This window comes from Ziziphus jujuba, chromosome 8 (genome assembly GCF_031755915.1).
Source record: "Ziziphus jujuba cultivar Dongzao chromosome 8, ASM3175591v1".
NCBI classification, from domain to species: Eukaryota; Viridiplantae; Streptophyta; class Magnoliopsida; order Rosales; family Rhamnaceae; genus Ziziphus; species Ziziphus jujuba.
Genome location: NC_083386.1, coordinates 10,491,768 through 10,563,856, shown reverse-complemented (window position 1 = coordinate 10,563,856; position 72,089 = coordinate 10,491,768). Strand labels below are relative to the sequence as shown.

The 72,089-nt window shown below is 34.3% G+C and overlaps 1 protein-coding gene across 1 annotated transcript; it reads left to right on the top strand.

Annotated features, from left to right (window-relative positions):
- Positions 1-18,303: 18,303 nt before the first annotated feature.
- LOC132805055 (uncharacterized) lies at positions 18,304-47,602 on the top strand. The gene is made up of 6 exons (XM_060819814.1): positions 18,304-19,203; positions 19,404-19,534; positions 21,994-22,209; positions 23,006-23,027; positions 23,168-23,201; positions 47,391-47,602. The coding sequence occupies exons 1-6, from the start codon at positions 18,364-18,366 to the stop codon at positions 47,600-47,602; spliced, it is 1,455 nt and encodes a 484-aa protein (XP_060675797.1). The 5' UTR covers positions 18,304-18,363.
- Positions 47,603-72,089: the final 24,487 nt, after the last annotated feature.

The window sequence follows — 72,089 nt, the reverse complement described above, 5'->3', positions numbered from 1 at the left end:
CACTATTACTATTATTAGTATTGTTGTTGTTGTTGTTATTGTTATTATTATTTCTTTCATTATTTATTTTTATTATTAGCATTTGTCAGGATCCATCTAAAATCTCTTACCAGAATCTTAGAAAAGCCATGATCTTAGGAAAATCCTCTTGGACCCTCAATGGAAAAACTGGCAGTATCTCTCCTAAGGGTTGGACTTACCATAAAATTCTTTGCACGTAAAATACACTTATTCTTTATTTCCTTATTCCTCCTACCTTGCTATAATTTGTTTCCATAAGTGTGCAGCACCTCATAATAATAAATAGGGAATCAGTGTAATATTAAATAAATAAATACTCAATGTAGCATATAGAGCATTTTAAAGTTACAACTAAGTATGGAATTTAATACAAAAAAAGATAAAAAGAAAAAGAAGAAAAAAAATTACAAGATAGGAAGGAAAATAAAGAAGGAACTCCTTGGAAGATGGCAACGAAGTAAGAAGTCAAGCTCACCTCGGAAGGTCACATATACAAAACCTGAGCTTAGGGGAACAAATTTAAAAATGTGATATGCTAATCATCTTAGTGAGTAACCCAATCTACTATACAATAATAGTAATAATAATCATAATGATATTATACACTAGATTAATTAATAATAAATAAATAAATAATAATTAGTTGAAAATAATGTTTTCCCTTAAAATCCTCACAATCCACTCAGTTGGAAAGATTCACCTTCTAAAATATTTTCACAAAACCCAATATATACCCAAAAAATTAAGGAAATATTAAATAAATAAAATACAATAATTTAAATCTTACAATATAACATTGAGGATAATTTAATAACAAATAAGTGAATTTATAGTAAAATATCATAAGAGAAAATAAAGTCACAAATAAATAATAGAATTTGTATTAGAAGAATTTAGTACAAAAGCAAATTAACCAAACAAAATTAAACTCAATATATAATTTATCAAATTTATTAATTAATTCAATGAAATAATAAATAGTAAAAGAATTATTTTAATTAGTTTTTAAAAAAAAAACCTCAATTTGCATAGGCAATAAAATACAATAAATTTGATGTTAAAATCCCACATTGAAACAATAATAAAAACATGAATAAATGCATTTTAATAATTAGTTTAAAATAAATAGAATAAATCAATTAGATAATAAAAGGAATATTTAAATCAATTTAAAACATCTATTTAAAATAAAATGTAAGAATATTATAAAATCCATTTTAAATCGTCAAATCAATTTAAATAATAAAATCACGATAAAATGTACTTTTAAAACATCAATTCAAATAAATGATAAAAACACAATTAAATACATTTTAAATTTAAATATGATTTTAAAATATTTCATTTTGAAAATCATGTCGAGAAAACCGCTTAATGCACCAAACTATACACCAGTAATGCCCGATGGTATCCAATGTTCCGAGCACGGGCTGACGGGGAGGTTAAAGAGAGAAACCAGCATACGGTCGCTTGATGTCTCACAGTACCGTTGCTATTAGTCATACTGGCCATGGAAGGGGGTGGCTGATGCTCACTGCATATTATACCTTGCCTACCCTCGATCCGATGGCAACCATAGGATGACCCTATAAACCTACGTGCTAATCATATTCACATATACAGTACAGAACACCAGTACTGTATGGTGTACCTAAAAACGAATAAAATCATATATTTTTCAAATCTTGAAATCTCATAAATGCCATTTTTCAAATCCATTAATCCACATCAACTTTAAACCATCATCATAAATCCATCACTTTAAATCCATCAATGTAAATCCAATAATTTCACCATGACTAAATCAAATAAAAAAATAATCAAATGCATAAATACGTTCTTTGAGCATTAAAATTTTAAAACAATATTCCCTCAAATCTTAAAAATCCAATCTATATAGAATTCCATATCATAAATCCATCGATGCAAATATACCAATTTTTCAATGCCATAAATCAAATCCATAACATTTAAATGCATAGGTATATTTTTGAAACATAATAAATGTAAGCAAATATTTTTCTTCAAATCGTTAAAATCAAGTTGTACAAAAAATAATAATAAAATTCATATAAAACTCATAAGCAATTAAATTCATATAAACACATTTATTATGTATCATAAATTCAATATGAAACATAATAATAATTAATAAGAATTTAAAACCATAATTCCTTTAAATTCGCACATATATTTTTGGCAACAACACATATATTAAAAATTATCATAAATTGGCAATATAAATTTAGATAGCAATTTTATTAAATCTCCAACACATAAAATATCAAATCCAAATATTTAATTCACACAAAATATATATAATTTAATGGCTGAAGATAAATTTGAAGGTAGATCACTCACTTCAAGCATGCTTATTAATCAAGATCCTCAACGGGGTCGGTCCTACGACTCATACGTACTTCTAAAATATCAATGCCACACAAAACTTATTAAATTAATATTTTAATCGGGTATTTTATGCAAGGTTACCCGGGGGAGCTAACACAAACGTTAAACAAATTTTACAAATGATATACCGAAACAAAGCTTACAATGCGAGGATTATAAATCAAGTCTTATCTCCTGGAGATCGGATTTGTGGTGGCCGAAAATCTCATCAGAAATATCTTAGGCTTAATGTTCACAAATCTCATGAGTTGTCAAGAATTGAGGGAAAAGGACCTCGAATTTTGATTAAGGGAGGTCAAATTAGTGGGAAAGGGTGGAAGGTGTCATCAGAAACTCATCGGAACCAAGTTTTTCGAGGAGCCACCTTGGTCACTGAAAATTGTTACAACCGATGGTGCGTCTGGTGGCCAATGGCCTTCATTTTTGGTGGAAAGGTAGATTGGAGGATGGATAAGCCAATGGAACCGGTGGTGTTAAAAGTGGGTGGCTAGTTTAGGAGAAATCGGTGGTGGAAGGAAACAGGGCCATCACCAGAAAATGCCTTGATCTGGGAGCGTCGTTGGTGATATAGCTATGGTTTTTGGGTGGCCGGTTAGTTTTCAGGTTGGCTTCACGGTGGGCCAGTGTGTGTTGCATGGTGGTGGCTTGAAAAGGATGAACGATGTAAGGTTGGTTTCTCCTTCTCTCTCCTCTTTCTCTTTCTCACTCTTCATTCTGCCCTTCCTTCTCCCCTTCTCACCCAATCAAAATGCCCATGGGTGCCATTGTGTACTCATGGGTTGGTCTAAAAATGTGACATGTGGCACAGTGTTATTGGGCACTATGCACATGTATACAGATCGATGCACATTAAATGTTGTCTCGGAAAAAATTTGTAGGTCTGTTACTTTCTAAAAAAATGTCCAAATTAGGCATGTCACGAGTCTATGAACTCGTATTGATGAGTACTTTACAACCATACATGAGTGAAAGCAAAACTTTATAAAAATAAAATGTAAAATTGGCACTCTCAGACAGTTCAGACTGCATCTTGTTTTACCTATAACTTTTAAACTGCAACTTTGTTTTTCACATGCTATTATTAGTCTATAGACTTGTGTTGATGCATAATTCACAATGGTGCCTCGATCAACATAGAATTCCATCTAGGTCAAAAATTCAAAACGAGACCCACTTGGTCAATGACGATCAAACCTGGTCAATGCGAGAAAAATTTTAGTGTACTTTGAGATGGAGTGTTAAAATCTCCCCCTTTATAAAAATTTCATCCTTGAAATTTTGCATCATTGAAACATGTAGGGGTACTGGTTGAGCATTTGTGCCTTAGGCTCCCACATCACCTCCTCGACTAGGTGATTTCACCACAATATGTTGATTTGAGAAATGGTCTTATTGATCAATATGCACTCCTTGTGATCTAAGATCTGAACTGGATGCTTCGTATATGATAGGTCTTATCTTAACTCGATGTTGGAAGCCTCAAGCATGTGTGATGGGTCTGCTATGTACTTTCGGAGTATCGAAATGTGAAACATGTTGTGTACTCGTGCTATCTTTTCCAATGATGCTAACCTGTATGCCACAAAACCAATTCTCTTGATAATCTCATAGGCACCTATGGTAATGAGGACTTAGCTTCCCTCGTCGGCCCAAGCGTACGACTCCTTTCATCGGTGATGACTTCAAGAAAACCTAATCTTCGACTTTAAATTCAAGATCTTTTCTATGCACGTCTATTTAACTCTTCTGTTGATCATCAGCAGCCTTCATTATTTCTTGGATGACTTTTGCTTTATCCATAGTCATCCGTAGGTAGTCGGACCAATCACATTGTTTGCCGTCAAGAGCTTCTCCTCGCCTAATTCATTCCACCACAGTGGGGTTTGACATTGTCTCCCATATAGGGCCTCAACTGGGGACATTTCGATGCTTGCTTGGTACCTGTTATTATAAATTAACTCTACCAATGGCAATTGCTCGTCCTAGCTTCCTCCAAATTGCATGATACATGATCTTAACATATCTTCCAAAGTCTGAATATTGCGCTCCGCTTGTCCATCGGTCCACTGGTGAAAGGCGATATGGTAGTTGAGCCTTGCTCCAAGTGCATCTGCTAACTTTCACCACAGTCATAAAGTAAAGTGTAGATCTTTATTAGATGTGATGATGATCAGCATTCCATGTAGACTCACGATGTGCCTCACGAACAACTCGGCTAATTTCTTTAGTGAGAACGGCTCTCATACAAGTAGAAAGTGTGTTGACATGGTAAGTCGATTAAACCCCATTGTACCTTCTCTCTATGGGAGTAAGTTTGAACATGAAATCCGTATTGAGATCTTCCCACTTCCATACGAGAACAGGCAAGGGTTGAAGTTGCCCTGAAGGTTTCTGTCTTTTCACCTTCACTTGTCGAAAGATTAAACACTTTGATATGAAATGTGCAACTTCCCTCTTCATGTTAATTCACCAGTAGTACTTAATGAGTGTGCAGTACATTTTAGTACTTTTGGGTTGCATCGCATACATCGAACTGTGTGCCTCCTTTAGGATTTCTTTCTTGACTTCAAGGATGTCCGACTCTCGGATTCTCAATTGATGAAACCCAGACCTTAAGTTAATCTTGAAAAACTTCTTGGCACCTTGGAGTTTGGTGATACACTTGGTCTAATGAATCCATTATCTACCAAATCTTACAGTTGAACTTTAGCTCCCTCAATTCTATTAGACCCATATGGCATGGCGATAAAGAAATAGGTAGGTGCCCAAAGCCAATTCGATGGCAAAGTCAATCCCCTTTTCCAGTGGTAACCCAAGTAACTTGTTGGGAAACACCTTCGAACGGTCTATCACTACAAGGACGTCTTCTAACCTTTCACCATATACTCAAGTATCAATCACATGGGCTAGATATCCTTAATAACCGTTCTTTAATAGCTTCTTGGCTGTGAATGTAGAAATTAACCTTGTCAAAAATCTCTTAAAGTTTCCACAAAACACCACTTTGGGTAGGCCAAATCACATAAACCTTACTTCTTTATTGTAGCAATCCACAAAGGTACGATTCACATCTAACCAATCCATGTCTATGATTACATGTCTATGATTACTTTAAGCCTAAAAGGTCCAACAGAATAAGATTTGCTTCCATCACTTGATCTTCAATACAGAAGAGACAACCCTTGACCATTTGACTAAACCATGGGAACTCTTCTGCAGGAGTGGCGATCTTTAATTGGCATCTCAAGGGGTTTGAGTTATTACAACTCGAGCAAAGAATTATCTCCTAGGCAAGGGAATGACGATTTAATATGTTTAAAACAAAAGAATAAATGCGGATGGGAGGCACAATGATGCACAATCCCTTAAGGATACTAAAACTTAAAGCTCTAATACCACTCCGTCAGGACCCGTTTACGATCTATCACCTGAACCCTAGATAAATCCTGATCCCAGGGAAACTCTACGGAACCCTCCAATGGAAAATTCAGTAGCATCTTCCCTAAGGATTGGACTTACCATAAAATTTCTTGCATAAAAAACACACTTATAACAATATCTTCTTATTTTTGCTACCATAGTACAATTTGTTTCCACAAGTTTGCAGCACTTCATAATAATAAAAAGGGAATCAGTGTAATATTAAATAAATAAATACTCGATGTAGCATACAGAACATTTTAAAGTTACAACTAAGTATGAAATTTACAATAAAAGATAAAAAGAAAAATAAGAAGAAAAAATTTACAAGATAGGAAAGAAAAGAAATAACTTTAAAAGTCAAGCTCACCCAAGGATGGTCACATCTACCAAACCCGAGCCTAGGGGAATGGATTTAGAAATGCGAAATACTAATCATCTCAGTGAGTGACCCTATCTACTATACAATAATAGTAATAATAATCATAGTAAAATAATACACTTGATTAATTAAAAATAAATAAATAAATATTAATTAGTTGAAAATAATTTGTATACCCCAAAAATTAAGGAAATGTTAAATAAATAAAATACAATAATTTAAATCTTACAACATAACTTTGAGGATAGTTTAATGAAAAATATAATAAAATATCATAAGATAAAATAAAGTCACAAATAAATAATAGAATTTGTATCAGAAGAATTTAGTACAAAAGCAAATTAACCAAACAAAACTAAACTCAATATATAATTTATCAAATTTATTAATTAATTCAATGAAATAATAAATAGTAAAAGAATTATTTTAATTAGTTTTAAAAAAAACCTCAATTTGCATAGGCAATTAAATACAATAAATTTCATGTTAAAATCCCACATTGAAATAATAATAAAAACATGAATAAATGCATTTTAACAATCAGTTTAAAATAAGTAGAATAAATCAATTTGATAATAAAAGGAATATTTGAATCAATTTAAAACATCTATTTGACATAAAATGTAAGAATATGCATTTTTAAAACATTTTAAATAGTCAAATCAGTTTAAATAACAAAATCATGGTAAAATGCATTTTTAAAACATCAATTGCAATAAATGATAAAAACACCATTAAATATATTTTAAATTTAAATATGATTTTAAAATATTTAGTTTTGAAAATCATGTCGACAAAACGATTTAATGCACCAAACTATATACCAGTGATGCCCAATAGTATCCAGCATCTCAAGCATCGTCTTAAGGGGGGGTTAACGAGGGAAACCGACGTACGACTGCTTGGCATTCCACAGCGCCGTTGCTATCAGCCATCCTGGCAATGGAGAGGGGTGGCTGATGCTCACTGCACATTATACCCTGCCTACTCTCGTTGCGATGGCAGCCACAGTACAACTCTATAAACCTGCATGCTAATCATATCCACATATATAATACAGAACACTAGTATTGTATGTGCATCTAAAAACCAGTAAAATCATATATTTTCCAAATCTTGAAATCTCATAAATATCACTTTTCAAATCCATTAATCTACATTACCTTTAAACCATAATCATAAATCCATCAATTTCACCATAACTAAATCAAATCCACAAATAATCAAATGCATAAATACATTGTTTGAGCATAAAAAATTTAAAACAATATTCCCTCAAATCTTCATAAATCCATAGATAAAATATGCCAATTTATCAATGCTGTAAAATCAAATCCATAACATTTAAATGCATAAATATATTTTTGAAACGTAATAACTTCAAACAAATATTTTTCTTCAAATCTTTAAAATCAAGTTGTACCAAAAATAATATTAAAATTCATATGCAATTAAATTCATATAAACACATTTATTATGTATCATAAATTCAATAATAAACATAATAATAACTAATAAGAATTCAAAACCATAATTCCTTTAAATTCCGATATATATTTTTGGCAACAACACATATATTAAAAATTATCATAAATTGGCAATATAAATTTAGATTGCAATTTTATTAAATCTCCAACACATAAAATATCAAATCCAAATATTTAATTAATGTAAAATATAAATAATTTGACACTTGAAAATAAATTTGAAGTTGGATAAACTCACCTCAAGCACGGTTATCAATCAAGATCCTCAACGAGGTCGATCCCATGTCTCACACATGTTTCTAAAATATCAATGCCATACAAAATCAATTAAATTAATATTTTAATTGGGTATTTTATGCACAGTTACCCGGGGGAACTAACATAAATGTTAACCAATATTTACAAATAATATACCGAAATGAAGCTTACGATATGAGAATTACAAATCAAGTTTTACCTCCAAGAGATCGGACCTGTGGTGGTTGGAATCTCGCTAGAAAAGTGTCGGAACTGATGTCCACAAATCTTATAATCCATCAAGAATTGAGCGAAAAGAACCTTGGATTTAGATTCAGGGATGTGAAATTAGTGGGAAAGGGTGGAAAATGTCATCAAAAACTCGTCGGAACCAAGTTTTCCAACGAGGCGACATGGTCATCGGAAACCATCACCACTGGCTGTGATTTTTTGTGGGGAGGTAGATTGAAGGATGGATAAGCTAATGGAATCAGCGATGTAAAAAATGGGTGGCTAGTTTGGGAGAAATCAGTGGCAGAAGGAAACGGGGCCATCGCTGGTAAACGCCTTGATTCGGGCACATCGCTGGCAATCTAGCTGTGGTTTTTGGGTGGCCGGCTGGTTTTTAGGTTGGTTTCATGGTGGGCTGGTGTGTGTTGCATAGTGGTGGCCAGAAAAGGGTGAACAGCCTAACGCCGATTCCTCCCTCTCTTTCCTTTTTCTCCTTCTTTCTCTTCCTTCTCTCCCTTCTCTCTGCCCTTCTTGCCCAATCAAAATGCTCATGGATGGCACTATGCACTCTTGGATTGGCCCAAAAATGTGACATGTGGCACAGTGTTATTGGGCACTGTGCACATGTATACAGATCGATACACATTAAACGCTGTCCCTGAAAAACTTCAAGTCTACTACTTTCTAATCAAATGTCCAAATTAGGCATGCCAATAGTCTATGAACTTGTATCGATGAGTACTTTACAACCATACATGAGTCAATGTAAAATTTTATAAAATTAAAAGTCAAACCTGGCACCCTCAGACAATTTGGACCGTATCTTGTTTTGCCCATAACTTTCAAACCTTAGCTTTGTTTCAATGTAATACTAGTCTACGAACTTGTGTTAATGCGTACTTCGCAATGGTGCCTTGATCATCATAGAATTCCATCTAGTTCAAAAAGTTAAAATGAGACCCACTTGGTCAATGGTGGTCAAACCCAGTCAATGTGAGAAAAATTTTGATATACTTCGGGACGAGGTGTTACAATATTACTCTTAATATTAGAAAGATACCACTTATTGAGATATTTAGCATCTCACTAGTTTTTCTTATCTTGTAGATTCATTCCCCTAAGTCTAAGTAGATCATGAATTGATTGTATGAGCTATGGAAACTATTTGATTGCATTTCTCCTCCAGCTGTATTATGTATTTTTTCCTACTCCTCATCTTGTCATTATTTTACTATTACTAATATAATTCTCTTTTATTTGTAATATTTATATATTTTGAACAATCTTAGAATCTTCTTATGCTAATGATGGACATAGGTGTTGTTTTTATTAATTATGTATTTATTGTGTTGTTGTCTTTTTTATCTATAAAAGTGCTGCAAATTTGTGGAAAACTATAACAAGGAGGAGGAATAAGGTAACTATATATGTAGGATGTGACAACCTAGAGCGCTCGCATGAGATATTGTCCTCTTTGGGCCTAGAGAATTCTCTTACAACCCAGCCCTCAAAGTTTTAAAAGGCCTCTCAAGGGAAAGGTATCCACACCCACTTATATGGAGTGTTTCGTTCCCTTTTCCAACAGATGTGGGATCTCACAATCCTCTCCCCTTGGGGCCCAGCGTCCTCGCTGGCACACCGATCCGGGTCTGGCTCTGATACCATCTGTGACAGCCCATACCACCCGCATGAGATATTGTACTCTTTAGGCCTGGGGAATTCTCTTATAACCCAACCCTCAAGGTTTTAAAAGGCCCCTCAAGGGAAAGGTATCCACATCCACTTATATGGAGTGTTTCGTTTCCCTTTCCAACCGATGTGGGATCTCACATAGGAGCTTGCTTTCTATGCAAAAATCACTTGGGAAAGTTCAATTTATATGGGAGATGCCATTGAATTTTTTGTAAAATTTTCGATGGGTTTTTCTGTCAGGACCCGTCCAAAATTTCTCATCGGAATCCTAGACAAGCCCTGATCACAGAGAAACTCTACTGGACCCTCCAATAGAAAATCCGGCAGAACTTCCCCTAAGGGTTGGACTTACCACAAATTTCCTGCACTGAAAACACACTTCTATATACATCCCATGATTCCTCCCACATTACTATAATTTAATTCTACAAATTTGCAGCACTCCAAATGAATAACAGTAAATCAGTGCATAATTAATAACTAAATGTCCAATACAGTATACAGAGCATTATACAAATAAACATAAAATTTATTCAATGTCAGATAAGGAAGCAATACAAGATGAAGAGGAAAAAGGGAGGAAATGCTTCTTGGAATTTCGGCAATGAACTGAGACGTTGGGCTCGCCCTGGATGATCAACGTCTCCCAATCCTTGTACCTAGGGGAACGGAATTTAAAAATATGAAATGCTAATCATCTCAGTGAGTGATGCTATCTACTATGCAGCTATAAAACAAAGTTAATTATAGTATATTTGATTAATTAAGAATAAATTAATAAATAATAATTAATTGAAAATAATATTTTCTCTCAAAACCCTCACCATTCACTCCGTTGGAAAAGTTCCCCTTTTAAAACATTTTCATAAAACCCGTTATTTGTATTCTCCGAAAACCAAGGAAACAATTAGTTAACTAAATATCAAATAAAATAAAATATAATAAATCAAGCATCCAAAATTTATAATGAAAATAAAACAGGAATAGAAATAAAAATAATTTTGTAACAATTACTAAATGATTGATAATGTCATAAACAAATAATACAAAAATATTAATGAAACTTACATTAAGACAATTTAGGAAATAATTAAAATAGTTATAATGAATTAATTAATTGAACAAGGAATAATTAAAACCTCCATTTAAAATAAATGGTAAAGACATAGTAAGATCTCTTTAAAATCATCAAATCAATGTAAATAGTAAAATCAAGATAAAATGCATTGTTAAAACATTAATATAAATAGGTAATTAAAAACAGAATAAAATTCCATAAAATTTGTATTAAAATCTCCAATGAAATGAATAATAAAAACAACATTAAATACATTTAATTCAATTACGACTTTAAAACTTTAGGATTTGAAATTTATATCAGAAAAATAATACTTGACGCACCACACTATATACCAGTGATGCCCTATGATATCCAGCGTCCCGGCACCATCTGGCAGGAGGTTAAAGAGAGAAACTTGCATATGATCGCTTCGGCGTCCCAACAGCGCCGCTGCTTAAACCGTCATCCCGGCCATGAAGGGGGTGGCTTATGGCCAATATCAAACTTGCCTACCCTCGGTCTGATGGCAACTCACGGGAGACATTATAACTTGCACACTCATCCACATATACAGTACAAAACACTAGTACTGTATGAGTGCGTCTAAAACAGATAACCAAATTTATTATTAAAAATATGCAATTTTTTCCAAAATTTACCGTGGGAATTATACTACTTTTCAAATTCACAACTCACATTTTTCTTTTAATATCACCAGCATGAATACTTCGATAATATATATAATTTTTCTCATATCACAAAATCCATCGATACAATTATAAAATTTTCAAATCCATCAATTTTCATTTCCATCAACTCAAATATACAATTTTCCAATGGCATAAATATTTTTGAAACATAATTCTTTAAAACAATATTTTTCTCCAATCCTCAAAATCCATTTAAATCAACATATCCTTAAAACCACATAAATTTCATATACATAATTAATCCACGATTCCTCAATATATAATAAATTTAAAATAAATAATTCCCTTCAAATCCATAAAATCAATCCATACCAAAGTAATATTAAATCACATAATTTCATCAGTATTAAAATCATATAACTATGCACAATAAATCTAATAATAAACATAACAATAAATTGAAGGAATTAAAACCACAATTCCTTTAATTCACAAATATATTTTTGGCGCCAAAACACACATTGAAATTATCATAAATTAACAATATAAAATTAAAGAGTAATTTTATTAAGTCACTAACACATAAAACATAATTTCCAAATAATCAATTAACACAAAATATATAATTAATCACCCAAAATAATTTTGAAGGTGGGTCACTCACCTCGACCACGCAATTAACCCAAGATCCTCCATGGGATCAATTTTATGACGCACACGTGCTCCTAGAACAACAACATTACACATCTCAAATAAATTAATATTTTATTCGGATGACTAACACAAACGTTAACCAAAATTTATGAGTAATACACCGAATCGAAGTTTGTGGAACGAGGATCACGGATTGAGGCTTACCTCCCGGAGATCGGACCCGTGGTGACCGGAATCTCACCGGAAAGCCCACGGATTTTAAGCCTTCGATTCTCACAATCCATCCTGAATTGAGGTAAGTGGATACCGGATTTAGGTTCAGAGGGTCGGAATTAGTGGGAAAGGAGGGGTGGTGCAACTGGAAACTCGCCGGAAAGTCAATTTCCCAGTGAGCCACCATGGTCACCGGAATCCACCACCGCCGGCGGCACGTCCGATGGCCACTGGCATTGATTTTTGGTGGGAAGGTAGATCTGGTGATGGGTAACTCAATGGGACCGGCGGTGAGGCAAACGGTGGCCGGAATAGGGAGAAATCTGGGTTTGAAGTGATCGGCACCGCCGTCAGACAAAGCCTCGATCCAGACGCATCGGCGGTTGGTTGGTCGTGATTTTTGTCTGGCTGGCCGGTCTTCAGGTGGGCTTCAAGTTGGGGTGGTGTGTGTACTGTTCCGGTGGCCAAAAATGGGTGAACGGCGATGGTCGATTGGTTTCTCTCTCTAACTCTCTCTTTCTCTCTCTCTCTCTCATCCTTTCTTTCTCTCTCCTCTCCCCAGCTCCCGTGTTTTGCCAAAATAAAAGCCACCCGTGGGTGACACTGTTCACTCATGGGATTGGCTGAAATTGTGACACGTGGCATACACTGTTCACTCAAGCCAAATATATTAAAATATTATAGTATTCGAAAAACTTCGCATGTCCATAATTTTTTAATCAGATGTCCAATTTAAGCGTGCCGCTAGTCTATGAACTGGTATCGACGAGTACTTCACAACCATGCATGAGTCAAAGCTCAACTTTACATGAACAAAAAGTCAACTCCGGCACTTCTTGGACAGTTTGGATCTCAACTTGTTTTGCTCATAACTTTCAAACCGTAGCTTCGTTTTTGAAGTACAATAGTCTATGAACTCATGACAATGTGTACTTTTTAACGGTATCTCGTTCAATGTGAAATTCCATCAGGAGTAAAAAGTCAACATTTGATCCATTCTCAGTCAACGACGGTCAAACCCGGTCAACCTTGGTCAAATTTGAGAAATTTCCAGTGTACTTCGGGACGAGGTGTTACATTTCCCTTAGTCGAGGCTATCTTATGGTTCCAGCAAAAACTTCGAAAAGCATATGACATTTTTGATCATTTATAACAATTTCTCTCTATCCCAATATTTTAAACCCTTGAGCTCCTAAATGAGTATGTGAATTGACTTATTAACCGGCTTAACCTTATTTGACTTTTAATATTAAAGGCTGATGAATGATACAGTAGCAATAGACATATTTAAATACTGGTGGAAAAAATATAATTTTAATCATGTACTGCTTGGGTGAAATGGATAGCACTTTTGCATCGTTATATTAGTTTTCTCTTAGATAAGTTGGATAGTTATTTTGTTATAAATTAAAAATACATTCAAATTTTTATTTTTCTTATGAAATTATTACTTATATTGCATTAATATTACAGCTGTGTCGATATAATTCTTTTGAGAAAGAGGATTTTTTTCCTTTTTTTGGTCATTCAATCATGATTATCACTTTCCTAGCCAATTCTTTCATCTTTGTTGTTCATTCCGATACGTGATTGTGTTCAGCATTATAATGCAATCTATTTCTACGTCCAAAAATAAAAAATAAAAATAAAATCAACCATATGAATCCATGTTAATTATATGGTTAAGCAACACATGCACATGGTCAGGGCCGATTGGGAAGAAAAAATTAAGAGAAGTGAGCAAGTAGTGCAGGAGGAGACTCTTAATTTCAACGTTCTATGAGTCCTTTTTTTTTTTTTTTTTTTATAAATTATAGTCTAGTATGAATTATTAGTACGGATATATTTATGAGTTATCATGTTTATCAATAATTTAAAATTATTATTTGTGGTTTGAAAATTTTACATCACTGGGGATAGTTTTGAAGGTATGGTATTTTTAAATTATTTGGTTTTGTTAGACAACTTTCAATGTTCATTTATAAAAATGGAATTATGGAAAATTGCTGACTCATATATAATTTGTTCTATTTATTTACGGATTTGAAGGATTTATACAGCTGGGTGATGATTTTGGTTTTATGATTGTCCGATATGATCTTTCGCAATACTATGATATTTCATGGTCATTATAATTTTAAATGCGTTATTAGAGTACTGGTATTCTTGCTAGTGTTATCATTTATTATTGTGCAAGTATATTTAGCATCATGTGAAAGCTAAGATGAGAAAGAGTGAGTAGGTATTTGGATGTCAGCATTAATCGCCCTCTCATTAGCTGTATGATAACAAGTTGTCAGTGTCGATAACTATGCAATACCAAAGGGTTCGATTAGTTACCAATGCCGAAGGGTCCGATTGTAGGTTCTTTTCTCCTTCTCTATTGTCAAGTGGTGTTTGGAACACAAAATACCTCTCTAACATTATTAGTATGTAGTATAGTGTATCATATATATGCTTGATATTATATGTGTTTTTAAATATTTTTAATGAATTTATTTAAATTATAGTTTTACTTGTTTAATTAATCACTTATTTGTTTTATTTTATTTTTAATTTATATCATTTATTTAAATGCTATATTATTTTATTCACTGTTGAATTATTTGATTTTAACTCATTTGATTTTAAATTATTTATTGATTTATTTATTTAATTTAAGTATTTTAATTATTTAATTATTTTATTTTATTTAATAAATTGATTATTTACTTATATGTTATACGTTTTTAAATGGTTTACAAGCACTTATTTATTTTATTCATTTTACTTATGTGTTACATATTTTGTTTTTGGATTATATCATTTATTTAATTCTTTGTTTATCTAAATGATTATTTTGTTGGGATAGTTATCTAAATGCTATTTTGTTTTATCTTATTCTTTAATAAGTTATTTTTATAATTTGGGAAACAAAATGATGAGTTATGTGAAAATGTTTTCTTTTATAATTTTTTAATATGGAATTTTTCAAAATGGGTGGACTAAGAAGGGTTTTGAGGGAAAAACTATTTTCAAAATATTTATTTTATTTCCTTGTACAATTATTATTATTATTATTCTTATTATTATTATTATTATTATTATTTCTTTCATGATTTATTTGTAGTATTAATATTACTGTTAATATGAGAAAGTGGTATGAGAAAGATACCACTAATTGAGATTATTAGCATTTCATTAGTTTTTTTTATTTTGCAGATTTGTTCCCCGAGGTCTAAGTAGATAGTGAACCGATTGTACGAGCTACGCAAACTATTCGATTGCATTTCTCCTGTAGCTGTATTATGCAGCTTTTCCTCCTCATCTTGTCGTTATTTTACTATTACTAATATATTTCTTTTTTATTTGTAATATTTATATATTTCGAACAATCCTAAAATCTTCTTATGCTAATGATGGACAAAAGTGTTGTTTTTATTAATTATGTATTTAATGTGTTGTTATCTATTTTATATATTAAAGTGCTGTAAATTTGTTAAAAACTGTAACAAGGGGGAGGAATAAGATAACCATATATTTAGGGGTGTGCTTTCTTTGCAAAGTTATAACAATTTCTCTCCATCTCGATATTTTAAACCCATGACCTGCTAAATGTGTATGTGAATGACTTATTAACTGCTTAACCTTATTTGACTTTTAATATCAAAGCCTGATGAACGATATAATGGCAACAGACATAGTTAGATACCGGTGGAAAAAATATAATTTTAATCATGTATTGCTCCGGTGACATGGGTAGTACTTTGGCATCCTTATATTAGTTTTCTCTTAGAAAAGTTGAGTCTAGTTATTTAATTATATAAAATACATTGAAATTTTTATTTTTCTTACGAAATGATTGCTTATATTGCATTAATATTATAGCTGTGTCAATATAATTCTTTTGTAAAAGAGGATTTTTTATTTTTTTATTTTTTCTTTCTTGGTTCAATCATGATAACCTCTTCCCTAGCCAGTTCTTCCCTCTACGTTGTTCATTCGGATACGTGATTGTGTTTAGCATTTTAATGCAATCTATTTCTACATCCAAAAACAAAAAATAAAAATAGAAATTGTTTTTTTTTTTTTTTTTTTGGGTAATTCAATCATGATAACCTCTTCCCTAGCTAGTTCTTTTCTCTATGTTGTTCATTCTGATACATAATTGTGTTTAGCATTATAATGCAATCTATTTCTACATCCACAAACAAATAATAAAAATAAAATCAACCATATGAATCCATGTTATATGGTCAAGCAACACATGCACATGGTCAGGGCCGATAGAGAAGAAAAAATTAAGAGAAGTGAGCAAGTAGTGCAGGAGGAGACTTTTAATTTCAACGTTCTAAGAGTCTTTTTTTTTTTTTTTTTTTTTTTTTAAGTATAGTCTACTATGAATTATTAGTATGGATACTTTTATGATTTATCATGTTTATTAATAATTTAAAATTATTATTTATGGTTTGAAAAATTTACATTATTGGAGATGGTTTTGAAGGTATGGTATTTTAAAATTATTTGGTTTTATTAGACAATTTTCAATGTTGATTTATAAAAATGGAATTATGGAAAATTGGTGATTCACATATAATTTGTTCTATTTATTTATGGATTTGAAGGATTTATACTGTCGGGTGATGATTTTGGTTTTTATGATTTTCCAACATGATCTTTTTTAGTATTATGATATTTCATTGTTACTATAATTTTAAATGCGTTATAAAATACTGGTATTCTTGCTGCTGTTATCATTGCTTAACATTGCTACTGTTATAATTTTATTTATTTATTTTTTTCCTAAACAACTCAAAGAACGTTGAAATTATTAATCGTTTGTTTGGTATTTCAAATCAACAAGCGAACATGCAACACCCTTCAGGCCAAGACGTGGAACACCACATCCGCCACACCACGAGGATGGTGCGCTTACCTTCAATAAAGAATGGAGATACAGCACACATGCATGATGCTGCGACTAATACGTACACATGCAACACCACTTGCGCTTACCTTATTTGCCCCTTCTGCAATATTGCTTTATACAAATAAACGTCTCCGACGGTGCGTGAGGTTTGTATGCCTCCATTTTTTTTTTTTTCTTTTTTTCTAAGAGCAGAGTTATTCCTAAGAATAGAAATTTACAATCGTGCCCCATCCCTTTCTCCTCATTTAAGTCAAAATTTAAATTTTTTTTTCTTTTTCATTTCTTCTCTTGATTCGGGTACCCTTTTTTTTTTTTTTTTTTTTTTTTGGTCCTCACTTATCTATATATATTTTTGGTTCGTCTACCACTTATCTCCAATTTAAACTATTTTAATTAATACAATACTTATCTATAAACTCATACTAATATAATTTTTATCTAATTGTTATTTTTTAACATATACTTATCTATATTTATGATTTTTTAGTACAATTAGTTAATGACAAAATAAAAATATAATTAAACATCAGTATATTTATTTTTTTATAATTTTTAATTTATTTTGGTTGATTAATTTCTAACAAAACCAAAATATATATATTTTTTTGTTTTGGTCAAAGAGTTTTTTTTTTTTTTTTAAATGATATATACTTAAGTTATTGTGTGTATAATATCATATGTGCTAAGGTATTGAAACATTATTATTATTTTTTGGAACAACTTGGTGACTACTCTAACTGGCTATAGAATCACTAAGCTTTGAACCTATGGCATACGCCAGTGCTCATTGCAAACTGAACCAATGATCTATATATATATATATTTTTTTTTTTTTTCTTTCTCTTAACATTAATCATACTACTTGCAAATTGATTAAGGAATAAACTGATAAGAACTCTCCCTTTTTCACATTCATTATAATAAAATTGAAACCGGGTTTAGTGATAATTCATCCTTTATTTATTTTAAGTGAGGGACCAAATGGAGAGCTACTGGTCATGACTCTGAAACTATGGAAAGCAGAAATGGTCCTTCTGCCACTAGAAGAGGGTATGGTTCAACCCCAAATACAAATCCACGGGCGGCTACCCATCAACAACAAGGTCCTTCTGCCACTGGAAGAGGGTATGGTTCAACCCCAAATACAAATCCACGGGCGGCTAGCCATCAACAACGAGGTCCGTCTGCCACTGGAAGAGGGTATGGTTCAACCCCATATAGAAATCCACAGGAGGCTTACCATCAACAACAAGGTCCTTCTGCCACTGGAAGAGGGTATGGTTCAACCCCATATACAAATCCACAGGAGGCTTACCATCAACAACAAGGTCCTTCTGCCACTGGAAGAGGGTATGGTTCAACCCCATATAGAAATCCACAGGAGGCTTACCATCAACAACAAGGTCCTTCTGCCACTGGAAGAGCGTATGGTTCGACCACAAATACAAATCCATGGGCGGCTACCCATCAACAACAAGGCCCTTCTGCCATTGGAAGAGGGTATGGTTCAACCCCATATACAAATCCACAGGAGGGTTACCATCAACAACAAGGTCCTTCTGCCACTGGAAGAGGGTATGGTTCAAGCCCAAATACAAATCCACGGGCGGCTAGCCATCAACAACAAGGTCCTTTTTCCACTGGAAGAGGGTATGGTTCAACCCCATATACAAATCCACAGGAGGCTTACCATCAACAACAAGGTCCTTCTGCCACTAGAAGAGGGTATGGTTCAACCCCAAATACAAGTCCATAGGCGACTTTCCATCAACAAGAAGGCCAACATAATACTGCCAGCACCAGTACTAAGTCAACGCACAGCATTCCTGGGAAAAAAGGTCATGTATTTTTACACTCTCATATACCATATAAGAAAACGTAATTGTGGATTACGTTTATTCTATATGTATACAAGATACGAATTTGCTTATTATATATATGTTGTTGAAAACTAATCTATTTATGTGTGTACATAACCATTTATTCTATCACGTATATGCTAGTGGTGATGTTGGTTTTTTCTGCTGCATATTTGCAGGTTGTTAGTTATCTCTATCATCAGCTATATATGCATTACGGCATGGTGTTAGATGGATTCATTGATCTCAAGCATGTTGACTCTGGTTCACATATCAGTACAATGAATTGGAATCTGATCAACAATTCCCCGTATGTCAAGATATTTCTTCTCTCATATTTCTTTTTTTCCTTTTTAAAACAATTTCTTTTTTCTTTTTTTTTTTTTTTTGGGCCCAGATTATATATCTAACCAGGGAAACGATGTCATCTCAATTAAAAAGAAAATAGCAAAATAACAAAATAAAATAAGAAAAAAAATTTCAGTTTTTTAAGTAATGTGACATCATGTCATTAACCTTAGGAATAATCTTTCCTAATTTTACAGGAATAGGAATAAAAGATCTTGTTCCACATTTTGCCAATATCAAAATTAGAATTTTTTGCACTAATGCCGTCTGAAATTTGCTTGATTTTGCACGTCACCTTAGGATATATAAAATCAGCATCATTAACTTCTGAACTTCTCATTTAGTGCTAATGCAGCCCAAGTGTTTAACATCATTTGTTTTTTGCCACTAGAAGGCACGTGTTTTGCCCAAGATATTTGTTGAAAATAAAAAAAGTATTTTGTTTACTCCATTGCCCTCCTTCAACTTTCGTCCTTTATTGCATGACGAAAGGGAAAAGGAGTTCGTTGTTTTCCTGGTTTTGTGTGTGTGTTTGCCCTAGGTTCTGCTAATAAGACTGCCCATGCATGAGATTGGTTTGTCTCAGTGCGGCTATTGTACTTGGATTGAAAAAGGGACTCCGTGGCTTCATGCACTCTTGGAGGTTGATGTTTCTTGTGCTTTTTCTTCTTAATCAAATATTATTTCTATACAAATAAATAAATAAATAATAAGAAATAAAAAAAAAATCCTCCTTTTGCGCTTTTTTATTTTTTATTTTTTTGATTAACTCTTCCTTTTGCACTTTTGAAACTAAAATTTTGATGGCATAAAAGATCAAATAAATATACTGCTCTAAAAATAAATCAATAAATAAGGATCGATGACATATAAATATATATATATATTACTGGTAATTGAGAGGGCATAGGTGCTATTAACCCTTAAAAATAATCTATAGATAATATATATTTTCTTTTCTCCTTTCATTATACAAAATGCTGTAAAACTCAAGATTTCCCTATTATCATATGACAATTAAAATATTATATATATATATATATATAACCTTTTAAATAAAAAAATTAAACAATATTTATTTGCTCAATTGTTATGTACTCACTGAAAATCATTGGTGTAATTATTACAATTAAACCCCAATATTGCAACTGTTATTCATGCAAAACTGCATTACCTTAGTTTTCTTAATTTGATTCTGGTAAATAATTAATATGATGAAAATATTTTTAAAAAAAATTATATAATAATAGAAAAGTAAAAACCTTACTGGATATGCGATTCATGTGTATGAAATTATAATTAATATAACTAAACAATATTAAAAACTTAATTTGTGAAGTACATTTAATTTGCCCTCGATGGCTTTAAAAAAACAAAAGAATTGTTGTCTAATGTTGCCAAAATTTTAGTTCATGGTCTAAACTGCAAAAGATAAAAGTAGAAGGCGAAATGGTGCAAACAAATTTTTTTTTTTTTTTTTTTAATTTCCAACAGATGCTCCTGCCCCATGCTGCCATTTATAAACCAAGTGTCATCTAAGAACTAAAAATAAACTTTGTCAAGGATATGCATTACAGCCACAATGTTTGAAAAGTTTATAGGATTATATATACATGGTGCTGATTTTACAGATTAGAGTTTAAAGTGAAAAATAAGACAAAATTCCAGTAGGCATTAGTGGAAAAAAAAATTCCTTAAATTAATTTTTTTATTATTTTTATCATAATTTCTATTTTTATTTTTATTTTTTTGATTCTTGGCCAAATTAACAAGCACACTAATTCCCAATTTACATTTTATATAGATGGACATGTATAAACATCTTTTATGTGTGACACATTTATTTATATTTAGATCTTTTACACAAATGACACCTTTTTCATTTTTATTTATTTATTTTTTTTGAATTACACAAATGTCACCTAAACATATTGCATACTGTCCTTGAACTATGGGATAACAACATTACACCTTAAACAACATCTATGAGAACAGTTAGCCTGTTTTGGATAGTTAAACATTGTCACTTGAGGTACATGGGGACTATGAGTGAGGATAAAGGTGAAAATACTGATATCTTAACAAATTGACACATGTGACCGTCTTTAAAAATTTATTAAAAATATAACGATGGACTTTTTAAACTCGTGGTAAATACTATTAAAATTAAGTATTAACTTAATTTTGTCTATGGGTCTATAAATGGAAAAAAGAATTAGGAAATCCAGGGTCAGGCATATATACGGCCGTCATCAATTATACATGACTTTAATTTCTAATGACAGGCAGTTATGCTCATCGTTTTAACCTTTTAATTTATAGCCACGAACACGCATGTTTTATTCTTTCATTTCAATCCTTGTTATCAATCCAAAATTTCATTCTAAGGTACATTCTTTTTCTCCACATTTTCACATTTAGGTCTTATCTGACATTAAGGAAGAGAAACATTGCCCACGCGGATCATGAACATGGACCTCATATGCCGGTATCCACTAGTTCCGACCTCCTTGTGACTCGTTGTCTCCACAATCCACCATATACTTCGCTGCTTCTGTGCACCGCTCATTGCTCGCCCTTGCTGCTCACACTTGTCTCCTTCGTTTTTCGCCGATCTGTCTCTTTCTACCACTGCAGGTTATATCACCTTTAATTTTTCTTTGTTAGATTATGGTTTGGTTTGTTCACTTTAGATTTGTCTGTCAGAAAAATATGTGTGATTATGTGACTCATTGTAGATTAAGTTCTTTTATGCATTCAATTATTTCTTATTAAAATTAACAGAAAATAAAATAAGAAACCCTAGATTTATGTGTCATATAAAAAAATACACAAAAAAAAGAAAAAGAAAAATCACTATAATCAAAGCAGAAAACGAAAGAGTAGAATAAACTCTCACAGAGAAAATCTTCCAAATACACCTAAAACTCTCTTCATCTAAAAACAAAGAAGAAAACCAAAAAGAAACATGTACGAATATATTTCAAAGCTGTCTAAATAAGAGTGGCCATACCCAATGCCTATTCGGCTCTATATATTCAATTGATGGGTAAACGTATATCTATATACATATATATTTATATATACATAGCACCATGTAAGCATTACTGTCCCAATCCTAATTGGACTTGAGTTGTCCAAATCCCTAATGCCACACGCAACAGCCAACAGGTTCCAAGTAACAGTGAGTGAGCAAACGATGTAGTCCAAAATTCATGGTGTGCATCTGTGATGTTGTTTCAAAATTTTTTTATTATTTTTATTTTGATATTGGGTTGGGTTTGATTTCAACTTGAGTTATTGTCTAAAGAAATTATTATTATTATTATTATTTGTGAAAGGCGGCTTATGTCTTAATTTTCTTACCTCCGTCAATTTTTGGGCTTCCCATGTTTTTCGTGAAGGTAACAAAGTTGTTGATATCCTTTTTTAGGAAGCTATTCATTCATCTTCAGGTTCTTGGAGTTTCCGGCTTCCTGAGTCCTAGGTTGCTGCTCATCTTGATGATTTACTGAGTGATAGAGCCTTTCAGTTCACTTTGCCTGTATTTTTGGATTTATTGTATTTCTATTTCATGGTACTCTTTTTCCTACAGGTTGTTTTCCCCACTGGGGTTTTTCTTCCTGTAGGTTTTGATGAGGCCATGCTTGTTGTTATATTTGTTTCACACCTTTTTATTGTTGGATATTTTCTTGTTTATAATTTTTTTCTTACTTTAATAAATTTAACTTGCATGAGTTGACATTTTAAGGGGTGTTAGCTTAGTTGGGATGTCCTAATTCTTTAACCCTTTCAAGTAATCTATTATTATTATTGTTGTTGTTGTTGTTGTTGTTATTATTATTATTATTATTATTTTGATATTATTAAGGGTTTTGAGAATTATAGATTTCTGTTTTAGCTTTGTTTGTTTATTTTGTTGGTACTCGTTTTCCTTAGTGAGGTTTTCCGCATTGGGGTTCTTAGTCATTAAGGTTTTAATGGGACCAGTTGGTGTCAATCCCATTCATTCTCTTTGTTTTCTTTCCTTGGAATTGAAATTCTTGTTGTGTATTCCTTGGAACTGACCAAGAGACGTTATCTCCTAAGATTCTTATACAAACCTAGGTCGAATTACTCCTAAACCTATATTATACTAGTCCGGATCGAAATAAAGTTCAGATTTTAATGGTCACCTTGACCTCTAATCAACTTACGATAAGAAATCTTGGTATATGTTAAAGACACCACAATAGGTGATGGATGTCCTATTGATAAGTCAAACAAAAACACTCAATCTTTATTCGATGTTTTAAGTGTTCAAAGAGATCAAAGAGAATTCTTCTCACAAATAATTTTTGTATAATAATCTAAGCTTCTCTTCCATTGAAAAATAATCATTTAAATAGGCTAATGTGAAGTCCCACATCGGTTAGAAAAGGGAATGAAGCACGCATTATAAGGTGGTGTACCTTTCCCGTACGATGCTTTTTGACAAAACCTTGAGGACTGGGTTGTAAGAGGATTTTCCAAGTCCAAAGAGGACAATATCGGATGCGGGTGGTCTGAGCTGTTACACTAAAGTCATAAAGAAATAAACCCTGAAAACAATAGGACAATTTCGGCCAACGTAGAGAAAAAAATGGTAATTGCCGAAATTTCCAAGTCATTTCCTAAACAAATTTAGATTAATTAATTTCTTAATTTTGAAAAAGAAATTAATTAATTAACAATTGAAATATTAAAATATCAACCTTCCTATATTAATTTTTCCAGCAAATAATTAAATAAAAACAAAAAACCATTTACTAAAACAAAAAGTTAATTTTCAGATTTGGAAAGTAGTTGACTAACTTTCCAAACAAGCTGTTTTTGTCTAATCATCTACTAGTTTAGGCTCCAAAAAGCCATGTAGGATGCCAAATAGAATTAGAACTGGTTCCCACACATTGCCATTGTTTGGAATAAGCAAAGCTTGCTTGAAATGTAAGAAAGGTCCTTCTTAGTGCCAAAACAGCAAAATTCAACCATATTGAAGGCTTGTGCAAAAATAATGAACTTGGATGCCTTTTTCTTCTACCTTGACATGATTGCATGGCCTCTTGGTGAGCTCAATCACATTCATAGGCTAACAAACTAGTTTCTTGCTGTCCGGAGTCCATAGATGTACCAAAACTGCGTCCTGGGTCAATTTCTGTCTTTATAACTTAGATGTACATACGAGCTTTGAATCTCTGGGTATTATCATGCCTTCTTTAGATTTAATAACACCTTGTATGAAGTTAAATAGATTATCCTTAAACCTCTTAGTTTGTGCCCTAGTAATTGGTCTCGTCTTCAGTTGCATAGGATCAGCATCCCAACGTATAGTTGATTATACAGGTACAGACGGAGTCCCTTCCTTTTAAAAATGATTTCCCCTCAAATCAAAATCGTCACCTGCAGCAAATGGAGAGAAGTTAGCAACACTAAAGGTAGCACTCACATTATACTCACCAGCTAAATCAAGTTTGTAGGCATTTTGATTAACCCTCTCCAAGACTTGAAAAGGTTCATCTTCTCGAGGTCTAAGCTTTGACTTTCGTTGTTCCAGAAACCTCTCATTTCTTAAGTGCAACAAAACCCAATCTCCCAGTTCAAACACTACCTTTATTCAGCCTTGGTTAGCAATTTTGGCCTATTGTTCAGTCGTCCTCTCAATGTTTGTTTTTGTCTTCTCATGTATCTGCTTAACAAATTCAGTTTTTTGTTTTCAATCTAGATTAGCATGTTCACTTAAAGCTAAAAGTGTTAAATCTAATGGAGTTAAAAGATTAGAACCACAAAAAATTTTAAATGGAGAATATTTAGTGGCTGAATGCATGGTTCCATTATAAGCGAACTCCACATGCGACAAACATTCCTCCCAAGTTCTCAAATTTCTACTAATTAATGCTCTCAATAATGCAGACAAAGTTATATTTACTACTTCAGTTTGACCATCAATTTGTTGAAATCTCACCACTTCTTAAAGAACAAGTTAGCTACATGAGATGCATCATTAGTTTTATTACATGCAATAAAGTGTGCCATCTTAGAAAATTTATCAACAACCACAAAAATTGACTCTTTTTCCATCCTAGACCTAGGTAAATCAAGTAGACAAATCAACCCACGGATGAGAAGGAATTGGTAGTGGCATGTACAAGCCGTGCAGTTTCAATTTGGACTTTGATTTCCGACACTTTAAAGACCTCTTACATATCATCTCCACATCTCTCCTTATATTCGGCTAATAAAAATATTCTTGTAATATGGTCAAAGGTTTTAAAACACCAAAGTGTCCTATTAAGCCCTCACCATGACCTTCTGTAACTAACTATTCCCTAATTCTACAATAGAGCACATATAATTAACTTTCCTAAAACAAATATCCACCAAAGATATAGAATTTATTATAACCATGCTCAGCACAGTTTCTATAAATTTAACCAAATTCACTATCATGCTCATAAATTTCTTGTAATTTTTTAAAACCAAGCAATTTAGCATCTAAAGTAAAAGACAATACATACCTTCTGGATAAAGCATCAGCAATCACATTTTCCCTACCTTTCTTGTAGTAGATGACATAAGAAAAAGTCTCGATGAATTCAATCCATTTTCCATGCCTTCGATTAAGCTTTCTTTAGCCTTTGATGTGGTTCCTTTTCCAAAACAATTCCAACAGACAATAAATTTCACTTTACAACACCATTCAAAGATTATGATACGTGTGAATCACAAATTCCTTCAGCATTAAGTAATGTTGCCATATCTCCAAAGCTCAAACCAAAGCATACATCTCTTTATCATAAGTTGGATAATTCAATGCCGCTCCATTCAACTTCTCAATAAAGTATGCTATAGCTTCCTTCTTGCATCAATACAGCTCCAATACCTATACCTGAAGCATCACATTCAATTATAAAAGTTTTAGAAAAATTTGGTAAAAACCAATAAAGGAGCATTAGTTAATTTTTCTTTCAATAAATTAAAAGACTTCTCTTATGCTTTTCCCCATTGGAACCCCACATTCTTTTTGAAAATTTCAACAATGGTGCCGCAATGGTGTTAAAATCCTTGACAAATCTTTAATACAAGCTAGCCAAACCATGAAAACTCCTTATCTGGATAATGGTTATAGGTTTCAGCCAATATTGAATTGCCTTGACCTTGAATTGGTTAACTTTAATTCCTGCAGCACTTATAAAAAATCCTAGAAATACAAGCTCATTTCGGAAAAAATCATACTTTTTAATATTTGCAAACAATATTTCCTTCCTACGTACTTCTAAAACTAACCTGAGATGTCCTACATGATCATCTAAATTTTGGCTATAAACAAGAATATCATCAAAGTAAGCAACCATAAATTTTCCAATGAATGGACGCACGACATGGTTCATTAGCCTCATGAAAGTGCTAGGTGCATTAGTTAAACCAAAAGGCATTACTAACCACTCATACAAACTATACTTAGTTTTAAATGCAGTTTTCCACTCATCTTCCTCTTTCAGTTTAAGTTGATGATACCCACTCCTAAAATCAATTTTAAAAAACATACATGCACCATAGAGTTCATCAAGCATATCATCTAATGAAGGAATAGGATGCCTATACTTAATGGTTATATTATTAATGGCCCTACAATATATATACATGCTCCATGAACCATCCTTCTAAGGTACTACTAAAATAGGGACAGCACATGGGCTCATGCTTTCATGAATATAACATTTTTCAAGCAATTCACTTACATGGTTTCGTAGTTCCTTTGTCTCCTCAGGATTACTTCTATCTGCAAGCATATTAGGAATTGCAGCTCCGAAAATAAAATCTATTTGATGTTTGATCCCTCGAATAGGTGATAAACCACTAGGAATCTCCTCCAGAAATGAGTCATCAAATTCCTGTAAAAGATTAGTAATAGAACTTGGCAATACAAGCTCTTCAGTTTTAGCTAGATGATTTAAATAAGCATCTTTATACATCATGACCAATATAGGTTTATTACTTAAAAATGCCTTTTTAACCTTACCTAGGCTAAGATAAAAAATTTTCTTTTTCTTCTGTTTCTTTTCTTTCTCTTTATTACTCTAAGCTTCCTCTCTCTTTTTATCACGCTTGGCTTCCTCTCTCTTTTTGTCACTCTCGGTTTTCTCTCTCTTTTTCTTCTCACTTTCGGGTTTAGAAAACTTACCTGAGTGATGGTGTTGGGTCTTGCTCTCTTGACCAATAGTTGAAGCTGTGGGTGGCATACTTGACTTTTCCCTTTGCTGTTCGGCTCCATTTTTTTTTACATTTGTAACTAATCTCTAAATACCTCTTTTGGAGTCAATGACTCTAGTTTAATCTTCTTTCTTTTAAATTGAAATACAATGGCATTTTCTCAACCATAATGTATGGTATCCTTATCAAATTGCCATGGTCTTCCTAACAAAATATGCCCAGCATGCATAGGTACAACATTACACAAAACCACATCCACATAATTATTAATACTAAACTTTACCTTGGCTTATTTATTTACCTTCATCTCTCCACTATCATTAAGCCATTGAAGTCTATATGTTCGGGATGTTCAATTGTTGTTAAACCTAATTTCTCCAATACAGCATTACTAATAACATTGGCATAACTTCCATTAACAATGATCATACTACAAATGTTACCTTGAATGTCACAACAAGTATGGAAGATGTTTTCCCTTTGCACTTGATCTTCATCCTTGTACACGTTCAAGACTCTTCTTGCCACCAAGCTTAGTTTGGCCCTTGGAGCTTGTTGTGTCATGGGTTCACCATGTTCTTCCTCTTCAAAGTCTCCTTCTTCATGCTCGGTTTCAACTTCTGCTTCATCACTATCGAACTTCAACTCTCCATTGTCTTTCGGCACCATAATTCTTCGATTTGGACATTGGTTCGCAACATATCCTTGGCTTTGACAGTTAAAATACACAATAGAACAAGTTCTAGATGGTTTAGAATCAAACTTACCACTCGATTTTAGTGTTTATGTGGATTCGGCCAGTTTGTCCTTCCTTGGCCAATTACAGTTTTCTTCCTCCAATTTTGGTATTTGGCTTTTATTCGAATGCGGGATTGCTTTTTCAACCACTTGAATTAGTCCTCCCGTTGCTTGAAACTTCTCCAAACTGTGAGCTAGTACTCCTTCTCTTGAGTTGGTTTTTAATTTTGATGGCCACATACAGCTTCTCTTCCAATTCCATATATTATTGTAATTTCACTTGCTTAGCAATCTCTCAGTTTAAGACTCTGAGAAACCTAGCCATTGTTGCCTCTCGATCTTCATTCATGCTTAACCTTATCATGAGCATTTCCATCTCCTTGTAATATTCCTCCACATTCCTACTTCCTTGAGATAAAGACTGTAACCTTTGATGTAACAACCTATGGTAATGGCTTAGTACAAACTTTTTCCACATGGCTCATTTCATTTGTCTCCAAGTGGTTATTAATTCATCACCAACTCTTCTTTAGGTATTTTACTCATTGTCCACCATTGTAAAACATAATGTCCAAATTCCAAAAAGGCCAACTTAACCTTTTTAGCCTCCAAATAGTTAAATCATCTCCATTCGTTCTTCCCATTCAAAGTTAGCCTCCAAATCACTTTTCCCTAAAAATGATGGTATGTTGACCTTAATATTTCCAAGGTCATCATCTTCTTCTCAGGCTTGTCTTTCATATGTTTGCCTTCCTTCGGATGCAAATATGTCTTCGTCCTCCTCCTTTACTCTCCAAAGTTTTCCCCATCATAATCTTCCCTAAAAAGTCCACGGCCTCCTTGACCTCGACCACGGCCTCCATGTGGTTCATGCCTTGGATTCGGTCCTCCTTGTGAATGTTCAAATCCATCCATCCTTTGATCAAGTTCATCAAAGTAAACATTCATCCTTTGTAATTGTTCCAATACCCCCAACATGTCGGTAGGTTCGACTAAACTCTTGATGCTCTATATTCTCCCTTGAATTCTACTGAATCCTCTCCAAGTTCTCTTATAGAATCACCTCCTCTTCTTAGGCTTGAATATGTCATGTTAGTGGAATAAAAGAAGAAAACCTCACCAAAATTCACTTCCTCACTTGTATCACTCAAATAAGGTCTCAACACTCGTGTTTTTACACTAGTTTTGGCTTTTGACCTTCTTTTAAGCTCACACTCTCTTGTCTTTTTCCACCCAAAAGAATATCTCAAATTTCTTTTAAAAACACACTTAAACAGCATCTAGATAACAAATATGTTCTAATTAAACCTATCAATAAGCAAAAAAAAAAAAACAAATAGCAAGCAATTTCTTAGTGAATGGTAAAAAACCTATTATCGGCTTTACTAACTAAAAACAATTGATATTAACCTAGGTTGACTTGCTCCTAAACCCGTATTAAATTAGCCTGGATAGAAAATTAAGTTTAGATTCTAATGGTCACCTTAACCCTAATCAACTTGTGGTTAGAAACCTTGGTATATGATGAATACACCTTAATAGGTGATGGATGTCCTATTGATAAGTCAAACTAAAACACTCAATTTTTATTTTATATTTTAGGTGTTTAAAGAGAAGAAAGAAAATTCTTTCTCACAAATAAATTTCTTTATGAATGATGTACTATATATTATTAAGAAAATAAGCCCTTAAATAGGTTTGAATGAAGAAAATAAAACCCTAAAACAACTAGGTTACAATCGGCCAAGGATAAGGAAACAAAGGTGTGTAGCCAAATTCTATTACCTTTCCTAATCTAATTTGGATTAATTAATTCCTTTATTTCAAATTAGGAATTAATTAATTTACAAATCAAAATAATAAAATTCTAATTTTCCTAAGATAATTTTTCCAGCAAACAAATAAATAAAAAACCAAAATAAACACTATCTCCTAAAACAAAAAACAAATGTTCATGTTAGGAAACTAGTTGACCGGTTTGTCAAGTAAGCTGTCTTTGTCTAATCACCAACTAGTTTAGACTCCAAATTAGCTACAATATGCTATGTGGGATTCCAAATAGGATTAGTATTGATTCCCATATGTTGCCCTTGATTAGAACAAAAAAAACTTGTTTGAACAACAAGAAAGATCAAAGTCAGTGCCAAAATGAAGCAATTTGGCCAACATAAAGTCTTGTGCGCCAACATGGTTAATGAACAGATTTGATTCTACCTTGGAATGATTTCATAGTCCGTTGGAGTGATCAATCATGTTTATAAGTCAACAAATTCATCCACTACTACCCGAGGTCCAAATATATACCAAAACAACTTTCCGGGTCCATTTCGACCTTCATAACTTGGATGCATAGAATGGGCTTTGGATCTTCGGGTATTGTCATGCCCTCTTGAGATTTAATCACACCTTATATGAAGCTAACCAGGTTGTCCTTAAATCTCTTAGCTTGTGCCCTTGTGATTGGCCCCATCTTCAATTGTACAGGATCATTACCTCAATAAGTAGTCGGCTGTATGGGTACAGGCGGATTCTCATCATTCCCCTCCTCTTGAAAAGGATTTATCCTCACATCAAAATCATCACCTGTAGAAAATGGAGATAAATCAGCAACATGAAAGGTAGCACTTATATTATACTCACATGGTAAGTTAAGTTCTAATACGAACCTAGGTTGACTTGCTCCTAAATCCGTATTATATTAGCCCGGATCTTAATTATGTTTATATTCTAATGGAAACCTTAACCCTTAATCAAATTGTGATTATAAACATTGGTATATGTTGAAGATGCCATAATAGGTGATGGATATCCTATTGATAAGTTAAACTAAAATACTTGATTTTTATTGAGCGTTTTAGGTGTTCAAAGATAACAAAGAGAATTATTTCTCACAAGTATTTTTCTAGATGAATAATGTAATTAATTTTATTGAGAAAATAAACTTTTAAATAGGTTTGAAAACGCAAAATAAAACCATAAACAATTAGGTCAAAAACGGCCACCATAATGGTTTCCTTAATGTGGTCGAATTCCACCTCCTTTCCTGATCTAATTTGAATTAACTAATTCTTTTATTTTGAATTAGGAATTAATTACTTTACAATCAAAATAATAAATTTCTAACTTTCCTAAAGTAATTTGTCCAGGAAATAAATAAATGAAAACCAAAATAAAAGATAGTTTTCTAAAACAAAAAGTCAAATTCAAATTAGGAAACTAGTTAACTAGTTGACAACTAAGCTGTCTTTATCCAATTTCCAGCTAGTCTAGGCTCCAAATCAGCACTCATATACCATGTAGGATGTCAAATAGAATTAATAATGATTCCCATACATTGCCCCTTGATTGGAATAAGTCAAACTTCCTTGAACAACAAAAGAAGTCAAAGCCAACACCAAAAATGAGCAATTTTAGACAAAAAGAAATCCATTCCTTACTGTCCGAGGTCCAAAAATGTACCAAAACAACTTGTCGGGTCCATTTCTACCTTCATGACTTGGATAGACAAGACGGACTTTGGATCTTTGGATATCATCATGCTCTCTTGAGATTGAATCACTTTTTGGATGAAGCTAACCAAATTGTTCTTGAATTTCCTAACTTGTGCCTTAGTGATTGGTCCTGTCTTCAATTGTAAAGGATCAGCACCCCAGTGGGTAGTCAGTTATACGAATACAGACAAATTCTCATCACATCCTATTCCTAGATTAGATGATATACTTGATGAATTGTATGGTGCATGCATGCTTTCTACAATTGATCTTAGGAGTGGGTATCATCAAACTAGGATGAAAGAGGGAGATGAATGGAAAACCACATTTAAAACTAAATATGGATTGTATAAGTGGTTAGTAATGCCTTTTGGTTTAACTAATGCAACTAGTACTTTTATAAGATTAATGAATCATGTTAGGCATCCATCCATTGGAAAATTTATGGTTGTTTACTTTAATGATATTCTTGTATATAATAGAAATGTAGATGATCATGTAGGACATCTTAGGTTAGTTTTAGGAATGCTTAGGAAGGAAAGGTTATTTGCTCATCTTAAAAAGTACGATTTTTTCCAAAATGAACTTGTTTTCCTACGATTTGTTGTAAGTGTTGTAGGAATTAAAGTTAATCAATCCAAGGTGAAAGCCATACAAGAGTGGCCGAAACGTACATTTAGTACCCAGGTAAGGAGTTTTCATGGTTTGGCTAGCTTCTACTGAAGATTTGTCAAGGATTTTAGCACCATTACAGCACCATTGACTAAAGTTTTCAAGAAGAATATTGGATTCAAATGGGGAGAAGCACAAGAGAATTCATTCAATTTATTGAAAGAAAAATTAACTAATGCTCCTTTATTAGTTTTGCCAATTTTTTTCCGAACTTTTGAAATTGAATGTGATGCTTTGGGTGTAGATATTGGAGTGCTTTGAGGTAAAAAGGAAGACCCACAGCTTATTTTAGTGAGAAGTTAAATGGAACTGCATTAAACTATCCAACCTATGACAAAGAGATGTATGCTTTGGTAAGAGTTTTAGAGACATGGAAACATTACTTAATGCTAAAGGAATTTATAATTCATATGGATCATGAATCAATGAATCACATTAAAGGCCAAGGGAAGCTCAACCAAAGGCATGGGAAGTGGATTAAATTCATCAGAATTTTTCTTATGTCATCCGCTACAAGAAAGGTAACGAATATTGGTCGCCAACGCATTATCCTGAGGGTATGTACTATTTTCAACCTTAGATGCTAAATTTCTTGGTTTTAAACAATTAAAATAACTTTATCAGCATGATGGTGATTTAGGCGAAATATATAAAAAATTATGTTAAACATGGATTTAACAAATTTTACATCTTTAAAGGATATTTGTTTCGGAAAAGTAAACTTTATGTGCCTTATTGTAGTATTAGGGAATTATTAATTAAGGAAGGTCATGGTGGAGGTTGAATGGGTCATTTTGGAGTGTTAAAACTTTGTCTATTCTACAAGAACATTTTTATTAGCCAAACATGAGGAGAGATGTGGAGAGGATATGTGAAAAGTGTCTAAAGTGCTAAAAATGCAAATCTAGATTGAAGCCGCACAGATTGTACCTACCTTTGCCAATGCCATCACATCCTTGGGCTGATTTGTCTATAGATTTTGTTCTTGGTTTACCTAGGTCTAAGAATGGAAAAGATTCAATTTTTATAGTTGTTGATAGATTTTCAAAGATGACACATTTTATTGCATGTAATAAAACTAATGATGCATCCAATATAGCTAATTTATTCTTTAAGCAACATAGAATGCCTAGAACTATTGTTTCGAATAGGGATGCTAAGTTCTTAAGTTATTTTTGGAAAACTTTGTGGGTTAAGTTAGGGACTAAACTTTTATTTTCAACTGCTTGTCATCCATAAACTGATGGACTGAAGTAGTAAATAGAACTTTGTCTGCATTGTTGAGAGTATTAATTAGTAAGAATTAAAGAAAATGGGAGGAATGTTTGCCACATGTGGAATTTGCTTACAATAGATCTGTACATTCAGGAACTAAATATTCTCCATTTGAAATTGTTTATAGTTTTAATCATTTGACTTCATTAGATTTAACACCTTTGCCTTTAAGTGAACATGCTAATCTAGATGGAAAAGAAAAAGGAGAATTTGTCAAACAGATTCATGAGAAGACAAAAGCAAACACTGTTGAAAGCAAACATTAAGAGGAGGACAGATCAATATGCCAAGAATGCTAACCAAGGCCAAACAAAAGTTTTGTTTGAACCTAGATATTGGGTTTGATTGCAGCTAAGGAATGAGTGGTTCCAAGAACAGCGAAAGTCCAAGCTTATGCCTCGAGGGAATGGACCTTTTCAAGTCTTGGAGAGGATCAATGAAAATCCTTACAAACTTTATACGAACCTAAGTCGATTTCACCTAAACCTGTGTTATATTAGCCCGAATCTTAATTATGTTCATATTCTAATGGAAACCTTAACCCCTAATCAACCAGTGATTAGAAATCTTGGTACATGTTGAAAATGCCACAATAGGTGATGGATGTCCTATTGATAAGTCAGACTAAAATACTTGATTTCTATTGAGTGTTTTAGGTGTTCAAAGAGAACAAAGAGAATTCTTTCTCATACGTATTTTTCTATTTGAATAATGTACTTAATTTTATTGAGAAAATAAGCCTTTAAATAGGTTTGAAAACATAAAACAAAAAATTAGGTCAAAACCGTGCACCATAGTGGTTTCCTTAATGTGGCCGAATTCCATCTCCTTTCCTAATCTAATTTGGATTAACTAATTCCTTTATTTTGAATTAGGAATTAATTAATTTATAATCAAGATAATAAAATTCTAATTTTTCTAAAGTAATTTTTCCAGGAAATAAATAAATAAAAACTAAAATAAATGATAGTTTCCTAAAACAAAAAGTCAAACTTAAAATAGGAAACTAGTTGATTAGTCGACAACTAAGCTGTCTTTATCCAATCTTCAGCTAGTTTAGGCTCCAAACCAGCTTCCATATACCATTTAGGATGAAAAATAGGATTAATAATGATTCCGATACGTTGCCCCTTGATTAGAATAAGTCAAACTTGCTTGAACAACAAAAGAAGCCAAAGTTAGCACCAAAAGTAAGCAATTTCAGCCAAAAAGAAGTCTATGCTCAAATGTGGTCTTTGATATCTTTTACTTCTACCTTGACATAATTCCATGGCCTGGTAGTGATATCAATTGAGTTCATAAGGTGTTGAATCCATACCTTGCTGCTCAAGGTCCAAAATGTACCAAAATAGCATATCGGGTCCATTTCCACCTTCATGACTTGGATACACAAGACGGGTTTTTGGATCTTTGGATATTGTCTTGCCTCTTGGGATTGAATCACTCCTTGGATGAAGCTAACCATATTGTCCTTAAATTTCCTAGCTTGTGCCCAAATGATTGGTCCCGTCTTCAATTGCAAAGGATCAGAACCCCAGCGAGTAGTCGGTTATACGGGTAATGATGGATTCTCATCGGGATGTCTATACTTAATGGTTATATTATTAATGGCCATACAATCTACACACATGCACTACGATCCATCTTTCTTAGGTTCTAATAAAATAGGGACAGAACAGTGACTCATGCTTTCACAAATATAACATTTTTCAAGCAATTTGCTTACCTGGCTTTGTAGTTCTTTTGTTTCCTCAGGTTTGCTTCCATATGTAGGCCTATTAGGAATGGTAGCTCTAGGAATGAAATTCAATCCCTCGAATAGGTGGTAAACCACTAGAAATTTCCTCCAAAAAGACATCTTCAAATTCCTACAGAAGAAAAGAAATAGAACTTGGCAATTTAAGCTCTTCAAGGTTAGTTAGTGATACGAACCTAGGATGACTTGCGCCTAAACCGGTATTATATTAGACTGAATCTAATTATGTTCAAGTTTTAATGGTCACCTTGACCCCTAACCAACCTGTGATTAGAAACCTTAGTATATAATGAGGACGCCACAATAGGTGATGGAAGCCTACTGATAAGTCAAACTAAAACACTCATTCACTAATGGTGTTTTAGGTGTTCAAAGAGAATAAAAAGAATTCAATCTCACAAACAATTTTCTGTATAAAATTCAAGCTTGATTTCTCATTGAAAATAAGCCTTTAAATAGGCTAAGATTACAAAGAAAAAATCCTAAAAAATTAATTCAAAACAGGACTCAAAGTGTGGAGAAAAAGAAAGTAGAGAAAGGAAAGTACCTAATTTTTCCTAGTTTCCTAAACTAATTTGGATTAATTAATTTCTTTATTTTGAATTAGAAATTAATTAATTTACAATTGAATACTAAAATAATAACTTTTGTAAACTTATTTTTCCAGCAAATAAATAAATAAAAACCAAAATTAAAAGTAATTTCCTAAAACAAAAAAGTAGAAATCAAATTAGGAAACTAGAATATAATCTTTTTGACTTAGTTGACTATGACCAATCTTTGATCAATTTAAGCTCCAAATTAGCTTCCATGAGCCTTTTAGGATGCCAAATATACGTATCATGGAGTCCCACATGTTTCCCTTACTTGGAAGAAAGAGAAAAAAGCCAACTCAGCAAAATACAATAAAGCCAGCAAGCAACACAACAATTTTTGGCCAAATTTTGAAGTTGTCCGTACAAGTCCGTACAAGTTGGTTTTACTTTTGCCTTGACTTGTTTCCATGACCTCTTAGTGATATTTATTGAATCCATAAAGAGTTGGAACCATTTCTTGCTATCGGGACTCCTTAAAAGTACCAAAACCGCTACCTGAGCTCGTACCAGCTTCCACCATTTGTATGCTCAAAACTGGTCTTGGCTCTTTGGGTATGGACAAGCCCTCTTGAGAATGAATTACCCCCTGGATAAAGGCAACAAGTTTTTCCCTAAACCTCTTAGCTTGAGCTCTAGTGATTGGCCCGATCTTCATCCGTATCGGGTCAGCACCTTAACGGGTTGTCTGTTGTGCGGGTTCAAGCGGATTCATATCAATTAGATGGTTTAAACAAGCATCTTTATAAATCATGAGCAGCATGGGTTTCGTATTCAAAAATTCTTTATTAATTTCACCTAAACTAAGATAAAAAAAATTTCTTTTTCTTTTTTTTCCTTTCTTTTTCTTCTTTCCCTCTCTCGGCCATCACATTCTTTCCCTCTTTCTTGGCTTTCTCCCCTTTTTTCTCTCTCTCGGGTTCCTTTCTCTATCTCCCTTTAAATTCAATTTTAGAAGATGTACCTTGGTTAGATGTTTTGCCCTTACCTTCTTTTTCAATTGGTGGAGTCATGGGTGCCACATTTTCCATCTTCTTTAGCCGTTCGGCCTCCCTCCTTTGTTGCATTTGTAGTTAATCTCTAAACACCTCTTTTGAAGTCAACGACTTAAGCTTAATCTTCCTTCCTTTAAATTTAAAAAAAATTGGATTTTCTCAATCATAATGTATAGTATCTCTATCAAATTGTCATGGTTTTCCTAATAAAATACGTCCGGCATGTATAGGTACAACATCACATAAAATAACATCCACATATTTATCAATACTAAACTTTACTTTGGCATGTTTATTTACCTTCATCTCATCACTATCATTAAGCCATTGTAGTCTATATGGTTTGAGATGTTTAATTGTTGTTAACCCTAATTTATTAACCACAACATTATAATGACATTAGCATAACTTCCACTGTCAATTATCATACTATAAATATTACCTTGAATATCACATCGGGCATAGAAGATGTTCTCTCTTTGGACTTGATCTTCATCTTTGTACATGGTTAGAACCTTCCTTGCTACCAAGCTAAGTTTGGCTCTTAAAGCCTTTAGTGTCTTGGGTTCTCCATATTCTTCCCCTTCAATTTCTTCCTCAACAAGTTCAACTTCTTCTTCGGATTCTTCACGTTCGAATTCCAACTTTCTATTGCCTTTTAGCACCATAATTCTTAAATTTGGACATTGGTTGGCAACATGTTCTCAACCCTGACACATAAAACACACAATATCTCAAGTTATAGATGGTTTAGAATCAAACTTACCATTCGATTTTGGTGCTGGTATGTGTTCGGCCAGATTGTCCTTCCTTGGTCAATTGGAGCTCTCCTCGCCTTATTTCAATTTTAACCATGGTTCGAATATGGGATTACTTCTCCAAACACTTGCACTTGACCTCTCGACCTTCTGCTATTGAAAGCCCATCCAAACTGTGAGCTTATACCCCTCCTCTTGAATTGGTTCTTAATTTCGATGGCCACATGTAACATCTCTTCCAACTCCACATATTGTTGTAATTCCACTTGGTTGGTTAACTTTCGGTTTAAACCTCCCAAAAACCTAGCCATTGTTGCCATTCGGTCCTCATTCATGCTCAAGCTCATCATGAGCATCTCCATTTCTTTGTAATAGTGCTACACGGTTCTACTTCCTTGAGATGAAGATTGTAACCTTTGATGTAGCAACCTATGGTAATGGCTCGGCATAAATCTCTTCCTCATGGCTCCCTTCATTTGTCGCCAAATAGTAATTAGTTTATTACCAACTCTCATTCGGATATCTTTCTCATTATTCCACCATTGTAAAGCATAATGACCAAATTCCAAAGCAGCCAATTTTACCTTCTTTGCCTTAGAATAGTTATGGAAATAAAAAATAATCTCTATGTGTTCTTCCCATTCTAGATAAGCTTCCAAATCACTTTTACCTAAAAATGGTGGGATATTGACCTTAATGTTTCCAAGATCATCCTCTTTCTCTCGGGCTTGCCTCCCACGGTTTTGCCTTCCTTGGATTGCAAAAATATATTCAAACTCATCCTCAAGGTTATCTTAAAAATTACCTCTTTCGAATTCCTCTCGAAAATGTCCACGGCCTCGTCTACCTTGACCTCGGCCTCCATGAAATTCTTATCCTGATTTGGACCACCTTAGGAAAGTTCAAATATGTCCATTCTTTTATCAAGTTTATCAAAGCGAGCATTCATCCTTTGTAGTTGCTCCAAAACTACCATTATGTCCGTAGGTTCTCCTCTACCTCCCGTAGCTCTAGATTCCCCTTTAAATCCCATAGATTCCTCTTCAATATTTCTCAAGGAATCACCTCCTTTTATTATCCTTGAATCTATTATGTTAGAGAAAATAATTCAAAGAACCTCACTAAATTCACTCCCTCACGTGTTTTATTAAAACAAGGTCTTAACACTCGTGTTTGCACACTAGTTTTGGCTTTTGACCCTTTTTTAAGCTCACACTCTCTTGTCTTTTTCCATTCAAAAGAATATCTCAAAGTTCTTTTTAAAACACACTTAAACAAAAATTAGATCACAAATATGTCCAAATTAAACTTATCAATAAAACAGCCACTAAAGCGAGTAAATGCTGAGTGAATTTTTAACACCTAATTCTTGGCTTTTCTAAGCAAAAAGAAGGAAAATTGACAAGAAAATTTTTTTGGGTTTAGCAAAGGAATAAACCAAAATATTAAGAAACAAAAATTCAAAGATCAAAGGTCGAAAAGGATCCAAACAAATAACAAGAACACAATTCAAACAAATATGGAATAGTTATTGGTTGTAATTCTTGTAATTTAAGTCTACGTCTTGAATCCTTAAACTAATTCTAATCCAATTAATTTTAGCACTCAAAATTCTAATATCCAGCAACAATATAGAGTTGAATAAACAAAAACTTCAGCAACCCTCAATTTCACACCAAACAAACTCAATCTCTCAATTTTCTCAAAACCAGCCTTTTAACAATTGTTTTTTTTTTTTAAACTTTGGCTTTTTTCTTCTTCTTTTTTTTTTCTTTTTGATCACTCACAAAATGACATCAACACAACCTCTAGTAGCAAGAATCACCACGAAAAATTACAATTCTAAAGCCACAATTTTATCAAACCCGATCTACACTTTCAATTTGATACAAACCTAAGTCGATTTGCTCCTAAACCTGTATTATATTAGACCAGATCACAATTATGTTCAGGTTCTAATGGTCACCTTAGTCCTTAATGAACTTATGATTATAAATTTTGATATATGATGAAGAAACCACAATAGGTGATAGATATCCTATTGATAAGTCAAACTAAAACACTTGATTTCTATTAAGTGTTTTAGGTGTTCAAAGATAACAAAGAGAATTTTTTCTCACAAATAAATTTCTAAATAACATCTAAGCTGCTTTCTCATTGAAAAATAAGCCTTTAAATAGGCTAAGAGTACAAAACAAAAAAGCTCTAAATCACAATAGTTAAAACCAAACATGAAGCATGATGTGGCCGAAATTCTTACTTTCCTAATCTAAATTGGATTAATTAATTCTTTTGTTTTGAATTAGGAAATAATTAATTTATAATTAAAATAATAAAATATCAACTTTTGTAAGTTAATTTTATCTAGTAAATAATTAAATAAAAACCAAAATAAAAGATAGTTTCCTAAAACAAAAAAGTCAAATTCAAATTAGGAAACTAATTGACTAATTTGTCAACTAAGCTATCTTTGACCAATCTCTAGCTTATTAAAGCTCCAAATCAGATCTAATATGCCATGTAGAATTCCAACAGGATTAATATTGATTCCCATACATTTCCCTTGATTGGAACAAAGAGAAATTGCTTGAACAACAAAAGAAAACAAAGTCAGCGCCAAAATGAGCATTTTTGGCCGAAAAGAAGAGTTGTGCACAAATACTAAATTTAGATGCTTTTGCTTCTGTCTTAACATGATTCCATAGCCTCTTGGTGATATCAACTGAGTTCATAAGGTTTTGAATCCATTCCTTGCTGCCTGGAGTCCACAGATGCACCAAAAAAATTATTCGGGTCCATATCAACCTTCACCACTTGGATGCATAAAACGAGCTTTGGCTCTTCGAGTTTTGTCTTGCCCTCTTGAGATTTAATAACTCCTTGTATGGAACCAGCCAAGTTTTCCTTAAATCTTTTAGCTTGTGCCCTAGTGACTAGCTCCGTCTTCATTTCTAAAGATTAGCACTCCAACGAATAGTCGGTTGTACGAATATGGGTAGATTCTCATCACAATTAAAAACAAATTGCAAAAACTTTAAGGTTTATGCATATGCTTTCAAATTTCTATCTTTTTTTCTTTTTTTTGAATATATGAATGCAACTAATTAAGATTACAACAGCAAAGAAAAATCAACAATAAACCAAATTACTAAGAACTATTATGCAACACCAACCAACAAACTAGAAAACAAAAATTTGGCTAAAAGAAAGGACCTATTTCAGCTATGAATGATTTTTTGTTTTTTTAATGCAGAACATGAATAGACATGAAACAACCTTAATCTAATGTTAAAATTGTAGAATAACACAAAACAAAACAAAGCAGATAAGATAGATCAAATCTGAACAAAATTTGGCTCTGATACCAAATGATACGAACCTAGGTCGACTCGCTACTAAACCGTACTAAATTAGCTCGGATTGAAAATTACGATCGAAAATTAGCTCGGCCGAATTTGCTGTATTGCTGGCTTTGCTGTATTTTACTGTATTATCCTTTTATTACTTTTCTAAGCATAGGCAACGTGTGGGAATTCATATTCAGCTTATTTTGCATCCTAAAAAGCATCTAGAAGCTGATTTGGAGCTCAAAGAGGTCAAAGATTGATCAAAGTCAACTTGATCAAAAGGCTAGCATTTTTAGTTTCCTAATTTGTTTTTACTTTTTGTTTTAGGAAACTAACATTACTTTTTGGCTTTTATTTATTTATTTATTTTCTGGACAAATAACTTTAGGAAGGTTTTTATTTTATTCTTTCCATTGTAAATTAATTAATTCCTAATTTAATATAAACGAATTAATTAATCAAACTTAGATTAGGAAAGGAAGTAGAGTTTCGGCCAACTAGGTTTCTTTATGTGTGGTGGCTGGTTTTCTTTATGTTCTAGGGTTTTTAAGTTGTCTTTTCAAAGCCTATTTAAAGGCTTAGTTATCAATAAGAATTAACTTTGATTTGATAAAGAAAATACTTGTGAGATTAATTATCTCTTTGTTCTTTGAGAACACCTAAAACACCATTAGAGAATTGGTTGTTTTAGCTTGACTTATCAATAGGTTTTTCATCCCCTATTGTGGCGTCTACATTATACCAAGGTTTCTAACCACAGGTTGGTTAGGGGTTGAGGTCCATTCCATTAGAACTTGAACTTAATTGAGATCCGGGCTAATATAATACGGGTTTAGGAGCAGGTCGTCCTAGGTTCATATCATTTGGTATCAAAGCTAAATTTTGTTCAGGTTTGATCTATCTTTATTTGTTTTATTTGTTTTTGTGTTATTCTGCAATTTTAGCATTAGGTTAAGGTTGAATCTATCCCATACACGTTCAGCATCTCTTAAAAAAAAAATAAAAAAAAAAACCCATTCCTAGTTGAATTAGGTTTCCTTGTTTTACCATATCTTTGTTTCCTTGTTTGTTGGTTGATTTTTCATATTTGTTCTTGGTAATTTTTGTTTTTGTGGATTTTTTTATTTGCTGTTTTAGTCTTAAATATTTGCATTCATACATTTAAACCAAAAAAAAAAAAAAAAAAAAAACAGAAGGTGACTTGCGGCAACAACTTAAAAAAAAAAAAAAAAAAGAAGAAGAAACCCGAAATAAAAAAATAAAAAAAAAATCGGTTGGTTTAAATTTGGTGTTGAAGTTTGTTGCCGGGAATTTCTTGTAGCTGCTGATTTGTTGGTCATCTTTTCCATATTTGGAGTTGCTGGAGATTATTATTGTTGCAGAGAAAAAAAAAATTGGATTAAAATTGCTAAAGGAATTGATACATAAAAGCTTGGATTACTAAGAACACAACCAACAATTATTCAATATTTTTGTTCTACTTGATTCTTGTTGAATGTGACTTTCCTTTGCCACAATTTTATTCTTGGACTCATAAACTACTACCATCTGGTGCAGTTTTCAAAAATTCCAATGTTTTCCCATTATTTTGTGTTTTCTTGTCTAGAAAGTCGAAAAAAACTAGGTTTTGTTGAATTATTTCGGTATTGCCTACTTTTTTCTACTATTTTGTTGATAGTTTAATTAAAGCATACTAGTGATCTAATTACTGTTTTGTGGGTGTTTTAATTAGAACTTTGAGATAATTCATTGAGTGAAAAAAAGGCAAGAGTGTGTGAGCTTAAAAGAGGGTAAAAGCCGAAACTAGTGTGCAAACACGAGTGTCGAGACCTTGTTTGAGTGAAACACGTGAGGGAGTGAATATTGTGAGGATTTATTTTATTTTTGCAGTATTTTACTAACTTGGCAGATTCTAGAATAAGAAGAGGAGACACACCACTGAGAATTAATGAAGAGGAGTCCGTAGGATTTCATGGTGATCCATGAGCTACCGGGAGTGGTGAGCAAATGGAATTGAAAGCTGCTTTGGAACAATTACAGCGGGTGAGTGCTCAAGTTGAGCACATGAATCAAAGAATGGGAAGGCTAGAAGTTCCCCAAGGATTTCCGAACACAAGAAATAGGCAAGATTTCCATGAAGGTCGAGGTCGAGGACGAGGAGGCCGAGAGAGACCGAGAGAGGAATTTGACGAGGAGAATTTCGGTGGAGACTTTGAGGAAGGCATGGACGAAACCTTTGCTCTCCAAGAGAGAGCTGGCCGTGGAAGGTGTAGGAGGGAAGAAATAGATGACAATCTTAGCAATATCAAGATCAACATCCCACCATTCATGGGAAAAAGTGACCCCGAAGCATATTTGGATTGGGAAGAAAAGATGGAGATGATATTTGACCGCCATAATTATTCAGAGGGTAAGAAGGTGAAATTGGCAACAATGGAGTTTGGCCATTATGCACTCCAATGGTGGACCAATGATCAAAACACCCGAAGGAGAGTTGGTGATGACTTGATTACTACATGGCGACAAATGAAAGGAGCCATGCGGAAGTGATTCGTACCATCACACTATCATAGGTTGCTGCATCAAAGACTTCAATCTTTATCTCAAGGACATGGATCCATGGAGGATTATTACAAGGAGATGGAGATGCTTATGATGAGATTGAACTTGAATGAAGATAGGGAAGCAACCATGGCAAGGTTTCTTGGTGGTTTGAATCGTGAAATAGCCAATCAACTAGAATTGCAACAATATATGGAATTGAAGGAGATGTTGCATGTGGCTATTAAATTAGAGCATCAATTCAAGAGGAGGGGTGTAAGATAATGGTTTGGAGGCGTTTCCAACAGTGGAAGGTCCAATTCAAATGGCTGGAGGAACAATCCCATCTATGAAAGCAAGCCAAAGCCGAAAGTCAAAGAAGAAAGTTCAAACTGGCCAAGGAAGGAGACTAGAATCAAATCTATCCAAGCACCAAAGAATGAGGTAAAATTAGATCCTAGACCTTCTAGAACTCATGATGTTGTGTGTTTTAAGTGCCAGGGAGGAGGACACATTGCTATCCAATGCCCGAATAGAAGAATCATGGTGTTAAAGGGCAATGACGAGCTAGAATCGGAAAGTGAAGAAAGTGAGGATGAAGCCAAGCAAGAGGAGGAGGACTTGGAGGATGAACCCGAAACCTTGCAAGCATCCAATGCTGAATTAAACTTACTTTCTAGGAGAGTACTTGCTGCATACAAAGATGACAATGAAATTCAAAGAGAGAACATCTTCCACACCCGATGTGAAATTCAAGGTAAGATTTGTAGTATGCTTATTGATAGTGGAAGTTGTACAAATGTAATTAGTAACATTGTAGCTGATAAATTAGGCTTAATAACTATTAAACATCCAGAACCTTATAGAATACAATGGCTTAATGATAGTGGTGAAATAAAAGTGAATAAACAAGCCAAAGTAAAATTTAATATAGGTAGATATGAGGATGTAGTTTTATGTGATATTGTACCCATGATTGCTGGACATATACTATTAGGTAGACCATGGCAATTTGATAAAGATGCTACTCATTTTGGTCGAGAAAATAGTATTGTTTTCAGGTTTAAAGGGAAGAAGGTCAAGCTGGAACCATTATCTCCTAAAGAGGTTTACAAAGACCAATTACAAATGCAACAAAGGAGAGAAGCCGAAAAGCTCAAGGAAAAAGCAAGTATGGCACCAACGGCTTCACCATCCTTTCAAGAAGGTAAGAATGAGGTTGCTGATCAAGGTAAAGTTTCTAAGACTCATATTGAGTGGAAAGATCAAGGAAAAACCAAAAGAGAGGGGAAAGAAAGTGGCAAACCCGAAAGCTTGGAGAAGGAAGGGAAATCCAAAGGTTTGCACCAATCCAAGGGGGAAAAAGAAAAAGAAAGAAAAGAAAGGTCAAGTAGCAACTTTTATTTGAGTTTAGGGGATATTAATAAGGTTATTGAGTGTAAGACACCTTTGCTGGTCATGATTTATAAAGAAAATTATTTTAATGCTCAAACTAACTATGAAGAACTTGAATTCCCAAGTTCAATGATTTCTCTTTTGAAGGAATTTGGAGATGTCTTCCCAAATGAAATTCCAAGTGGACTACCATCCATTCAAGAAGAAAAATGTGAGCTTGCTGTCCAAGGTAAGTCTTCTAAAACCCAGTTTGAGTGGAAAAATTATATTAAACCCGAAAGTGAGAAATTTGGTGCAAAAGCCAAGAGTGATGTAAAACCCATTGAATCAGTGAGTGTGAAAGAAAAAGAAAGGAAAAATATAAATTTTTATCTTAGCTTTGGTGATATTAATAAAGTAATTATGAATAAGAAATCATTGCTGACCATGAATTTTAAAGATACTTATTTAAAGATGTCTTTATTGCCTAGAACTTTATCTGCATTGTTGAGAGCTTTACTTAGTGGCAATTTGAAAATTTGGGAAATATTGTTTGCTAACTTTAAAAAGTGTAATTTTTACCATAATGAGCATGTATTTCTAGATTTTGTTGTAATAGTGTTTAACCCAGGAAAATTGGTTTGGTTGCACTTATGAAAGAAAAGGTTTCCTAAACAAAGAAAGTCAAAGCTCATGCAGCCTATGGATGGACTTTTTCAAGTTTTGAAGCGGATTCACAAAAATACCTACAAACTTAATTTAATAGGTGAGTATAGTGTTAGTGCTGCATTTATTATTGCTGATTTAACTCCTTTTGCTGCAGGTGATGATCTTGATTTGAGGACAAATCCTTTTCAAGAGGAGGGGAATGATGTGATTCCGTCCAAGCCCGCTCAACCGATAACCCGCTGGGGTGCTAATCCGTTACGGATGAAGGTGGGACCAATCACTAGAGCACAAGCCAAGAAGTTCAAGGATAACCTTGCTGTGCTTATTCAAAGGATAAATCATAATCAAGAAGGAATGGTCATGACCAAGGAACCAAGACCTATTTTGCTAATACAAGCACTGGAGACTAGTACGGACCCGGGTGACGGTTTTGGTACATTTTTGGAGTCCGGGAAGCATGAAATGGTTCCAATGATTTATGGGTTGAATACATATGCCTAAGAGGTCATGGAATCAAGTTAAATCAGCCTCAAATGCAATCAAAAAGGGCTTGTACGGACAGCATCAACAATTTGGCCGAATTTGCTGTATTGCTGGCTTTACTGTATTTTACTGTATTAGCCTTTTATTACTTTTCTAAGCATGGGCAACGTGTGGGAATTCATATTCAGCTTATTTTGCATCCTACAAAGCATCTAGAAGCTGATTTGGAGCTCAAAGAGGTCAAAGATTGATCAAAGTCAACTTGATCAAAAGGCTAGCATTTTTAGTTTCCTAATTTGTTTTTACTTTTTGTTTTAGGAAACTAACATTACTTTTTGGCTTTTATTTATTTATTTTCTGGAAAAATAACTTTAGGAAGGTTTTTATTTTTTTCTTTCCATTGTAAATTAATTAATTCCTAATTTAATATAAACGAATTAATTAATCAAACTTAGATTAGGAAAGGAAGTAGAGTTTCGGCCAACTAGGTTTCTTTATGTGTGGTGGCTGGTTTTCTTTATGTTCTAGGGTTTTTAAATTGTCTTTTCAAAGCCTATTTAAAGGCTTAGTTATCAATAAGAATTAACTTTGATTTGATAAAGAAAATACTTATGAGATTAAGTATCTCTTTGTTCTTTGAGAACACCTAAAACACCATTAGAGAATTGGTTGTTTTAGCTTGACTTATCAATAGGTTTTCCATCCCCTATTGTGGCGTCTACATTATACCAAGGTTTCTAACCACAGGTTGGTTAAGGGTTAAGGTCCATTCCATTAGAACTTGAACTTAATTGAGATTCGGGCTAATATAATATGAGTTTAGGAGCAGGTCGTCCTAGGTTCGTATCATAAACAAGTCCTTCTTTAGTTTTGACTATATTCTTTTACCTTTTGCAGATTTTGATTTGAATACTCCTCCACAATATTCTGAAGAACAGGTTGCAGTTTCAGTTCAGCTCACGGCAGTTGAAAGTCTCTCTTTGCCTAAAATTCTTACTGTTGAGAACTTCAAGAAGGCTGGTCTCCATATGGCTAGTGAAAGAATTGTGGCTGATACGGACCCATCCAGACTTCAAAGGATAAGAGAATCCAAGAAAGCAAAAGTGTAAAAGAGAAAAGGAGCTCCCAAGACATCTCATGTTGAAGACGTTTTATGTGAGAAATGTTAGGCTATTTCCATGGCTTCCCGAGCTATTGACAAAGCTCAAGTTATGTCTTCGAATCTTTCTAATGGTTCTGCGAACTTGGATGGTACTTTTGTAAGTAAAGGGGAGAAAATTCTTCCTTTGAAGAAAGTAAGATCCAAAGGTGTTGGTGATGTTTCTCACGTAAAACTTCTTCGATGGCTTAAATTTGATGGCTTAAAATTGTACAGTGGCTGCTGAAAGGGTTAAACCTCTAGAAGATCATGTGAAAAGGTTAATTTTAAACTCATCTTTAACTTAAAAGAACCACGAGGCTAAAGCTGTGTTGAATGTTACCAAGGAGAAGTTTGCTGTGATTGAAGGAGAGATGGACAAATTGTGATCCAAGTCTGAGTTCTTGAAGAGGTATTTAAAGGAGAAAACAGCAACAGCAAAAAATAATGCTAATGCACTTCGAGAGAAAACTGCTGAGGCCTTAAAACTTTCAAAAGATTTGAGGAATGCCATGGCTTTAGCAAGTCTTATTAAAGCTGATTGTTTGGACATGGGTTACCGTCATGGTTAGAGCAAGTGCAAGAAGAAGTATGCGGTTGAGGGTCCTTAAGCTGTCTCTTAACATCTCTCTATCAAGTGATGCTATTATCAATCTTTCAGATGTTGAAAGTAAGGAGGAGATTTTGGATCCGAATTAAGGCGAAGACCTTAAGGGGAGTCCTGGGCTTGCTGCAAATCTAAAGATAGAGATAACAAACACTAGTTCAGTCCTTTCTAGTACGGCAGATCCAAAGTCACCGATTATAATTGATGGAGACAAGAACCCTGACGTCGTGGCCAAAAATTCTTAAATTTCTTGATTTTTTGTTTGTTACATTAGATAACCTTTGTACAAATCCGTATTTTGGTTATCATGTTTGTTGATAAACACAATTTGTAGCTTTTGCTTATCGTACTTGTAGATAAACATAGTTTATTTCTTTCCTATTATCTCGATTTTTTAATTTTAAATTCTTAGTTGCTTTATATGCTACAAGGTTTGAAATTCTCTTTAGGCTGTTTATTTATAGCCTGTGCTGCGATATTGAACTCATGCTTCCGTCTAACGAATGATTGGTTTTTGTTTTCTTATTCAATCAGGCTTTTGACTTGGTAAAATGCGGTGGAACCTAAAGGGTTCCATCTTTTTCTTTTGTGCTTGTTTGGACAATAAAATGGGAGCTGGATCTTTCATTTTCAATCTCGAATGAATCAATGGTGTTCAAGTCGTTACTTTTGCATAGTTTCTCCAAAGCTTGATTGGATAATAAAAACACTATCGTAATGTTCTTTTGAAGCTCATCACTCTAGTTTTGGATGGCCCTTCTTTAAGTTTCATGGGTATCTTTTGAAGAAGGCTTTAGAGTTTTAAGCATTTCAATTCTTCTATGAGAAAGGATCCAACTGAAAAGTGGATTCGTTCATCTGCTTTAGGGTGGAGAACTTTTGTCTTTTGACTTTCGAAGATGACTTTGAACAGTTGGTGAAATTGTATGACACCAAAGCTTTTGTAATTTTGTAGATCTTGTAGTTGTTACAAAGTACTCAATATTGCTTATGTAATTAAGTATCCGAGCTTACTTTGTAATTGATTTATTCATAAATAGAATAAAAACTTCATGTTGTTAAAAATGAATTTGATCTGATGTCGGGTTATGATCTTATTTAATTTGTGCCCCATCCCAATCCTTCTAATCTTTAATTTAAGTTGGAAGATTGGTATAACAACAATCGCTCTATTTGTAATATGTAGCCATACGTTTATTGTTTTCATACTTCCGTTTGTTGAGGTTAAACCTGTTGGTTTGTATTCCCTAACTTGGAAGAAATGATTTACGTAATGTTATTTCCGAACATTTTGTAGCGTTTGTTTTTGGTTACTTGTCCTTTCTATGGCACATAAGTTGTAACTCTTTTGTTACTCAACTATGTTTGGTTAAACCATTCGGGTTGTATGCCAAACTGAGCTGCTTAGGATTTTTGTTTGTTCAATCTGAGACTGTTTGTCACTTTTATTCGCCATAGACTAAATTATCTTTCACCTGGTGTGTGCATACCGAGCTATCTTTAGTTTGGTCTAGTCTGAGACTAGTTTGAAGCTATTATGAAGTTTATCATCATCAGATATTTGGGTTTAACGAAGCTTTCATGTGGAGGTTCAAACGTTCCTTGCATGTGACATTTCAAATCAATTCTTTTAACCCAAAAAAAAAAAATTTGTAGCGTTATGATTTTTTAGGATCATTTATTTCATTTATCATATTTGGAGGATAATTATGATAAGATATATGGTTATCTAGATACAAAAGGATGCGAGTAAAGCAGAACATGAAAGGGTGTTACTTACGTGTGTGGCAATGATTTACTTCTCTATTTTCAAGGTGCGTGTTGAGCCATAGATTTTGAGGATGTGTAAAAATAGGGTAAGGCAGTTATGCTGTTGTTCTATATATTGGGCATAGCTATTCGTGTTTGATGTCTATCTCCCTCGTTCGTTTTCTTCTCTTTCTTCTTTCTGCATGTTAGAAAGGTCATTGCTCTAGTTATCTTTGGCTCAACTAGGCAATGAGATCATCATTGCCAGTATCTGCTATGTTTTCATTGGAAAGTAGAAATGTTTAGAAGATGCTGGCACTGATGATCTTATTCTCTCGGTGATAGCCATAGGGTATGGGCAATGTTGATCTCAATGATCGAGTGCTCGTAATATGCTCTTCGATCTACTTGGGTGGGCTGATATTTCCATGGGAAATGCAGGTAATTTTGTTTCCCAATCAATGAAATTATCCACACTTTTATTGTATTGTGAAACCACCCGTATATCTCTTCAATTCTTGCATGGCTATTGGTGGAATTTGAGAGATAGACATTGATACGAACCTAGGACGACCTGCTCCTAAACCCGTATAATATTAGCCCGGATCTTAATTAAGTTCAAGTTCTAATGGAATTGACCTCAACCCCTAACCAACCTGTGGTTAGAAACCTTGGTATAATGTAGACGCCACAATAGGGGATGGAAAACCTATTGATAAGTCAACGTAAAACAACCAATTCTCTAATGGTGTTTTAGGTGTTCTCAAAGAACAAAGAGATAATTAATCTCACAAGTATTTTCTCAATCAAATCAAAGTTGTATTCTTATTGAAAAATAACCCTTTAAATAGGTTTTGAAAGAAACAAAGTAAACCCCAAAAACCCTAGGTAAAACAGGCCACACAATAAAGAGTTCTATGGTGGCCGAAATTCTCACTCCTTTCCTAATCTAATTTGGATTAATTAATTCCTTTATTTTGAATTAGGAATTAATTAATTTACAATGAAAATAATAAAATAATAACTTTTCTAAACTTATTTTTCCAGAAAATAAATAAATAAAAACTAAAAAGTAATGGTAATTTCCTAAAACAAAAAGTAGACTCAAATTAGGAAACTATAATACTAGCTTTTTGACTAAGTTGACTTTGACCAATATTCGACCAAATTGAGCTCCAAATCAGCTTCTAGATGCTTTGTAGGATGCCAAATAAACTGAATATGAAGGCCCACACGTTGCCCATGCTTGGAAAAATAAGAAAAGGCTAATACAGTAAAATACAGTAAAGCCAGCAAGCAATACAGCAAATTCGGCCAAATTGTTGAAGCTGTCCGTACAAGCCCTTTTTGATTGCATTTGAGGCTGCTTTAACTTGATTCCATGATCTCTTAGGCATATGTATTGAACCCATAAAGCATTGGAACCATTTCATGCTTCTCGGACTCCAAAAATGTACCAAAACCGTCACCCGGGTCTGTATCGGCTTCCACCACTTGGATGCTTAGAATAGGCTTTGTATCTTCAAGTATGGACAAGCTCTGTTGAGATTGATTACCCCCTATATAAATACTTCCAGGTTGTCCTTAAATCTCTTAATTTGAGCTCTTGTGATTGGCCTAATCTTCATCCGTGTCGAGTCAGCACCCCAGCGGGTTATCGGTTGAGTTGGCTCGGGCGGAATCACATCAGACATATCTCAGAAATATTTACTGGAGCTCATAGTTGTTCTGGAGGGATATTTTTTATCGTTATATGAGATGAGGAAGAAAGAGAGGTGGAGTCTTTATTCGAGGGAGGAATCCTTTCAAAAATGAAAGCTGCTGATCCAAGATAGTCCCTTCTCGTCTGATGGAACACAAAAGTCATAGAGGAAATGGTATATGATGTTTTGCTGAAGAGGAGACCATAGATTCAGAGCTTTTCTGTGAAATCCATAGATCCAAAAAAAAAAATTTATTTATATACCCAATGTTCTGGGTTTTGCAGTTACTTTTTGTAAATTTTACTGAGAATAAATGAAATCCTTTCATTCTTCATTTTTATGCTTCTACTACTGTAGCTTTCAAATAAATTCTTTTATTTTGTAGCTTTTATTGTTTTCACGAATGCAATACAAGATTTAGAATTGTGTAAATACATGGTTTACAATTTATGGCATTGATCTTCAAAAAAAGGATGTTGAGTGGTAAATCCTTAAATTTTCTGAATGCTAGTTTTTCGAAATAGTTTTACCCTTCAAATTCCAAATTTTGTACATTCCCGGCCGAACTATCGAGATGACTTTATAAGGTCCTTCGCAGTTCGACCCTAGTTTTCCCAAATTACTCTCCTTTTTCCCTGGAAAAACTTTCCTGAGGACTAAGTCTCCAACTTGAAAAGTTTAAGGCTTGACTATTGAGTTGTAATGCTTTACTGCTATTTGTTGATATTGTCCAAGTCTGATAGATGTAACTTCCCTTATCTCTTCGATTTCATCGAGTGCCTGGTTAATCAACTAGTCATTATGCTGTTCGAGGTATCTGCTTGTGCATGAACTCCTCTCTGATATCTCGGCAGGGATGACTGCTTCAGCTCCATAGACAAGAAAAAATGGAGTTTGGTTTGTTGGTACTCGGACTGTTGTCCTATAAGACCAGAGGACTCCCGGGAGTTCTTCGGCCCATAAACCTTTTGAGTCTTCAAGTCGCTTTTTTAGAGTATTTAATATACTCGTATTCGATACTTTGGCCTAGCCATTTCCCTATGGATGTCTTGGTGAAGAATGTTAGACTTCTATCTTCCATTCTTTGCAGAAATCTTTAAATCCTTTACTGATGAATTGCGAGTCATTGTCTGAAATTAGCACCCTCCGTAGGCCGAATCTGCATATGATGAACTTCCATACGAAGTTTGTTAGATGCAATTCTTTGATTTTTGGATAAGCTTCAACTTCATTCCATTTTGAGAAATAATCAGTTGCTACAAGAATGAACCTCCTTTGCCTTGTAGCCGTAGGGAATGGTCGCATGATATTAAGTCTCCACTGTATGAAAAGCCAACGACTTGATACATTTGTGAGTTCATTTGCTGGTACATGGTGTAACGATGCAAGTTTTAGGCATTTATCACATTCTTTCATGTACCTTTCATAATCTTTTATTAGTGTCGGCCAATAGAAACTGTGTAGCATTATTTTATGAAATAGCACTCTCCCTCCTTAGTGATTGCCACAATAGCCTTCATGTACTTCGACCATAACATTTAAGGCTGCAGTTGGTCCCAAACATTTTAATAAAGGCCCTTGGTAAGATCTCCAATAAAGTTCTCCCTTGAGAATACAATATTTGGCTGACTTTATTCTCAATTTCCTAGATTCTGATTTGTCTGATGGTTGAATACCATTGTTTATGTATTCTATAATTGGAGTCATCAAACTTTCATCAACCTTATCGTTAACTGAGAGTTTTTCTTCCTTGGTTATGCTTTTACCCAGAAGGTATTCTATGGGAATGGTCTTTTCTCGATTGGCTTGATACAAACCTAGGACGACCTGCTCCTAAACCCGTATTATATTAGCCCAAATCTAATTATGTTCAAGTTCTAATGGTCACCTTGACCCCTAACCAACCTGTGATTAGAAACTTTGGTATATAATGAAGACGCCACAATAGGTGATGGAAGTCCTATTGATAAGTCAAAACTAAAATAATTATTCACTAATGGTGTTTTAGGTGTTCAAAAGAACCAAGAGAATTCAATCTTACAAATAATTTTCTGTATCAAATTCAAGCTTGATTTCTTATTGAAAATAAGCCTTTAAATAGGCTAAGATTACAAAGCAAAAATCCTAAAAAAATTAATTCAAAACCAGACTCAAAGTGTGGAGAAAAACAAAGTAAAGAAAAGGAAAGTAGAGTAAAAGAAAGTGCCTAATTTTTCTTAGTTTCCTAAACTAATTTGGATTAATTAATTTCTTTATTTTGAATTAGGAATTAATTAATTTACAATTGAAATACTAAAATAATAACTTTCCTAAACTTATTTTTCCAGAAAATAAATAAATAAAAAATCAAAATAAAAGACTAATTTCCTAAAACAAAAAGTCAAAATCAAATTAGGAAACTAAAATACTAGCTTTTTGACTAAGTTGACTTTGACCAATTTGAACTCTAAATCAGCTTCAATATGCTTTGTAGGATGCCAAATAATTGAATATGAAGTCCCACACGTTGCCCATGCTTGGAAGATGAAGAAAAAGCCAACTCAGCAAAATATAGTAAAGCCAGCACAAAATACAGTAAAAAATAGGCCAAATTTGAAACTGTCCGTACAACCCCTTTATGAATACCTTTGAAGCTTTCCTAACTTGATTCCATATCCTATTAGACATATGTATTGAATCCATAAAGATTTGGAACCATTTCATGCTGCTCGTTGTCCATATTTGCACCAAAACTGCTACCCGGGGTCCGTATCGGCTTCCACCACTTGGATGCTTAGAATAGGCTTTGTATATTCAAGCATGGATAAGCTCTATGGAGAATTGATTACCTCCTGTATAAATGCTCCCAGTTTGTCCTTAAATCTCTTAATTTGAGCTCTTGTGATTGGCCTAGTCTTCATCCGTGTCGGGTTAGCACCCCAGCGGGTCATCGGTTGAGCGGGCTCTGGCAGAATCACATCATTGGAGTCATCCAACTTTCATCAACCTGATCGTTAACCGAGAGTTTTTTTTCCTCGATTATGCTTTTGCCTGGAAGGTATTCTATGGGAATGGTCTTTTTTCAATTGGACTTGATTGAGGAAGACATATTTGCTAGAGCGTCTACATGACTATTTTCATCTCTCGATAATTGTTTATTTCGGCTTCTTGGAATTTCTCCAACAAGTGCTTCACCTTTTGCAAATAAGCTACCATTACTGGATTAATGGCCATAAAATTTCCACTTACCTGGTTTACTATAAGTGCCGAATCGTTGTGTATCTTGAGCCTCTTTACTCCGAATTTGTAGGCTAGATTTAATCCTATGATTAATGCTTCGTACTCTGCTTCGTTGTTTGAAGCTTGAAATCCAAAACAAAGAGAATGTTCGACATGTACCCCAGTTGGAGCTTTTAGTAGAATTCCTGCTCCCGAGCCTTTATCATTTGAAGATCCATCAACAAATAGGTTCCATAATTCGGCGCTTTCTTTTGTGGATCCTTATTATGATTCAGCTTCCGACACTGCAAATTTACCTATGAAGTCTACCAGTACTTGGGATTTGATGGCTGACCTTGGGACGTATTCAATTCCATGATCTGCTAGCTCTGCTGCCCAAATCGCCATTCATCCTGTTAGATCAGGCTTATGTAAAAAAGATCGTATGGGACATGCTAATATGACCTCTACTTTGTTGCTCTAAAAGTGTGGCTTGATCTTTCGAACTGTTACTACTAGTGCCAAAACTAGTTTCTCCATGTTTGATTATCTGGTTTCAGTGGCTGACAAAATTATGCTTACATAAAATATTCAGTGTTGTTTTCTACCTTCAATTTTTGTCAAAATAGAACTGACTGCCTTGTCTGACACTCCAAGATACAACTTGATACGAACCTAGGACGACCTGCTCCTAAACCCGTATTTTTAATTAAATTCAAGTTCTAATGGAATTGACCTCAACCCCTAACCAACCTGTGATTAGAAACCTTGGTATAAAGTAGACGCCACAATAGGGGATGGAAAACCTATTGATAAGTCAAGCTAAAATAACCAATTCTCTAATGGTGTTTTAGGTGTTGTCAAACAACAAAGAGAATTCAATCTCACAAGTAATTTTCTTTATCAAATCAAAGTTGTATTCTTATTGAAAAATAAGCCTTTAAATAGGCTTTGAAAGAAACAAAATAAACCCTAAAAGCCCTAGGAAAAACCGGCCACACAATGAAGAGCTCTAGCTTGACTGAATCTTTCCTTTTCCTAATCTAATTAATTAATTCCCTTATTTTCAATTAGTAATTAATTAATTTTCAAACAAACTAATAAAATAAAAACTTTCCTAAACTTATTTGTCCAGCAAATAAATAAAAACCCAAAAAGAAAAGTCAAATGCAAATCAGAAAATGAGTTGACTAGTTTGACAACTAAGCTGACTTATGTCTGATGTCTGAGCTAACTTATGTCTGCTTGATGTCCGAGCTAACTTATGTCTGTCCGAGCTAACTTATGTCTGTCCGAGCTAATTGATGTCTGTTGAGCTAAGTTATGTCCGATGTCCGAAGTCCGAGGTCAAATGTCCGAGGCATGGGTGTCCGATATAAAATGTCTGATGTATGGGTGTCCAATGTATCAGCCTCCACCACTTGGATACTTAAAACAGGTCTTTTATCGTCAGGTATGGACAAGCCCTTTTGAGAATAAATTACTTTCTGGATAAAGGCAGCAAGGTTGTCCTTAAACCTCTTAGCTTGAGCCCTAGTGATCGGTCCAGTCTTCATCCGTATCGGATCAGTACCCCAATGAGTTATCGATTGTGCGAGCTGGGGCAGGTTCACATCATTCCCCTCCTCTTGAAAAGGATTTGTCCTCGAATCGAAGTCATCACCTGCAGTAAAAGGAGATAAATCCGCAACATTAAAGGTGGCACTAACACTATACTCACTCGGTAAATCAAGTTTGTAGGCATTGTCGTTTATCCTCTCCAAAACTTGAAAAGGTCCATCGCCCTTCGGCATGAGTTTGGATTTCCTTTGTTCAGAAAACCGTTCTTTCCTTAAATGCAGCCACACCCCATCTCCAGGTTCAAACACCATTGATTTTCAGCCTTGATTCGCCACCTTTGCATATTGCTCGGTCCTCCTCTCAATATTTGCTCATGTCTTCTCATGAATCTGCTTTACAAAATCAGCTTTTTATTTTCCATCTAGATTAGCACACTCACTTAAAGGTAAAGGTGTTAAATCTAATGGAGTCAAAGGATTAAAACCATAAACAATTTCAAATGGAGTAAATTTAGTTGCTGAATGTAAAGACCTATTATATGCAAATTCAACATGTGGCAACCATTCTTCCCAAGTTCTTAAATTTCTACTAATTAATGCTCTCAACAATGCAGATAAGGTTCTATTTACTACTTCGATTTGTCCATCAGTTTGTGGATGACAAGTAGTTGAAAATAAAAGCTTAGTTCCTAATTTAGCCCACAAAGTTTTCCAAAAATAGCTTAAGAACTTAGCATCCCTATCCGAAACAATAGTTCTTGGCATTCCATGCAATCTCATAATTTCCTTGAAAAATAAATTAGCAATATTGGATGCATCATTAGTTTTGTTACATGCAATAAAATGTGCCATCTTAGAAAACCTATCCACTACAACAAATATTGAATCCTTACCTGTCCTTGACCTAGGCAACCCAAGAATAAAATCCATAGATAAATCTAGCCAAGGATAGGTAGGAATTGGCAAAGGCTTATACAATCCATGCGGCTTCAATGTTAAATTTGTTTTTCGGCACTTCAAACATCTTTCACAAATTCTCTCAACATGTCTCCTCATGTTAGGCCAATAAAAATGTTCTTGCAGCAAGGATAAAGTTTTTAAAACACCAAAATGACCTATTAAACCACCCCCATGTCCTTCCCGAACCAATAATTCCCTAATACTATAATTAAGCACACAAAGTTTGTTTTCCTTAAACAAATAACCCTCAAATATGTAAAATTTATTAAATCCATGTTTCAAACAGGTTCTAAAAATTTCTCCAAAGTCACTATCATGCTCATAAAGCTCTTTCAATTGTTCAAATCCAAGCAATCTAGCATCTAAGGTAGAAAAGAGTATATACCTTCGGGATAATGCATCGGCAACCACATTTTCCGTACCTTTTTTGTAGCAGATCACATATGGAAAGTTTTCAATAAATTCAATCCACTTGGCATGCCTTCGGTTGAGCTTTCTGTAACCCTTGATATGCTTCAAAGACTCATGATCCATATGAATCACAAACTCCTTTGGCATAAGATAATGCTGCCACATCTCCAAAGCCCTCACCAAAGCATACATCTCCTTGTCATAAGTCAGGTAGTTTAGGGCAGTTCTATTTAACTTTTCAAAGTAGGCTATGGGTCTTCCTTCTTGTATTAAGACAGCTCTAATACCTACACCTGAAGCATCACACTCAATTTCAAAAGTCTTAGAAAAATTTTGTAAAACTAACAAAGGTGCATTACACAATTTTTCTCTCAACAAATTAAAAGATTTTTCTTGTACTCCCCCCTATTTAAAGCCGACATTCTTCTTAACAAATTCATTCAATGGTGCTGCTATGGTACTAAAATCCTTGACAAATCTTCTATAAAAGCTTGCCAAGCCATGAAAGCTCCTCACTTGGGTGATAGAAGTAGGAACCGGCCATTCTTGAATTGCTTTCACCTTAGCTTGGTCAACTTTGATTCCTGCAACACTTACTACAAATCCTAGAAACACAAGCTCATCTTTGCAAAATTCACATTTTTTAATGTTAGCAAACAATCTTTCCTTTCTAAGAACTTGCAAAACTTGCCTAAGTTGATCCACATGGTCATCCAAATTTCGGCTATATATTAGAATGTCATCAAAATGAACAACCACAAATTTACCAATAAATGGACGCATTACATGATTCATAAGCCTCGTGAAAGTACTAGGTGCATTGGAAAATCCAAAAGGCATAACTAACCATTCATACAGCCTATATTTAGTTTTGAATGCGGTTTTCCATTTATCACCTTCTTTCATCCTAATTTGGCATAACCACTCCTAAGATCAATTTTTGTAAACATGCAAGCACCATGCAACTCATCAAGCATATCATCTAATCTAGGAATGGGGTGTCTATATTTGATGGTAATGTTATTTATAGCCCCACAACCAACACACATTCTCCATGTACCATCTTTTTTTGGCACTAACAAAACAGGTACAGCACATGGACTTAAACTCTCACGAATATAACCTTTGTCAAGTAAATCACTTACCTGTTTTTGCAGCTCCTTTGTTTCTTCGGGATTGCTCCTATAAGCTGGTCTATTTGGTATGGCAGCCCCTGGAACAAAGTCAATTTGATGATCTATCCCTCGAATAGATGGTAATCCACTTGGAATCTCATTTGGGAAGACATCTTCAAATTCCTTCAAAAGAGAAATCATTGAACTTGGCAATTCAAGTTCTTCAAAGTTAGTTTGATCATTAAAATAATTTTCTTTGTAAATCATGATCAGCAAAGGTTTCTTATACTCAATAACCTTATTAATATCCCCTAAACTCAAATAAAAGTTGCTACTTAACCTTTCTTTTCTTTCTTTTTCTTTTTTTCCCTTGGATTGGAGCAAACCTTCGGATTTTTCTTCCTTCTCCAAGCTTTCAGGTTTGCCACTTTCTTTCCCCTCTCTTCTGGCTTTTCCTTAATCTTTCCACTCAATATGAGTCTTAGAAACCTTACCTTGGTCAGCAACCTCATTCTTACCTTCTTGAAAGGATGGTGAAGCCGTTGGTGCCATACTTGCTTTTTACTTGAGCTTTTCGGCTTCTCTCCTTTGTTGCATTAGTAATTGGTCTTTGTAAACCTCTTTAGGAGATAATGGTTCCAGCTTGACCTTCTTCCCTTTAAACTTGAAAACAATACTATTTTCTCGACAAAAATGAGTAGCATATTTATCAAATTGCCATGGCCTACCTAATAGTATATGTCCAGCAATCATGGGTACAATATCACATAAAACTACACCCTCATATCTACCTATACTAAATTTTACTTTGGCTTGTTTGTTTACTTTCATCACACCACTATCATTAAGCCATTGTAATCTATATGGTTCAGGATGTTTTATTGTTTTTAAGCCCAACTTATCAACTACAAGGTTACTTATTACATTAGTACAACTCCCACTATCTATAATCATGCTACAAATTTTACCTTGTATTTCACAACGAGTGTGGAAGATGTTCTCACGCTGAATTTGTTCTTCATCCTTGTAAAAAGCAAGTACCCTCCTTGACACCAAATTTAGCTCAACATTTGATGTGTTCAATGGTTCGGCCTCATCATCAAGTCCTTCATCCTCTTGTTCGATTTCAGCCTCACTAGCCTCACTTTCGGATTCCACCTCTCCATTACCCCTAATTATCATTATCCTTCTATTCGGGCATTGGCTGGCTACATGCCCTCTTCCTTGGCATTTGAAACAAATAATTTCTCTTGACTTTTGAGGTTTAGGTTCAAATTTCACCTCACCTTTAATGGCTTGGGCATATTCGGTTTTAAATTCTCTTCTCGGCCGGTTGGTAATTTCTTCACCAAGTTTCGGCTTCAGCTTGCCTTCATAAGTGGAAATGTTTTTCCAGCCACTTGAACTTTTCCTTCCACTGCTAGAAACTCCTTCAAACCATGTGCTAACACCCCTCCTCTTGAATTGGTTCTCAAGCTTAATTGCTACATGCAACATCTCCTCCAATTCCAAGTATTGTTGTAATTCAAGCTGGTTGGCAATGTCACGGTTTAATCCTCCAAGAAATCTTGCCATTGTTGCCTCCCTATCCTCCCTCATGCTTAACCTCATCATGAGCATCTCCATCTCTTTGTAATAATCCTCCATGGACCTAGTTCCTTGAGATAAAGATTGAAGCCTTTGATGCAGCAACCTATGGTAATAGGATGGCATGAACCGTTTCCTCATGGCTCCTTTCATTTGACGCCATGTCAAGATTAAATCATCACCAACTCTCCTTTGGGTATTCTGCTCATTGGTCTACCATTGGAATGCATAATGTCCATACTCCATTGCTGCCAACTTCACCTACTTACCTTCCGAATAGTTGTGGCAGTCAAAAATCATCTCCATTTTTTCTTTCCACTCTAAATAAGCTTCGGGATCACTTTTACCCATAAAAGGTGGGATGTTAACCTTGATATTTCCCAAATCATCATCTGTATCTTCCCTCCTATATCTTACACGGCCAGCTCTATCTTAGACAGCAAAAGTTTCATCCATACCTTCTTCAAAATCTCCACCAAATGGCTCCTCATCAAATTCCTCTCTCGGTCTCTCGCGACCTCCTCGTCCTCGGCCTCGCCCTCCATGGAATTCTTGCCTATTTCTTGTGTTTGGCATTCCTTGTGAGGCTTCTAGTCTTCCCACTATTTGATTCGCATGCTCAACTTGAGCACTAACCCGCTGTATTGACTCCAAAACAGCTCTCATGTCCACTTGGTCTCCACTCTCGGTAGCTCGGGCATCGCCAGGGAATGCTACGGACTCCTCCTCATTGATCCTCAAGGGTGGCTCTTGATGCGAACCTGCCCGAGCTTGCACAACCAACAACTCACTGGGGTACTGATCCGATATGGATGAAGACTGGACCGATCACTAGGGCTCAAGCTAAGAGGTTTAAGGACAACCTTGCTGCTTTTATCCAGAAAGTAATTCATTCTAAAAAGGGCTTGTCCATACCTGAAGATAATAGACCTGTTTTAAGTATCCAAGTGTTGGAGGCTGATACATCGGACACCCATAGATCGGACATTTTATATCGGACACCCATATCTCAGACATCTAACCTCGGACTTCGGACATCGGACGTAACTTAGCTCGGACAGATAATAAGCTAGCACGGATAGACATCAGTTAGCTCGGACAGACAATAAGCTAGCTCGGATATACATCAGTTAGCTCGGATAGGCCATAAGTTAGCTCGGACATCAAGTAGACATAAGTTAGCTCGGTTGAAGACATAATTCAGCCTAGATGTCAAAGTTAACTCGCTATCTAATTTGCAATTGGCTTTCTTTCTTTTTAGATTTTCATTTATTTATTTCCTGGACAAATAACTTTAGGAAGGTTTTTATTTTATTCTTTCCATTGTAAATTAATTAATTCCTAATTTAATATAAAGGAATTAATTAATCAAACTTATATTAGGAAAGGAAGTATAGTTTCGGTCAACGAGGTTTCTTTATGTGTGTGGCCGGTTTTACCTAGAGTTTTTAGGGTTTATTTTGTTTCTTTCAAAGCCTATTTAAAGGCTTATTTTTCAATATGAATACAACCTTGATTTGATTGAGAAAATACTTGTGAGATTAATTATCTTTTTATTCTTTGATAACACCTAAAACACCATTAGAGAATTGGTTGTTTTATCTTGACTTATCAATATGTTTTCCATCACCTATTGTGGCGTCTACATTATACCAAGGTTTCTAACCACAGGTTGGTTAGGGGTTGAGGTCCATTCCATTAGAACTTGAACTTAATAGAGATCCGGGCTAATATAATATGGGTTTAGGAGCAGGTCGTACTAGGTTCGTATCATTTGGTATCAGAGCCAAATTTTGTTCAGGTTTGATCTATCTTTATTTGCTTTATTTGGTTTTGTGTTATTCTGCAATTTTAGCATTAGGTTAAGGTTTCATCCATCCCATACACGTTCAGCATCTTAAAAAAAAAAAAAAAATTCATTCCTAGTTGAATTAGGATTTCCTAGTTTTATCGTATTTTTGTGTCCTAGTTTGTTGGTTGTTCTTCATCATTGTTATTGTTAATTTTGGTTTTTTGTTGATTTTTCTTGTCTATTTTAGTCTTAAATATTTGCATTCATATATTCTCAAAAAAAAAAAAGAAAAGAAAAGAGTTTACGGCAACAATTAAAAAAAAAACTGCATATTTGGGTTTATTTGGAGATCACGGGTTTGGTGTTTGTTTTGGAGTTGGAATTGCAATTTTGGTAATTAATCTTGCTACTACAGTTGTTTGTATTCAGTGAGTGAAAAAAAAAAAAAAAACAAAACAAAGAAAGAAAGCCGAATATTAAAAATATATATATATATATATCGGTTGGTTGAAAATTGGTATTGAAGTTTGTTGCTGGATATTTCTTGTAACTGCTGCTGTGTTGATTATTTATTCCATATTTGGAGTTTCTGGAGAGTTATTTTTGCTACTGGATATTTGAATTTGAGTGCTAAATTATTTGGATTAAAATTAGTTAAAGAATTTGATACAAAACTTGAATTACAAGAACAGCAACCAACATTATTCTATATCTTTGTTCTCTTTGATTCTTGTTCGTATTTGAATTTATTTTCCTGGAATTTTATTCTTGAACTCATAATCTACTACCATCTGGTGCAGTTTTCAAAATTCCAACGTTGTCCCATTATTTTATGTCTTTTCTTGTCTAGAAAGCCGAAAAATTAGGATTTGTTGGATTCTTTCGGTATTGCCTACCTTTTGCTTGCTGTTTGTTGATAAGTTTAATTAAAACATACTAGTGATATAATTGCTGTTTTGTGGGTGTTTTAATTAGAACTTTGAGATAACTCATTGAGTGGAAAAGGCAAGAGTGTGTGAGCTTAAAAGAGGGTAAAAGCCGAAACAGGTGTGCAAACACGAGTGTCGAGTCCTCATTTAAGCGAAACACGTAAGGGAGTGAAATTGTAAGGTCCTATTTTATTTCTATTGCATTATTATACTAACATGACAGAATCAAGAATGAGGAGAGGAGAGCCACCCTTGAGGATCAATGATGAGGAGTCCGTAGCATTCCATGGCGATGCCCGAGCTACCGGGAGTGGAGACCAAGTGGACATGAGAGCTGTTTTGGAGTCAATACAGCGGGTTAGTGCTCAAGTTGAGCATGTGAATCAAAGAGTGGGAAGACTAAAAGCCTCACAAGGAATGCCGCACACAAGAAATAGGCAAGAATTCCATGGAGGACGAGGAGGTCGCGAGAGACCGAGAGAGGAATTTGATGAGGAGCCATTCAGTGGAGACTTTGAGGAAGGTATGGACGAAACTTTTGCTGTCCAAGATAGAGCTGGCCGTGTAAGATATGGGAGGTAAGATACAGATGATGATTTGGGAAATATCAAGGTTAACATCCCACCTTTTATGGGTAAAAGTGATCCCGAAGCTTATTTGAAGTGGGAAGAAAAAATGGAGATGATTTTTTACTGCCACAACTATTCGGAAGGTAAGAAGGTGAAGTTGGCAGCAATGGAGTTTGGACATTATGCACTCCAATGGTGAACTAATGAGCAAAATACCTGAAGAAGAGTTGGTGATGACTTAATCTGAAATGGCGACAAATGAAAGGAGCCCTGAGGAAACGGTTTGTGCCATCCCATTACCATAGGTTGCTGCATCAAAGGCTTCAATCTTTATCTCAAGGAACTAGGTCCGTGGAGGATTATTACAAAGAGATGGAGACGTTAATGATGAGGCTGAATATGAATGAGGATAGGGAGGTAACAATGGCAAGATTTCTTATAGGGTTAAACCGTGACATTGCCAACCAACTTGAATTACAACAATATTTGGAATTGGAGGAGATGTTGCATGTAGCAATTAAGCTTGAGAACCAATTCAAGAGGAGGGGTATTAGCACACGGTTTGGAGGAGTTTCTAGCAGTGGAAGGACAAGTTCAAGTGGCTGGAGAAACAATTCCACTTATGAAAGCAAGCTGAAGCCGAAACTTGGTGAAGAAGTTTCCAACCGGCCAATAACAGAATTTAAAATCGAACCTACCCAAGCCATTAAAGATGAGGTAAAATCTAAACCCAAACCTTAAAAGTCAAGAGAAATTATTTGTTTCAAGTGCCAAGGAAGAGGACATATAGCCAGCCAATGCCCAAATAGAAGGATAATGGTAATTAAGGTAATGGAGAGGTGGAATCCGAAAGTGACGCTAGTGAGGCTGAAATCGAACAAGAAGATGAAGGACATGATGATGAGGCCGAACCACTGAATGCATCAAATGTTGAGCTAAATTTGGTCTCGAGGAGGGTACTTGCTGTTTACGAGAATGAAGAACAAATTCAGCGTGAGAACATCTTCCACACTCGTTGTGAAATACAAGGTAAAATTTGTAGCATGATCATAGATAGTGGGAGTTGTACTAATGTAATAAGTAACCTTGTCATTGATAAATTAGGCTTAAAAACAATAAAACATCCTGAACCATATAGATTACAATGGCTTAATGATAGTGGTGAGATGAAAGTAAACAAACAAGCCAAAGTAAAGTTTAGTATAGGTAGATATGAGGGTGTAGTTTTATGTGATATTGTACCCATGATTGCTGGACATATACTATTAGGTAAGCCGTGGCAATTTGATAAAGATGCTACTCATTTTGGTTGAGAAAATAGTATTGTTTTCAAGTTTAAAGGGAAGAAGGTCAAGCTAGAACCATTATCTCCTAAAGAGATTTACAAAGACCAATTACAAATGCAACAAAAGAGAGAAGCCAAAAAGCTCAAGGAAAAAGTAAGTATGGCACCAACAACTTCACCAACCTTTCAAAAGGTAAGAATGAGGTTGCTGATCAAGGTAAGGTTTCTAAGGCTCATATTGAGTGGAAAGATCAAGGAAAAGCCGAAAGAGAGGGGAAAGAAAATGGCAAACCCGAGAGCTTGAAGAAGGAAGAAAAATCCGAAGGTTTGCGCCAATCCAAGGAAAAAAAAGAAAAAGAAAGAAAAGAAAGGTTAAGTAGCAACTTTTATTTGAGTTTAGGGGATATTAATAAGGTTATTGAGTGTAAGAAACCTTTGCTGGTCATGATTTATAAAGAAAATTATTTTAATGATTAAACTAACTTTGAAGAACTTGAATTGCCAAGTTCAATGATTTCTCTTTTGAAGGAATTTGGAGATGTCCTCCCAAATGAGATTCCAAGTGGACTACCACCTATTCGAGGAATAGAACATCAAATTAACTTTGTTCTAGGGGCTGCCATACCAAATAGACCAGCTTATAGGAGTAACCCTGAAGAAACAAAGGAGCTGCAAAAACAGGTAAGTGATTTGCTTGATAAAGGATACATTCGTGAGAGTTTAAGTCCATGTGCTGTTCCTGTTTTGTTGGTACCTAAAAAGGATGGTTCTTGGAGAATGTGTGTTGATTGTAGGGCTATAAATAACATTACCATCAAATACAGACACCTCATTCCTAGATTAGATGATATGCTTGATGAGTTGCATGGTGCTTGCATGTTTACAAAAATTGATCTTAGGAGTGGTTATCACCAAATTAGGATAAAAGAAGGTGATGAATGGAAAACCGCATTCAAAACTAAATATGGGCTGTATGAATGGTTAGTTATGCCTTTTGGATTATCCAATGCACCTAGTACTTTCATGAGGCTTATGAATCATGTAATGCGTCCATTTATTGGTAAATTTGTGGTTATTTATTTTGATGACATTCTAATATATAGCCGAAATTTGGATGACCATGTGGATCAACTTAGGCAAGTTTTACAAGTTCTTAGAAAGGAAAGATTGTTTGCTAACATTAAAAAATGTGAATTTTGAAAAGATGAGCTTGTGTTTCTAGGATTTGTAGTAAGTGCTGCAGGAATCAAAGTTGACCAAGCTAAGGTGAAAGTAATTCAAGAGGGGCCGGTTCCTACTTCTATCACCCAAGTGTGGAGCTTTCATGGCTTGGCAAGCTTTTATAGAAGATTTGTCAAGGATTTTAGTACCATAGCAGCACCATTGAATGAAGTCGTCAAGAAGAATGTCGGCTTTAAATGAGGGGAAGTACAAGAAAAATCTTTTAATTTGTTGAAAGAAAAATTGTGTAATGCACCTTTATTAGTTTTGCCAAATTTTTCTAAGACTTTTGAAATTGAGTGCGATGCTTCGGATGTAGGCATTGGAGCTGTCTTAATGAAAGAAGGAAGACCCATAACCTACTTTAGTGAAAAATTAAATGGAGCTGCCCTAAACTACCCGACTTATGACAAGGAGATGTATGCTTTGGTGAGGGCTTTAGAGACGTGGTAGCATTATCTCATGCCAAAGGAGTTTGTAATTCATACGGATCATGAGTCTTTGAAGCATATCAAGGGTCAAGGAAAGCTTAACCGAAGGCATGCCAAGTGGATTGAATTTATTGAGACCTTTCCATATGTGATCCGCTACAAAAAAGATAAGGAAAATGTGGTTGTTGATGCATTATCCCGAAGGTATGTACTCTTTTCTACCTTAGATGCTATATTGCTTGGATTTGAACAATTGAAAGAACTTTATGAGCATGATAGCGACTTTGGAGAAATTTTTAGAACCTGTTTGAAACATGGATTTAATAAATTTTACATATTTGAGGGACATTTGTTTAAGGAAAACAAACTTTGTGTGCCTAATTGTAGTATTAGGGAATTATTGGTTCGGGAAGGACATGGGGGTGGTTTAATGGGTCATTTTGGAGTTTTAAAAACTTTATCCTTGCTGTAAGAACATTTTTATTGGCCTAATATGAGGAGAGACATTGAGAGAATTTGTGAAAGATGTTTGAAGTGACAAAAAACAAAATCAACATTGAAGCCGCATGGATTGTACAAGCCTTTGCCGATTCCTACCTATCCTTGGATCGATTTGTCTATGGATTTTATCCTTGGGTTGCCTCAATCAAGGATAGGTAAGGATTCAATATTTGTTGTAGTGGATAGGTTTTCTAAGATGGCACATTTTATGCATGTAACAAAACTTATGATGCATCCAATATTGCTAATTTATTTTTCAAGGAAATTGTGAGATTGCATGGAATGCCAAAAACTATTGTTTCAGATAGGGATGCTAAGTTCTTAGGCTATTTTTGGAAAACTTTGCGGGCTAAGTTAGGTACTAAGCTTTTATTTTCAACTACTTGTCATCCACAAACTGATGGACAAACCGAAGTAGTAAATAGAACCTTGTCTGCATTGTTGAGAGCATTGATTAGTAGAAATTTAAGAACTTGGGAAGAATGCTTGCCACATGTTGAATTTGCATATAATAGGTCTTTACATTCAGCAACTAAATTTACTCCATTTGAAATTGTTTAAGATTTTAATCCTTCGACTCCATTAGATTTAACACATTTACCTTTAAGTGAGCGTGCTAATCTAGATGGAAAACAAAAAGCTGATTTTGTAAAGCAGATTCATGAGAAGACACAAGCAAATATTGAGAGAAGGACCGAGCAATATGCAAAGGTGGCTAATCAAGGCCGAAAATCAATGGTGTTTGAACCTGGAGATTGGGTGTGGCTGCATTTAAGGAAAGATAGGTTTCCTGAACAAAGGAAATCCAAACTCATGCCGAGGGGCGATGGACCTTTTCAAGTTTTGAAAAGGATAAACGACAATGCCTACAAACTTGATTTACCGAGTGAGTATAGTGTTAGTGCCACCTTTAATGTTACTGATTTATCTCCTTTTGCTGCAGGTGATGACTTCGATTTGAGGACAAATCCTTTTCAAGAGGAGGGGAATGATGCGAACCTGCCCCAACTCGCACAACCCATAACTCACTGGGGTACTGATCCGATACGGATAAAGACTGGACCGATCACTAGGGCTCAAGCTAAGAGGTTTAAGGACAACCTTGCTGCCTTTATCCAGAAAGTAATTCATTCTCAAAAGGACTTGTCCATACCTGAAGATAAAAGACCTGTTTTAATTATCCAAATGTTGGAGGTTGATATATCGGACACCCATAGATCGGACATTTTATATCGGACACCCATGTCTCGGACATCTGACCTTAGACTTCGGACATCGGACGAAACTTAGCTCGGACAAACAATAAGCTAGCTCGGATAGACATCAGTTAGCTCGGACAGACATCAGTTAGTTCGGATAGGCCATAAGTTAGCTCGGACATCAGGCAGACGTAAGTTAGCTTGGACATCAGGCAGACATAAGTTAGCTCGGTTGAAGACATAATTCAGCCTAGATGTCAAAGTCAACTCGTTATCTAATTTACGTTTGGCTTTCTTTCTTTTTGGGTTTTTATTTATTTATTGTCTGGACAAATAACTTTAGGAAGGTTTTTATTTTATTCATTCCATTGTAAATTAAGTAATTCCTAATTTAATATAAAGGAATTAATTAATCAAACTTAGATTAGGAAAGGAAGTATAGTTTCGGTCAACTAGATTTCTTTATGTGTGTGGCCGGTTTTACCTAGGGTTTTTAGGGTTTATTTTGTTTCTTTCGAAGCCTATTTAAAGGCTTATTTTTCAATATGAATACAACTTTGATTTGATTGAGAAAATACTTGTGAGATTAATTATCTCTTTGTTCTTTGAGAACACCTTAAATACCATTAGAGAATTGGTTGTTTTAGCTTGACTTATCAATAGGTTTTTCATCCCCTATTGTGGCGTCTACATTATACCAAGGTTTCTAACCACAGGTTGGTTATAGGTTGAGGTCCATTCCATTAGAACTTGAACTTAATTGAGATCTGGGCTAATATAATAAGGGTTTAGGAGCAGGTCATCCTAGGTTCGTATCAGCTCTCCTCTCCTCATTCTTGATTCTGTCATGTTAGTATAATAATGCAATAAAAATAAAAATAGGACCTTACAATTTTACTCCCTTACGTGTTTCACTCAAATGAGGACTCGACACTCGTGTTTGCACACTAATTTTGGCTTTTAACCCTCTTTTGTGCTCACACTCTCTTGCCTTTTTCCTCTCAATGAATTATCTCGAAGTTCTAATTAAAACACCCATAAAACAGCAATTAGTTCACAAGTATATTTTAATTAAACTTATCAACAAAACAGTAAGCAAAAATAAACAAATACCAAACGGAATGAAAATATCTATTTTCGGTTTTTCTAGACAAAATAAAGCAAATTAATGAGAAAATTTTGGAATTTTGAAGAACTGGACCAGATGGTAATATATTATGAGTTCAGGAATAAAATTCTAGAAAAAGAAATTCAAATATGAACAAGAATCAAAGTGAACAAAATATAGAAAAGTTATTGGTTGTTGTTCTTTGTGATTCAAGTTTTGTATCAATTCCTTTAACTAATTTTAATCCAAATAATTTAAGCACCCAAAATCCAAATATCCAGCAGCAAAAATAATTTCCCAGCAACTCAAATATTGAATAAATAATCAAAAAACCAGCAGCTCCAACAAATTTCCGGCAAACAAATCAAACTCCAACAAACCGAAATATATTTTTTTTTATTCGGCTTTACCTCTTCTTTTTCTTTTTTTTTTTTTTTTCACTCACAGAATATAAACAACTGTCCAACTCCAAAAAAAACACCAAACCCGTGACCTCCAAATAAACACAAATGTACAGTTTTTTTTTTTTTAAATGTTGCCGCAAACTCTTTTTTTTTTCTTTTTTTTCTTTTTTTATTTTTTTTTTTAAATATATGAATGCAAATATCTAAGACTAAAACAGCAAAGAAAAATCAACAAAAACCAAATTAACAAGAACAATGATAAAAGACAACCAACAAACTAGGAAACAAAAATACGATAAAACTAGGAAATCCTAATTCAACTAGGAATGAATTTTTTTTTTTTTTTAAGATGCAGAACGTGTATGGGATGGATGCAACCTTAACCTAATGCTAAAATTGCAGAATAACACAAAAACAAATAAAGAAAATAAAGATAGATCAAACCTGAACAAAATTTAGCTCTGATACCAAGTAATACGAACCTAGGACGACCTGCTCCTAAACTCGTATTATATTTGCCCGGATCTTAATTAAGTTTAAGTTCTAATAGAATTGACCTCAATCCCTAACCAACCTGTGGTTAAAAACCTTAGTATAAAGTAGACGCCACAATAGGGGATGGAAAACCTATTGATAAATCAAGCTAAAACAACCAATTCTCTAATGGTGTTTTAGGTGTTCTCAAACAACAAAGAGAATTCAATCTCACAAGTAATTTTCTGTATCAAATCAAAGTTGTATTCTTATTGAAAAATAAGCCTTTAAATAGGCTTTAAAAGAAACAAAATAAATCCTAAAAACCCTAGGAAAAACTGGCCACACAATGAAGAGCTCTAGCTTGACCGAATCTTTCCTTTTCCTAATCTAATTAATTAATTCCCTTATTTTCAATTAGGAATTAATTAATTTTCAAACAAAATAATAAAATAAAAATTTTCCTAAACTTATTTGTCTAGCAAATAAATAAAAACCCAAAAAGAAAAGTCAAACGCAAATTAGAAAACGAGTTGACTAATTTGACAACTAAGCTGACTTATGTCTGATGTCCGAGCTCACTTATGTCTGCCTGATGTCCGAGCTAACTTATGTCTGTCCGAGCTAACTTATGTCTATCTGAGCTAACTGATGTCTGTCCGAGCTAACTGATGTCTGTCCGAGCTAAGTTACGTCCGATGTCCAAAGTCCGAGGTCAGATGTCCGAGGCATGGGTGTCCAATATAAAATGTCTGATGTATGGGTGTCCGATGTATCAGCCTCCACCACTTGGATACTTAAAACAGATCTTTTATCTTCAGGTATGGACAAGCCCTTTTGAGAATGAATTATTTTCTAGATAAAGGCAGCAAGGTTGTCCTTAAACCTTTTAGCTTGAGCCCTAGTGATCGGTCCAGTCTTCATCCGTATCAGATCAGTACCCCAGTGAGTTGTCAGTTGTGCAAGCTCGGGCCGGTCCGCATCACAACTAAAGAATAGCTTCGGGATTTGGTTTTACCAAAAAAGGAGGTGAACTGAGATACTCCTTCAACTCTTGAAATGCTGCCTCACAATCATCGGTCCAAATGAAATCTTTGCATCCTTTGAGGATGTTGAAGAATTTGTAGCTTTTATCTGAGGACCTTGATATGAATCAGCTTAAAGCTGCAATTCTGCCATTTAGTTTCATTACTTCTGTTTTAATTTAGGGAGAGGGCATATCAATCAAAGCCTTGATTTGATTTGAGTTTGCTTCGATCCCCTTCTGAGTGACCATATGATCGAGAAACATTCCTCCTGAAACCCCAAAAGTATACTTTGTTGGGTTCAACTTCATCCTATACTTCTCCAGCACGTCAAAAGTTTATCCCAATTGATCCAGATGATCCTCTGCCTTAGCTGACTTTACGAGCATATCATCTATATAGACCTCCATTGTTTTCCCGAGCTAATCTCTAAACATTTCATTTACCAACCTCTAGTAAGTTGCTCCTGCATTCTTGAGTCCAAAGGGCATTGCCTTGTAGCAATATATTCCTCGATCAGTCATGAATGAAGTCTTCTCTTGATCTTCTGGATACATCAGGATTTGGTTATATCCTAAATATGCATCTAAAAAACTTAACATCTCGTGTCCAACTGTTGCATCCACCAAGG

What these genes read in the sequence shown, in the direction of transcription:
- LOC132805055 (XM_060819814.1), top strand. Translation starts at nt 18,364, where the DNA reads ATGACTCTGAAACTATGGAAAGCAGAAATGGTCCTTCTGCCACTAGAA. An exon ending in CAGCATTCCTGGGAAAAAAG is followed by an intron (nt 19,204 to 19,403) that starts GTCATGTATTTT and finishes GCATATTTGCAG; the next exon opens with GTTGTTAGTTATCTCTATCA. An exon ending in TGGGGTTTTTCTTCCTGTAG is followed by an intron (nt 23,202 to 47,390) that starts GTTTTGATGAGG and finishes TACCTTTTGCAG; the next exon opens with ATTTTGATTTGAATACTCCT.